The sequence below is a fragment of the Oncorhynchus gorbuscha genome, unplaced genomic scaffold, assembly GCF_021184085.1.
Source record: "Oncorhynchus gorbuscha isolate QuinsamMale2020 ecotype Even-year unplaced genomic scaffold, OgorEven_v1.0 Un_scaffold_3181, whole genome shotgun sequence".
NCBI classification, from domain to species: Eukaryota; Metazoa; Chordata; class Actinopteri; order Salmoniformes; family Salmonidae; genus Oncorhynchus; species Oncorhynchus gorbuscha.
In genome coordinates this window covers 1-54,801 of record NW_025745179.1, presented here as the reverse complement: position 1 = coordinate 54,801, position 54,801 = coordinate 1, and the positions used below count along the sequence as shown (strand labels likewise).

At 42.2% G+C, this 54,801-nt stretch overlaps 35 non-coding genes across 35 annotated transcripts; all 35 read right to left on the bottom strand.

Annotated features, from left to right (window-relative positions):
• Positions 1-23,112: 23,112 nt before the first annotated feature.
• trnas-uga lies at positions 23,113-23,194 on the bottom strand. The gene has a single exon. It is a non-coding gene; the product is annotated as a tRNA-Ser (tRNA).
• Positions 23,195-23,392: 198 nt separating this feature from the next.
• trnas-uga lies at positions 23,393-23,475 on the bottom strand. The gene has a single exon. It is a non-coding gene; the product is annotated as a tRNA-Ser (tRNA).
• Positions 23,476-23,956: 481 nt separating this feature from the next.
• trnas-uga lies at positions 23,957-24,038 on the bottom strand. The gene has a single exon. It is a non-coding gene; the product is annotated as a tRNA-Ser (tRNA).
• A 220-nt stretch (positions 24,039-24,258) lies between these two features.
• On the bottom strand, positions 24,259-24,341 carry trnas-uga. The gene has a single exon. It is a non-coding gene; the product is annotated as a tRNA-Ser (tRNA).
• A 677-nt stretch (positions 24,342-25,018) lies between these two features.
• Positions 25,019-25,099, bottom strand: trnas-uga. The gene has a single exon. It is a non-coding gene; the product is annotated as a tRNA-Ser (tRNA).
• A 219-nt stretch (positions 25,100-25,318) lies between these two features.
• trnas-cga lies at positions 25,319-25,400 on the bottom strand. Its single transcript has one exon. It is a non-coding gene; the product is annotated as a tRNA-Ser (tRNA).
• A 1,656-nt stretch (positions 25,401-27,056) lies between these two features.
• Positions 27,057-27,138, bottom strand: trnas-uga. Its single transcript has one exon. It is a non-coding gene; the product is annotated as a tRNA-Ser (tRNA).
• A 1,748-nt stretch (positions 27,139-28,886) lies between these two features.
• On the bottom strand, positions 28,887-28,967 carry trnas-uga. Its single transcript has one exon. It is a non-coding gene; the product is annotated as a tRNA-Ser (tRNA).
• Positions 28,968-29,186: 219 nt separating this feature from the next.
• Positions 29,187-29,268, bottom strand: trnas-cga. The gene has a single exon. It is a non-coding gene; the product is annotated as a tRNA-Ser (tRNA).
• A 1,417-nt stretch (positions 29,269-30,685) lies between these two features.
• trnas-uga lies at positions 30,686-30,767 on the bottom strand. The gene has a single exon. It is a non-coding gene; the product is annotated as a tRNA-Ser (tRNA).
• Positions 30,768-30,986: 219 nt separating this feature from the next.
• On the bottom strand, positions 30,987-31,068 carry trnas-cga. Its single transcript has one exon. It is a non-coding gene; the product is annotated as a tRNA-Ser (tRNA).
• A 1,418-nt stretch (positions 31,069-32,486) lies between these two features.
• Positions 32,487-32,568, bottom strand: trnas-uga. Its single transcript has one exon. It is a non-coding gene; the product is annotated as a tRNA-Ser (tRNA).
• Positions 32,569-33,215: 647 nt separating this feature from the next.
• On the bottom strand, positions 33,216-33,297 carry trnas-uga. Its single transcript has one exon. It is a non-coding gene; the product is annotated as a tRNA-Ser (tRNA).
• A 1,972-nt stretch (positions 33,298-35,269) lies between these two features.
• trnas-uga lies at positions 35,270-35,350 on the bottom strand. The gene has a single exon. It is a non-coding gene; the product is annotated as a tRNA-Ser (tRNA).
• Positions 35,351-35,569: 219 nt separating this feature from the next.
• On the bottom strand, positions 35,570-35,651 carry trnas-cga. Its single transcript has one exon. It is a non-coding gene; the product is annotated as a tRNA-Ser (tRNA).
• Positions 35,652-37,071: 1,420 nt separating this feature from the next.
• On the bottom strand, positions 37,072-37,152 carry trnas-uga. The gene has a single exon. It is a non-coding gene; the product is annotated as a tRNA-Ser (tRNA).
• Positions 37,153-37,369: 217 nt separating this feature from the next.
• Positions 37,370-37,451, bottom strand: trnas-cga. Its single transcript has one exon. It is a non-coding gene; the product is annotated as a tRNA-Ser (tRNA).
• Positions 37,452-38,874: 1,423 nt separating this feature from the next.
• Positions 38,875-38,955, bottom strand: trnas-uga. The gene has a single exon. It is a non-coding gene; the product is annotated as a tRNA-Ser (tRNA).
• Positions 38,956-39,174: 219 nt separating this feature from the next.
• On the bottom strand, positions 39,175-39,256 carry trnas-cga. Its single transcript has one exon. It is a non-coding gene; the product is annotated as a tRNA-Ser (tRNA).
• A 1,416-nt stretch (positions 39,257-40,672) lies between these two features.
• Positions 40,673-40,754, bottom strand: trnas-uga. Its single transcript has one exon. It is a non-coding gene; the product is annotated as a tRNA-Ser (tRNA).
• Positions 40,755-40,970: 216 nt separating this feature from the next.
• Positions 40,971-41,051, bottom strand: trnas-cga. Its single transcript has one exon. It is a non-coding gene; the product is annotated as a tRNA-Ser (tRNA).
• A 1,421-nt stretch (positions 41,052-42,472) lies between these two features.
• trnas-uga lies at positions 42,473-42,554 on the bottom strand. The gene has a single exon. It is a non-coding gene; the product is annotated as a tRNA-Ser (tRNA).
• Positions 42,555-42,773: 219 nt separating this feature from the next.
• Positions 42,774-42,855, bottom strand: trnas-cga. Its single transcript has one exon. It is a non-coding gene; the product is annotated as a tRNA-Ser (tRNA).
• Positions 42,856-44,276: 1,421 nt separating this feature from the next.
• Positions 44,277-44,357, bottom strand: trnas-uga. Its single transcript has one exon. It is a non-coding gene; the product is annotated as a tRNA-Ser (tRNA).
• Positions 44,358-44,576: 219 nt separating this feature from the next.
• On the bottom strand, positions 44,577-44,657 carry trnas-cga. Its single transcript has one exon. It is a non-coding gene; the product is annotated as a tRNA-Ser (tRNA).
• Positions 44,658-46,073: 1,416 nt separating this feature from the next.
• On the bottom strand, positions 46,074-46,155 carry trnas-uga. The gene has a single exon. It is a non-coding gene; the product is annotated as a tRNA-Ser (tRNA).
• Positions 46,156-46,371: 216 nt separating this feature from the next.
• On the bottom strand, positions 46,372-46,452 carry trnas-cga. Its single transcript has one exon. It is a non-coding gene; the product is annotated as a tRNA-Ser (tRNA).
• Positions 46,453-47,869: 1,417 nt separating this feature from the next.
• Positions 47,870-47,951, bottom strand: trnas-uga. Its single transcript has one exon. It is a non-coding gene; the product is annotated as a tRNA-Ser (tRNA).
• Positions 47,952-48,170: 219 nt separating this feature from the next.
• On the bottom strand, positions 48,171-48,252 carry trnas-cga. Its single transcript has one exon. It is a non-coding gene; the product is annotated as a tRNA-Ser (tRNA).
• A 1,418-nt stretch (positions 48,253-49,670) lies between these two features.
• On the bottom strand, positions 49,671-49,752 carry trnas-uga. The gene has a single exon. It is a non-coding gene; the product is annotated as a tRNA-Ser (tRNA).
• Positions 49,753-49,971: 219 nt separating this feature from the next.
• trnas-cga lies at positions 49,972-50,053 on the bottom strand. Its single transcript has one exon. It is a non-coding gene; the product is annotated as a tRNA-Ser (tRNA).
• A 1,420-nt stretch (positions 50,054-51,473) lies between these two features.
• On the bottom strand, positions 51,474-51,555 carry trnas-uga. The gene has a single exon. It is a non-coding gene; the product is annotated as a tRNA-Ser (tRNA).
• Positions 51,556-51,774: 219 nt separating this feature from the next.
• On the bottom strand, positions 51,775-51,856 carry trnas-cga. The gene has a single exon. It is a non-coding gene; the product is annotated as a tRNA-Ser (tRNA).
• A 1,424-nt stretch (positions 51,857-53,280) lies between these two features.
• On the bottom strand, positions 53,281-53,361 carry trnas-uga. Its single transcript has one exon. It is a non-coding gene; the product is annotated as a tRNA-Ser (tRNA).
• A 219-nt stretch (positions 53,362-53,580) lies between these two features.
• trnas-cga lies at positions 53,581-53,662 on the bottom strand. Its single transcript has one exon. It is a non-coding gene; the product is annotated as a tRNA-Ser (tRNA).
• Positions 53,663-54,801: the final 1,139 nt, after the last annotated feature.

The following is a 54,801-nucleotide window of genomic DNA, read 5'->3' as shown; positions in this document are numbered from 1 at the left end:
GAATCACTGGACAATTCCATGTATTAAGGACATTATCCATATCATGTCACCAAGGATATGTGGAGACCCCATCGGATTTCAAGTCGAACGCCTTAACCACTCGGCCATCGCAGTATGGCATTTTAAAAACCAGTTCTTAACCAGTCGGCTATCTCATTCTGTACATTTTACTTCTTTAAAGACTCGACTATCTACTGAAAGAGCCCATTTGAACTGTTTTTCAAGGAATACATATTCTGAGCACTTGAATCAAAGGACAAGTCCATGCATTAAGCACTTCATCAATGTCAAGTCACCAATGCTACAAATAAAGACTGGTTTGTCAATGTGCTGCGAGCAGTTTTAGAAACTGTACGGGGAGACTACAATGGAGATTATTTCCAATGCTTAAACCACTTGGCCATCGCAACAGTAGGAATCTCAGGAAAGTGGCAGTTTGATCAGGGTCTGCGTTGCATCACTGCCCTCGTGCAAGGCCTGTGCACACTGGTATCGTCACCACAATATGCTGCAGTGAATCCCTTCCCAGAGCTGCGCAGCAGCGTTGCACAGACATGCTTAGTAAATAATGCAACCCTTTCTCTTCAGCTTGTTGTGAAGCCACAGGTCAGAGAATGCAAATACTGCAACAGTGGCTGATGTTGGGGTTTGTATGCAAATGTCTTTATATCTAATTGAAAAGAAAATTCTGGAATGTTCTCTCATCTCAACAGAGGAACTCTGGAGCTCTGTCAGAGTGACCATCAGGCCCTTCTCCCCCGATTGCTCAGTTTTCCCAGGCGGCCAGCTCTATGAATAGTCTTGGTAGTTCCAAATTTCTTCCATTTAAGAATGATGGAGGCCACTGCCTTCTTGGGGCCCTTAAATGCAACAGAAATGTTTTTGTACCCTTCCCCAGATCTGTGCTGACACAATCCTGTCTCTGAGCTCTAGAGACAATTCCTTCAACCTCATGGCTTGGTTTCTGCTCTAACATGCACTATTCAACTGTGGGACCTTATATATAGACAGGTGTGTGCCTTTCCAAATCAATTGAATTCACCACAGGTGGAATCCAATCAAGTTGTAGAAACATCTGAAGGATGATCAATGGAAACAGGATACACCTTAACTCAATATTGAGGCTCATAGGAAAGGGTCTGAATACTTATGTAAATAAGGTATTACTGTTTTTATTTGTAATAAATTAGCAAACATTTCTGAAAACCAGTTTTTTCTTTGTCATTATGGGGTTTTGTGTGTAGATTGATGAGGGGAACAAACTGATTTAATACATTTTAGATTACAGCTGCAAAGTAACAAAATGCAGATAAAGTGAAGGGTTCTGAATACTTTCCGAATGCATCGTCAACTATAGTCAACCATCTTCCCCTAAACCTTTTTGTTTATCTTTACTTCAGAATCTGAGGAGGATGACGATGAGGAGGAGGAGGAGGACGAGGTAGCGGAAGAAGCAGAGCAGGAAAGAGAGGAAGGAGAGAGAGAAGAGCAGGCAAACACTGCTGAAGGAGGGAGCAGGAAAGGAGGCAGCCATGGTGCTGTGAAAAAGTCTGTCTTCAAAGTCACCTGTGGAGCCATCAATGGGATGCTACATACATCGGTTTGCATCAGGTACATATTTTATTATTTCAAGGTTTAATAAAAAATAAGAAAATCCTACAGCTGTGAGAGCTTCCCATGTCTGTAACACACTGCCTTCAGACACACGTAACTGCGCCACACATACTGTAACCTAAAGACATGGCTAAAGGAAAATCAGATGTGTGAACACGTGAAATTAGCTGTATATAGCCACTTTCCATGTTGTCTGTAGTTTGTGAAGCGTGTAGATATTGTCTGTTAATTTTCTGTCTTTTGTTTGGTTGCTTTTTGTGTCATTGCTCTTTCTATCTGCGTACTAAGTGTTAGTTGTCATATGTTGCTGCTCTCTGCTCTGTATGTGCTCATTGTCTGTCTGTACAGGGACTATGGTCAAAAATGTGCTGACTGACTAAAACCGGCACTTGTACTGAAAATGTCCCCACAAAAATCAACTTAATATTATCGATAATACACTACAGGTTATTTTACCATAGACCTATGTCACTCTGGTCAGCTGTAGTGACCCATATTGGATTCATTTGAGTTTGCCCTGTCCCTATCTTCTCTGTTGCCCCAGGGTCGTGTGGAAAGAGCATCCGTACGGAGCTGCGCTGGATAACCCCAGTGGAGTTTGTGAAGGGGGAGTCAGCTCTGGAAGATCCCTCCTGGAAGAAAGACATCCAGTGGGACGGGAAACCACTCAGCCTCCTCATCAAGGAACAGAGGGAAGGAGAACAGAGAGAAAGAGAGGAAGAAAGATGAGGGGAAATAATGTGTGTTTGACACTTACCAACCTACTGTACAAGGAATGGCTTAAGATAGTCTGCAAGGTCTTTAAGGACCTGTGATGAAAACATTTCTCTTTTCCAAAAAGGTCTTTGTTTTTTTCTCATTTCCAGAGTAAGTGTCATGTTTTGTCATATATTGTCTTGTCCTTGTGCTTTCCCTTCTGTTCGTTTCCCCCTGCTGGTCTTATTAGGTTCGTTCCCTTTTTCTATCCCTCTCTCTCCCCCTCCCTCTCTCTCTTCTCTCTATCGTTCCGTTCCTGCTCCCAGCTGTTCCTCATTCTCCTAACTCACTCATTTACTCTTTTCACACCTGTCCCCTATTTTGCCCTCTGATTAGAGCCCTATTTCTCCCCTTGTTTTCCGCTTCTGTCCTTGTCGGATCCTTGTATGATGTTCGCTGTTCTGTGTCCTTGTCTCGCCCTGTCGTGTTTTGTCTCCTTCAGATGCTGCGTGTGAGCAGGTGTCTTAGTCTGCTACGGTCGGTGCCTTCCCGAAGCAACCTGCAGTCAATGGTCGAGTCTCCAGTCTGTCCTCGTTACTACGAGTGGATTAAATTTTTTTCCTGTTTTGTTTTATTCTTGATTTTTCCAGGATTATTACTTTTGTCATATACTGGAATAAAGACTCTGTTTTCGTTAAGTCGCTTTTGGGTCCTCATTCACCAGCATAACAGAAGGATCCGACCAAGAATGGACCCAGCGACTACGGATTCTTGTAACACTGCCGTCGAGATCCAGGGAGCAATGCTCGGCAGACACGAGCAGGAATTGAGATGATACGGGTTTTTGATCGTTCAGTTTTTGGTAGGGAGGCTTCTAGGGCCCTGGCTTTCCTATGTCAAGGTGATCGATCCATAACGGATTACTCTATAGAGTTTCGCACTCTTGCTGCCTCTAGTGACTGGAACGAGCCGGCGCTGCTCGCTCGTTTTCTGGAGGGACTCCACGCTGAGGTTAAGGATGAGATTCTCTCCCGGGAGGTTCCTTCCAGTGTGGACTCTTTGATTGCACTCGCCATCCGCATAGAACGACGGGTAGATCTTCGTCACCGAGCTCGTGGAAGAGAGCTCGCGTTAACGGTGATCCCCCTCTCCGCATCGCAACCATCTCCTCCCTCCGGCTCTGAGACTGAGCCCATGCAGCTGGGAGGTATTCGCATCTCGACTAAGGAGAGGGAACGGAGGATTACCAACCGCCTTTGCCTCTATTGCGGTTCTGCTGGACATTTTGTCAATTCATGTCCAGTAAAAGCCAGAGCTCATCAGTAAGCGGAGGGCTACTGGTGAGCGCTACTACTCAGGTCTCTCCATCAAGATCCTGTACTACCATGTCGGTCCATCTACGCTGGACCGGTTCGGCTGCTTCATGCAGTGCCTTAATTGACTCTGGGGCTGAGGGTTGTTTTATGGACGAAGCATGGGCTCGGAAACATGACATTCCTTTCAGACAGTTAGGGAAGCCCACGCCCATGTTCGCCTTAGATGGTAGTCTTCTCCCCAGTATCAGATATGAGACTCTACCTTTAACCCTCACAGTATCTGGTAACCACAGTGAGACCATTTCCTTTTTGATTTTTCGTTCACCTTTTACACCTGTTGTTTTGGGTCATCCCTGGCTAGTATGTCATAATCCTTCTATTAATTGGTCTAGTAATTCTATCCTATCCTGGAACGTTTCTTGTCATGTGAAGTGTTTAATGTCTGCTATCCCTCCTGTTTCTTCTGTCCCCTCTTCTCAGGAGGAACCTGGTGATTTGACAGGAGTGCCGGAGGAATATCATGATCTGCGCACGGTCTTCAGTCGGTCCAGAGCCAACTCCCTTCCTCCTCACCGGTCGTATGATTGTAGTATTGATCTCCTTCCGGGGACCACTCCCCTCGGGGTAGACTATACTCTCTGTCGGCTCCCGAACGTAAGGCTCTCGAGGATTATTTGTCTGTTTCTCTCGACGCCGGCACCGTAGTGCCTTCTTCCTCTCCCACCGGAGCAGGGGTTTTTTTTGTTAAGAAGAAGGACGGTACTCTGCGCCCCTGCGTGGATTATCGAGGGCTGAATGACATAACGGTTAAGAATCGTTATCCGCTTCCCCTTATGTCGTCAGCCTTCGAGATTCTGCAGGGAGCCAGGTTCTTTACTAAGTTGGACCTTCGTAACGCTTACCATCTGGTGCGCATCAGAGAGGGGGACGAGTGGAAAACGGCGTTTAACACTCCGTTAGGGCATTTTGAGTACCGGGTTCTGCCGTTCGGTCTCGCTAATGCTCCAGCTGTTTTTCAGGCATTAGTTAATGATGTACTGAGAGACATGCTGAACATCTTTGTTTTTGTCTACCTTGACGATATCCTGATTTTTTCACCGTCACTCGAGATTCATGTTCAGCACGTTCGACGTGTACTTCAACGCCTTTTAGAGAATTGTCTCTACGTGAAGGCTGAGAAGTGCGCCTTTCATGTCTCCTCTGTCACATTTCTCGGTTCTGTTATTTCCGCTGAAGGCATTCAGATGGATCCCGCTAAAGTCCAGGCTGTCAGTGATTGGCCCGTTCCATGGTCACGTGTCGAGTTGCAGCGCTTTCTAGGTTTCGCTAATTTCTATCGGCGTTTCATTCGTAATTTCGGTCAAGTTGCTGCCCCTCTCACAGCTCTTACTTCTGTCAAGACGTGCTTTAAGTGGTCCGGTTCCGCCCAGGGAGCTTTTGATCTCCTCAAGAAGCGTTTTACGTCCGCTCTTATCCTTGTTACTCCTGACGTCACTAAACAATTCATTGTCAAGGTTGACGCTTCAGAGGTGGGCGTGGGAGCCATTCTATCCCAGCGCTTCCAGTCTGACGATAAGGTCCATCCTTGCGCTTATTTTTCTCATCGCCTGTCGCCATCGGAACGCAACTATGATGTGGGTAACCGCGAACTGCTCGCCATCCGCTTAGCCCTAGGCGAATGGCGACAGTGGTTGGAGGGGGCGACCGTTCCTTTTGTCGTTTGGACTGACCATAAGAACCTTGAGTACATCCGTTCTGCCAAACGACTTAATGCACGCTCAAGCTCGTTGGGCGTTGTTTTTCGCTCGTTTCGAGTTCGTGATTTCTTATCGCCCAGGTAATAAGAACACCAAGCCTGATGCCTTATCTCGTCTCTTTAGTTCTTCTGTGGCTTCTACCGATCCCGAGGGGATACTTCCTGATGGGCGTGTTGTCGGGTTGACTGTCTGGGGAATTGAGAGACAGGTTAAGCAAGCACTCACTCACACTGCGTCGCCGCGCGCTTGTCCTAGTAACCTTCTTTTCGTTCCTGTTTCTACTCGTCTGGTTGTTCTTCAGTGGGCTCACTCTGCCAAGTTAGCTGGCCACCCCGGCGTTCGGGGTACACTTGCATCTATTCGCCAGCGGTTTTGGTGGCCTACTCAGGAGCGTGACACGCGCCGTTTCGTGGCTGCTTGTTCGGACTGCGCGCAGACTAAGTCAGGTAACTCTCCTCCTGCCGGTCGTCTCAGACCGCTTCCCATTCCTTCTCGACCATGGTCTCACATCGCCTTAGACTTCATTACCGGTCTGCCTTCGTCTGCGGGGAAGACTGTGATTCTTACGGTTGTCGATAGGTTCTCTAAGGCGGCACATTTCATTCCCCTCGCTAAGCTTCCTTCCGCTAAGGAGACGGCACAAATCATCATTGAGAATGTGTTCAGAATTCATGGCCTCCCGTTAGACGCCGTTTCTGACAGAGGTCCGCAATTCACGTCACAGTTTTGGAGGGAATTCTGTCGTTTGATTGGTGCTTCCGTCAGTCTCTCTTCCGGTTTTCATCCCCAGTCTAACGGTCAAGCAGAAAGGGCCAATCAGACGATTGGTCGCATATTACGCAGCCTTTCTTTTAGAAACCCTGCGTCTTGGGCAGAACAGCTCCCCTGGGCAGAATACACTCACAACTCGCTTCCTTCGTCTGCTACCGGGCTATCTCCGTTTCAGAGTAGTCTGGGGTACCAGCCTCCTCTGTTCTCGTCCCAGCTCGCCGAGTCCAGCATTCCCTCCGCTCAGGCGTTTGTCCAACGTTGTGAGCGCACTTGGAGGAGGGTGAGGTCTGCACTTTGCCGTTACAGGGCGCAGACTGTGAGAGCCGCCAATAAACGTAGGATTAAGAGTCCTAGGTATTGTCGCGGCCAGAGAGTGTGGCTTTCCACTCGTAACCTTCCCCTTACGACAGCTTCTCGCAAGTTGACTCCGCGGTTCATTGGTCCGTTCCGTGTCTCCCAGGTCGTCAATCCTGTCGCTGTGCGACTGCTTCTTCCGCGACATCTTCGTCGCGTCCACCCTGTCTTCCATGTCTCCTGTGTCAAGCCCTTTCTTCGCGCCCCCGTTCGTCTTCCCTCCCCCCCCCGTCCTTGTCGAGGGCGCACCCATTTACAAAGTACGAAAGATCATGGACATGCGTTCTCGGGGACGTGGTCATCAGTACTTAGTGGATTGGGAGGGTTACGGTCCTGAGGAGAGGAGTTGGGTTCCATCTCGGGACGTGCTGGACCGTTCGCTGATTGATGATTTCCTCCGTTGCCGCCAGGATTCCTCCTCGAGTGTGCCAGGAGGCGCTCGGTGAGTGGGGGGGTACTGTCATGTTTTGTCATATATTGTCTTGTCCTTGTGCTTTCCCTTCTGTTCGTTTCCCCCTGCTGGTCTTATTAGGTTCGTTCCCTTTTTCTATCCCTCTCTCTCCCCCTCCCTCTCTCTCTTCTCTCTATCGTTCCGTTCCTGCTCCCAGCTGTTCCTCATTCTCCTAACTCACTCATTTACTCTTTTCACACCTGTCCCCTATTTTGCCCTCTGATTAGAGCCCTATTTCTCCCCTTGTTTTCCGCTTCTGTCCTTGTCGGATCCTTGTATGATGTTCACTGTTCTGTGTCCTTGTCTCGCCCTGTCGTGTTTTGTCTCCTTCAGATGCTGCGTGTGAGCAGGTGTCTTAGTCTGCTACGGTCGGTGCCTTCCCGAAGCAACCTGCAGTCAATGGTCGAGTCTCCAGTATGTCCTCGTTACTACGAGTGGATTTAATTTTTTTCCTGTTTTGTTTTACTCTTGATTTTTCCAGGATTATTACTTTTGTCATATACTGGAATAAAGACTCTGTTTTCGTTAAGTCGCTTTTGGGTCCTCATTCACCAGCATAACAGTAAGATCTTGGTCATTCACCCTCTCCTGTGTAAGTGCAAGCTGTGCAGCCCTACAGCCAAAGACAGGGTAAGTTTCCCCCTCGACCCTCACGAACACAGCGGCACCCACTTACCAATCAGCCAATCACATAGTTTAAACTTTGTGATGGCCACTCCAATTCCTTGACTTTATTGTCCTGAAGCCATTTTGCCACCAATTTATAAGTATGCTTGGGGTCATTGTCCATTTGGAAGACCCATTTGCGACAAAGCTTTAACTTCCTGACTGATGTCTTGACATGTTGCTTCAATATATCCACATAATTTTCCTACCTCATGATGCCATCTATTTTGTGAAGTGCACTAGTCCCTCCTGCAGCAAAGCACCCCCACAACATGATGCTGCCACCCCGTGCTTCACGGTTGGAATGGTGTTCTTCGGCTTGCAAGCCTCCCCTTTTTCCTTCAAACATAACAATGGTCATTATGGCCAAACGGTTCTATTTTTGTTTCATCAGACCAGAGAACATTTCTCCAAAAATTGCAATCTTTATCCCCATGTGCAGTTGCAAACCGTAGTCTGGCTTTTTTATGGCGGTTTTGGAGCAGTGGCTTCTTCCTTGCTGAGAGGCCTTTTAGGTTATGTCGATACAGAACTTGTTTACTCTGGATATAGATACTTTTGTACCTGTTTCCTCCAGTATCTTCACTAGGTCCTTTGCTGTTGTTCTGGGATTGATTTGCACTTTTCACACCAAAGTACATTCATCTTTAGGAGACAGAACGCATCTCCTCCTGAGCGTTATGATGGCTGCGTGGTCCCATGGTGTTTATACTTGCATACTATTGTTTGTACAGATGAACATGGTACCTTCAGGCGTTTGGAAATTGCTCCCAAGGGTGAACCAGATGTGTGGAGGTCTACAATTATTTTTCTGAGGTCGTGGCTGATTTATTTAGATTTTCCCATGATGTCAAGCAAGGAGGCACTGAGTTTGAAGGTTGGCCTTGAAATACATCCACAGGTACACCTCCAATCGACTCAAATGATGTCAATTAGCCTATCAGAAGCTTCTAAAGCCATGACATCATTTCTGGAATGTTCCAAGCTGTTTAAATGCACAGTCAACTTAGTGTATGCAAATTTCTGACCCACTTGAGTTGTGATACAGTGAATTATAAGTGAAATAATCTGTCTGTAAACAATTGTTGGAAAAATGACTTGTGTCATGCACAAAGTAGATGTCCTAACCGACTTGCCAAAACTTTTGTTTGTTAACAAGAAATTTGTGGAGTTGTTGAAAAACAAGTTTTAATGACTCCAACCTAAGTGTATGTAAACTTCCGGCTGTAAGTATTCAGACCCTTTGCTATGTGACTCGAAATTGAGCTCAGGTGCATCCTGGTTCCATTGATCATTCTTGATGTTTCTACAAATTGATTGAGTCCGCCTGTGGTAAGTTCAATTGATTGGATGTGATTTGGAAAGACACACACGTCCAGGTAAGGTCCCACAGTTGACAGTGTACTAGTTTGCCAAAAGGCACCTAAAGGACTCTCAGACCATGAAATACAAGATTCTTTGGTCTGATGAAACAAGATTGAACTCAAGCATCACGTGAAGAGGAAACCAGGCACTGCTCATCACCTGGCCAATACCATCCCTATGGTGAAGCGTGGTGGCAGCATCATGCTGTGGGGATGTTTTTCAGCATCAGGAACTGGGAGACTAGTCAGGGTCGAGAGAACAGAGCAAAATACAGAGAGATCCTTGATGAAATCCTGCTCCAGAGCACTTAGGACCTTGGAAGGTGAACCTTCGCCTCAGTCTGACAGGACAACAACCCTAAGCATACATCCAAGACAACGAAGTAGTGTTTTCAGGAAAAGTCTCTTAATGTCCTTGAGTACCCCAGCCAGAGCCCGGACTTGAATCAGATCGAACATCTCTGAAGAGAACTGAAAATGTATGTTCAGTGACGCTCCCCTTCCAACCTGAGAGAACTTGAGAGGATCTGCAGAGAAGAATGGGAGAAACTCCACAAATACAGGTGTGCCAAGCTTGTAGTGTCATAGCCATGAAGGCACGAGGCTGTAATCGGTGCCAAATGTGCTTCAACAACGTACTGAGTAAAGGGTCTGAATACTTATATAAATGTGATATTTCCGTTTTCTATTTTGAATACATTTGCAAACATTTCTAAGAACCTGATTTTGCTTCATCATTATGGGGTAATGTGTGTAGATTGATGAGGGATAAAAACAATTGAATACATTTTAGAATAAGGTTATAATGTTACAAAATGTGGAAAAGGTGAAGGGGTCTGAATACTTTCCGAATGCACTGAATATACATATATGCACTTCGCTAGTTGTCTGGGGCTGAATATTTTTTACATTTAATAATAGGTCACCCTTTTTCTTTTAGGCTTTTATCAAAACAATTCAGCAAACGGAAATACACAATGGACAAAAACTGTTCCAGTTTCTCCTCATCGTTCAGCCACATACAGTAATGCCAGGGTATATTTGGTGGACTTTCTGGAATAAGAGCAAGCGTATCTTGGTAGAAAGGGCAATAAAGGATCAAATAAATATTATTCTCTATCTCTTCGAAGTCACAATAGTTAGGCTTTTTTCTTCCATTTCACCCACCTGTTTAAATACGCAGAGGCAATATCCCTGATCTTACATGTGCACATAGGGATCTCTTGCTTTTAGGAAGGTTGTACATAATATATCTCTCACACACGAATTCACCCTTAATCTAACAGAAGGTTCAAAATTTGGGTTGATGCTTAATCTCCTCCACCCATTTATTTTCATATTGCGTCGTCAGTTGTTTTTTTTAATAGTCTCCAAAAATAGAAGTCCGAAAAAATGGAAGAGGCAAATGGAAGGGGGAGAAGGTAAGGAACTTGTCTGTCAAAATTGGTTGAAAGAAAATAGTGATAAATAAAAAGTATACCAGTTTCATTTAAGGACCAATGGTTTGTCAACTAATTCCCAAAATGACAACCGGATTCAAAACCTTTTCAATTTAAATTATTATATACAATTCTTACATCCAATCGAATGTTATATAAATTATATGGGGGATACAACCATCCCAGTTCCACAGATTTTGCTGCGAAGAGGCAGAATCATTAGATCAACTTTTTTTTGTGGTACTGCCCATATCTAGCTTGTTTTTGGTTGCAGATTCAGGAATGGATGAAGAATTACAACATTTACCTGGAGCTAACTCTGCAAATAGCACTGCTGGGTATTTTGAAAAGTCCTACTCAAATCGATCAATAGTATAATAATACTCTTAGCAAAACAATGTTATCTTCAATCTGTAGGAACTACAAGAGTAGAAGGGTTCAGGATTTTGTGAGATATCACCACAAAACTGGAGTGTGTTCAGAGATAGATTGGAGGGGTTGAGGGGAGCTAAAGGGTGGGACAAACAATAAATACAAATTAAGATAACTCATGTAAAATATACTGTGTCTGTAAAATGTATAGAGTATGTATAAACTGGAATTAGAAGCGAATGTATTGTTGTCTATTAGTTTACTCCAATTAGGGGAGGGATGATAGGGTTAGGGAAAATAATCAAGGAAAAGACAGTATATGACAAATACACAGTACCAGTCGAAGGTTTGGACACACCTACTCATTTCAGAGTTTTTCTTTATTTGTACTATTTTCTACCTTGTAGAAAAATAGTGAAGACATCAAAATTATATAAAAACACATATGGAATCATGTAGCAACCAAAACCATGTTAAACAAATAAAAAATATATTTGACATTTGAGACTTTTCAAAGTAGCCACCCTTTGCCTTGATGTCAGCTTTGCACACTCTTGGCATTCTCTCAACCAGCTTTGAGGTAGTCACTTGGAATGCATTTCAAATAACAGGTGTGCCTTGTTAAAAGTTATTTTGTGGAATTTCTTTCCTTCTTAATGCGTTTGAGCCAATCAGTTGTGTTGTGACAAGGTAGGGGAGGTATACAGAATATGGCCCTGTTTGGTAAAAGACCAAGTCCATATTATGGTAATAACAGCGCAAATAAGCAAAGAGAAATGACAGTCTGTCAATCCGGAAAATGTGAAGAACTTGGAAAGTTTCTTCAAGTGCAGTTGCAAAAACCATTAAGCGTTATGATGAAACTGGCTGTCATGAGAACCGGCACAGAAAAGGTCAACCCAGAGTTACCTCTGCTAAAGAGGATAAGTTCATTAGAGTTACCAGCTTCAGAAATGGCAGCCCAAATAAATGCTTCAGAGTTCAAGTAACAGACACATCTCAACATGAAATGTTCAGAGGAGACCGCGTAAAACAGGCCTTCATGGTCAAATTGCTACAAAGAAACCACTACTAAAGTACTCCAATAAGAAGAAAAGACTTGCTGGGACCAAGAAACACGAGCAATGGACATTAGACCGTTGGAAATCTGTCCTTTGGTCTGAGTCCAAATTTGCGATTTTTGGTTCCAACTCCTGTGTCTTTGTGAGATGCAGAGTAGGTGAACGGATGATCTCTGCATTTGTGTTTCCAACCATGAAGCATAGAGGAGGATGTTTGATAAGGTGGGGGTGCTTTGCTGGTGACACTCAGTGATTTATTTAGAATTCATGGCACACTTAACCAGCATGGCTACCACAGCATACTTCAGCGATACACCATCCCATCTGGTTTGCGCTTAGTGGGACTATCATTTATTTTTTCAACAGGACAATGACCCAAAGCACACCTTCAAGCTGTGTAAGGACTATTTGACCTGGCCTCCACAATCCCCCGACCTCAACCCAATTGAGATAGTTTGGGATGAGTTGGACCGCAGAGTGAAGGAAAAGCAGCCAATAAGTGCTCAGCATGTGTGGGAACTCCTTCAAGACTGTTCGAATAGCATTCCTCACAAAGCTGGTTGAGAGAATGCCAACAATGTGCAAAGCTGTCATCAAGGTGAAGGGTGGCTACTTTGAAGAATCTAAAATATATTTTGATTTAACACTTTTTTGGTTACTATATGTGTCACACCCTGATCTGCTTCACCTGTCTTGTGCTTGTCTCCACCCCCCAACAGGTGTCTCCCATTTGTTCCTGTTATTCCCTGTGTATTTATACCGGTGTCTTCTGTCTGTCTGTTGCCAGTTCATCTTGTCTTGTCAAGTCAACCAGCGTGTTTTTCCGTGCTCATGTTTTCCTCGTCTGTTTTTCTACTTCTCCGGGTTCTGACCCTTTCTCTGCCCGGAGACTGAACCTGCCTGCCTGACCATTCAGTCTGCCCTGACCTCGAGCCTGCCTGCCGCCCCATACCTTTTGGACTCTCACCTGGTTTATGAACTTTTGCCTGTCCTCGACCTCTCTTGCTTGCCCCTTGTTTTTCAATAAATATCAGAGACCCGAACCATCTGCCTCCGGTGTCTGTATCTGGGTCTCGCCCTGTGTCGTTATAACATGATTCCATATGAGTTATTTCATAGTTTTGATGTCTTCACTATTATTTTACATCGTAGAAAATACTCAATACCCTTGAATGAATAGGTGTGTCCAAACTTTTGACTGGTTCTGTATATTTACCCAAAAGTATATGGGGGATTGAAAATTATGCAAACAATTAGATTGTGGCTTCTATCAATGTATCTGCAATATTAAAGCTGATCTACCTCCTAAAAATGTATATATTAAAAGAGCATCTGTCTTGCTTAAATTGTTTTCAAACAAATGGTCAATGTCAGACTGCTGGCAAAGTTCAGACTTTGATGGGTATTCTGGCAATTGGCATATCCCACAGTCTATTCCAAAGTCTCACCGTGCAGGCCTTCCATCTCACCATGTCCCCAGTTATTGCGCAAACTTGTGGGGGGGTATTCTAAAATGCATTTGAAGTTTTTAAAATGTTTTTATTGATCACGAGTCTCCATCTTTTATACCAATTGACAGTACTTAATATAATTTTCCTCAGGTCTTGTTCAGTTTCTGCCATCAAAATAATATAATCAGCATTTCACCATTATATATCTTACTCTAGTATTTAACTTGTCAAATCATTAATAAACATAGCAAACAGGATTTGGTGATCAGGAGTCTCCTTGTTTTACACCCGAGGGTGTGGGAAATCAATCTGTACGATATTTAACACACAAACAGGCAGTTGGTGCTTGTTTGTTTCAATTCCTTCTCACCTTCCTCTCTTCTCTGTCTTGGCAGCATGATCAGGATAACGATGATGACTGCTTCATCTGTAGAAGCCAGGGCAGCTTGATATGCTGTGATGAGTGTCCTCGCTCCTTCCATCAGAGATGTCATCTTCCTAATAAGAGCGTCTGCTAAATGACTTAAATGTAATGTGGATGACACTATGCTGGGGTGAGAACAGAGAACAGAGTGAGATTGATACAAGAGAGGTCTGTTTGTTTTGTGTAGGTAAACTTAGCTGTCAGTTAGTGTAGTGTGTGTGTGTGTGTGTGTGTGTGTGTGTGTGTGTGTGTGTGTGTGTGTGTGTGTGTGTGTGTGTGTGTGTGTGTGTGTGTGTGTGTGTGTGTGTGTGTGTGTGTGTGTGTGTGTGTGTGTGTGTGTGTGTGTGTGTGTGTGTGTGTGTGTGTGTGTGTGTGTGTGTGTAAATATTTGTATGAACATAAGATTCAACAACTGAGACATAAACTAAACAAGTTCCACAGACATTGGACTATCAGAAATTGAATGTGTCCCTGAACAAAGGGGGGGGGGTCTAAATCAAAAGTAACAGTCAGCATCTGGCGTGGCCACCAGCTGTATTAAGTACTGCAGTGCATCTCATCCTCACGGGCTGCACCAGATTTGCCAGTTCTTGCTGTGAGATGTCACCCCACTCCACCAAGGCACCTGCAAGTTCCTGGACATTTCTGGGGGGAATGGCCCTAGCCCTCACTCTCCGATCCCACAGGTCCCAAATGTGCTCAATGGGATTGACATCCGGGCTCATCGCTGGCCATGGCAGAACACTGACATTCCTGTCTTGCAGGAAATCACGGACAGAACGAGCAGTATGCCTGGTGGCATTGTCATGCTGGAGGATCATGTCAGGATGAGCCTGCAGGAAGGGTATCACATGAGGGAGGAGGATTTCTTCCCTGTAATGCCCAGCATTAGATTGCCTGCAATGACAACAAGCTCAGTCCGATGATGCTGTGACACACCGCCCCAGACAATGACGGACCCTCCACCTCCAAATCGATTCCGCTCCAGAGTACAGGCCTCGGTGTAACGCTTAGTCCTTCGACGATAAACGCGAATCTGACCATCACCCCTGGTGAGACAAAAACGCCACTGGTCTGTGAATAGCACTTTTTGCCAGTCCTGTCTGGTCCAGCGACGGTGGGTTTGTGCCCATAGGCGATGTTGTTGCCAGTGATGTCTGGTGAGGACCTGCCTTACAACAGGTCTACAAGCCCTCAGTCCAGCTTCTGTCAGCCTATTGAGGACAGTCTGAGCACTGATGGAGGGATTGTGCGTTCCTGGTGTAACTCGGCAGTTGTTGTTGAGTTGGTTCCGTTTTCCTGTGCTCCGTTTTATTTACTTAATAACAAATAAGGAAAACTCAAAACGTGCACTTATGAATCCTAACAATTTTAATCCAAATAAAGCTGTAGACAGAAGTCAAAGATCAAATATCACACATATAACAGATGTCTCATGAGTTCTGCACCATAGGAAAAGTCCAAGTTGCTTTTATCATGCTTGTAGTTAACCCCCTGTGATGTCACTGCATACGTCATTACCTGCTACTCCTCAGACCAAGCTCATGCATACACAGCTATACAAACTTGCAAGAGATACAATAGTTCCAGTGTTTTCTAAGGCCTCAACAGTAAATGTCCACTCCCACAAGTTGATTTATAGAGGTATGTCTGACTAGCCTCTTATCTCTTCTACTCCCCTGCAGGGCTCTTTGTTTATCTTTGAAATGCTTTCTCACAGACCATTTCTTAATAAGAGGCAGAGACTTAGAAAAGACTGTGGAACAATTCTAAAACCTTACAATGAATATATATTGTTAATCTGTAGTCTAGGACCATATAAACGCAGAGGAGGGGTCCCATACCATAGCCCCTCCCCTTGTATTAATACAACATAAGCATAATCAATTATTATAATACATCAAACATTTGGTGCAGCCCCTATCATGACCTCAATTTGACCCATCAGTTGCCCTCCTGTACCTGTCCCGCAGGTGTGATGTTTGGATGTACCGGTCCTGTGCAGGTGTTGTTACACATGGTCTGCCACTGCGAGGACGATCAGCTGTCCGTCCTGTCTCCCTGTAGCTCTGTATTAGGCGTCTCACAGTACGGACATTGCAATTTATTGCCCTGGTCACATCTGCAGTCCTCATGCCTCCTTGCAGCAGGCCTAAGGCACGTTCATGCAGATGAGCAGGGACCCTGGCCACTTTTAATTTGGTGTAATTCAGAGTCAGTAGAAAGGCCTCTTTAGTGTCCTTAGTTTTCATAACTGTGACCTTAATTGCCTACCATCTGTAAGCTGTTAGTGTCTTAACGACTGTTCCACAGGTGCATGTTCATTCATTGTTGATGGTTAATTGAACAAGCATGGGAAACGATGTTTAAACCCTTTACCATGAAGATCTGTGAAGTTATTTGTATTTTTACAGATGATCTTGGAAAGATAGGGTCCTGAAAAAGGGATTTTATTTTTTTTGCTGAGTTTATCTCCGTCTGTATGTTTCATTGCCAGGTGAGAAACTACACCAGTGTGATAAAGATCCCTATATGGCTGGACATGGTTGTGGAGAAGCTGCAGCAGAATCTCTACCAGTCAGTGCAACACTTTGTGTATGATGTGTTGCTTATCTTCACCAACTGTGCCACATTTAACAGGGTAAGACTGCACTACTGCGGTATCCAATGTGAAGACTTGGGGCAACATTTTTTTTAACAAATCTTGGAATTGTGGTAATGCATGAATAACACTTTAACAATGCGTCTTTTTAAAATCCATAACAAATATGAATTAGGCTAAATGAGTTGTGTTTTATGCATTACTAGTTTATTATGTTTTCTATACAAATGTGTCTGTCTTTTTTTCTGAAGGATAATGCAGAGTACTGTGTGATGGGCGAAAGATTGAAGGATCTATTTGAGAGAGAGTTCAAGAGTACATTCAGCATCCAACTCCAGCATCCAACTGCATCCAACAGCCAGTAGAGCCTTCATCAAGTCTGTACTGTCATCTCACTATGAGACAACAGGGAATATTCACCATGCAATGGTCTTTCTATACAGCCTTCATACAGACATGTACACCAAGTTGTACAGATCTTATTTACCATGCATGTACATTGTTATCCATCTAGTTCTTTCATGAATTTCTTTCATTTGTTCTAAATCAAATCAAACTCCAATCAAATCCAATTTTATTTGTCACATACACATGGTTAGCGGATGTTATTGCGAGTGTAGCGAAATGCTTGTGCTTCTAGTTCCGACAATGCTGTAATAACCAACGAGTAATCTAACCTAACAATTCCACAACAACTACCTTATACACACAAGTGTAAAGGGATGAACAATATGTACATAAAGATACATGAATGAGTGATGGTACAGAACGGCATAGGCAAGATGCAGTAGATGGTATAGGGTACAGTATATACATATGAGATGAGTAATGTAGGGTATATAAACATGATATTAAGTGGCATTGTTTAAAGTGGCTAGTGATACATGTATAACATTAAGATGGCGAGATGCAGTAGATGGTATAGGGTACAGTATATACATATGAGATACGTAATGTAGGGTATATAAACATGATATTAAGTGGCATTGTTTAAAGTGGCTAGTGATACATTTTACATCCATTTCCCCATTATTAAAGTGAATGGAGTTGAGTCACTATGTTGTCAGCAGCCACTCAATGTTAGTGGCTGCAAGCAGTCAAAATGGGTGTGTGATGATAATTGAAATAGAATGATGGTGATAACATTGCATTTCACACAGTAAATGTTGCTTTCCTAACTTCTCGTGCAAGAGCCTTAGAAGTCCTTACCTTCCATTCTTCTTACTTCTGGTTAGGCCTTACTAGATGTATGTCCAGGGATTCATGAATGGGACTTGAGTCAGATTCGAGTCACAGATATGATGACATGCAACTCGACCTTGACTTTAACACCAATGACTCGTGACTTGACTTGGACTTGAGAATTATGACTCGACCTGACTTGATTCCCTCCCCAAGCCCAAATATGAAAAAATGATGCTGTTAAAAAAAAGTGTGCAGCGTATCAACTCTTCATTTAACGAATTACAGTTTGAATCGGACAGCAGCCAATCAACTGAGAAAAAGTTGTGCGTGGCAGTGCAGAGGAACGTCAGTGGGTGAATTCAGATGGAGCCCTTGGAAAGATGATACCCAAATTATTATTTTCGGATATAAAGACAACTCTGTATCAAGAAAAAACGGATTCGAACTTGCAAAACAAGCAGGAAGAAAGTTACAGACGGAAGCGCAACAATTTCAAACTTTGTTTGACATTTAAAGCTGCACAAAGAATAGTAAGTCGTGGCAAAGATAGCCGACAGCTATATATTTTATTACTTTACTGGTGTATCATGTAGGCAACGTAATGTTAAATCATTTACATTTTTACATTTACATTTAAGTCATTTAGCAGACGCTCTTATCCAGAGCGACTTACAAATTGGTGCATTCACCTTATGACATCCAGTGGAACAACCACTTTACAATAGTGCATCTAAATATTTTAAGGGGGGTGAGAAGGATTACTTTATCCTATCCTAGGTATTCCTTAAAGAGGTGGGGTTTCAGGTGTCTCCGGAAGGTGGTGATTGACTCCGCTGTCCTGGCGTCGTGAGGGAGTTTGTTCCACCATTGGGGAGCCAGAGCAGCGAACAGTTTTGACTGAGCTGAGCGGGAACTGTACTTCCTCAGTGGTAGGGAGGCGAGCAGGCCAGAGGTGGATGAACGCAGTGCCCTTATTTGGGTGTAGGGCCTGATCAGAGCCTGGAGGTACTGAGGTGCCGTTCCCCTCACAGCTCCGTAGGCAAGCACCATGGTCTTGTAGCGGATGCGAGCTTCAACTGGAAGCCAGTGGAGAGAGCGGAGGAGCGGGGTGACGTGAGAGAACTTGGGAAGGTTGAACACTAGACGGGCTGCGGCGTTCTGGATGAGTTGTAGGGGTTTAATGGCACAGGCAGGGAGCCCAGCCAACAGCGAGTTGCAGTAATCCAGACGGGAGATGACAAGTGCCTGGATTAGGACCTGCGCCGCTTCCTGTGTGAGGCAGGGTCGTACTCTGCGGATGTTGTAGAGCATGAACCTACAGGAACGGGCCACCGCCTTGATGTTAGTTGAGAACGACAGTTTGTTGTCCAGGATCACGCCAAGGTTCTTAGCGCTCTGGGAGGAGGACACAATGGAGTTGTCAACCGTGATGGCGAGATCATGGAACGGGCAGTCCTTCCCGGGAGGAAGAGCAGCTCCGTCTTGCCGAAGTTCAGCTTGAGGTGGTGATCCGTCATCCACACTGATATGTCTGCCAGACATGCAGAGATGCGATTCGCCACCTGGTCATCAGAAGGGGGAAAGGAGAAGATTAATTGTGTGTCGTCTGCATAGCAATGATAGGAGAGACCATGTGAGGTTATGACAGAGCCAAGTGACTTGGTGTATAGCGAGAATAGGAGAGGGCCTAGAACAGAGCCCTGGGGGACACCAGTGGTGAGAGCGCGTGGTAAGGAGACAGATTCTCGCCACGCCACCTGGTAGGAGCGACCTGTCAGGTAGGACGCAATCCAAGCGTGGGCCGCGCCGAGAGATGCCCAACTCGGAGAGGGTGGAGAGGAGGATCTGATGATCAAATCAATGAGCATCCACACAGTCAGTCAGTGCGGGAACGTGATCATTGGAACCAAGATTGAGCTCCAACTGGCAAGGCAGTTGGTAGCCTAAATCCTGCCTGATGTTACTGCTGTTCCTAAAACCAATGACATACGTTAGCCTACTGTAATCACACAGAGAGAGTGTGTTAAGGTTGGGCGATTGTGTACAAGCCTACATTGGTGGGTCATTCAGGTGGGTCAGAAGTTTACATGCACTAAGTTGACTATGCCTTTAAACAGCTTCGAAAATTCCAGAAAATGATGTCATGGCTTTAGAAGCTTCTGATAGGCTAATTGACATCATTTGAGTCAATTGGAGGTGTACCTGTGGATGAATGTCAAGGCCTACCTTCAAACTCAACTTCTCTTTGCTTGACATCATAGGAAAATCAAAAGAAATCAGCCAAAACCTCAGAAAAAAAATATTGACCTCCACAAGTCTGGTTCATCCTTGGGATCAATTTCCAAATGCCTGAAGGTACCACGTTCATCTGTACAAATAATAGTACACAAGTATAAACACCATGGGACCACGCAGCCATCATACCTCTCAGGAAGGAGATGCGTTCTGTGTCCTAGAGTTGAACGTACTTTGGTGCGAAAAGTGCAAATCAGCAAAGAACCGTGTGAAGATGCTGGAGGAAACAGGTATAAAAGTATCTTCATTCACAGTAGAAACGAGTCCTATATCGACATAAACTGAAAGGTCTCTCAGCAAGGAAGAAGCCACTGCTCCAAAACCTCCATAAAAAAGCCAGACTACTGTTTGCAACTGCACATGGGGACAAAGATCGTACATTTTGCAGAAATATCCTCTGGTCTGATGAAATAAAAATAGAACTGTTCGGCCGTAATGACCATCGTTATGTTTGGAGGAAAAATGGGGAGGCTTGCAAGCCAAAGAACACCATCCCAACCGTGAAGCACGGGGGTGGCAGAATCATGTTGTGGGGGTGCTTTGCTGCAGGAGGGACTGGTGCACTTCACAAAATAGATGGAATCATGAGGTAGGAAAATTATGTGGATATAGTGAAACAGCATTTCAAGACCTCAGTCGGGAAGTTAAAGCTTTGTCCAAATGAACAATGACCCCAAGCATACTTCCAAAGTTGTGCCAAAATGGCATAAGGACAACAAAGTCAAGGTATTGGAGTGGCTATCACAAAGCCCTGACGTCAATCCTATAGAACATTTGTGGGCAGAACTGAAAAAGCGTGTGCGAGCAAGTAGGCCTACTAACCTTACTCAGTTACACTAGCTTTGTCAGGAGGAATGGGCCAAAATTCACCCAATTTATTGGGGGAAGTTTGTGGAAGGCTACCTGAAACATTTGACCCAAGTTAAACAATTTAAAGACAATGCTACCAAATACTAATTGATTGTATGTAAACTTCTGACCCACTGGGAATGCGATGAAAGAAATAAAAGCTGAAATAAATAATTCTCTCTACTATTATTCTGACATTTCACATTCTTAAAATAAAGTGGCAATCCTAACTGATTTAAGACAGGGAATTTTTCTAGGATTAAGTGTCAAGAATTGTGAAAAACTGAGTTTAAATGTATTTGGCTAAGGTGTATGTAAACTTCCAACTTCAACTGTATTTCAATTGAAATATAATGTTTATTTGGAAAGTAATAAATATATAGATATTTTTGAAAGCATTCATGATTTGCGTAAATGTAATATACTATTAATCTTGTTAAAAATATGAAATGGTATTACATTTGGTGAAGAACACATTATGACTTGTTTAGAACTCGAAACTGAAAGTTTCTGTCTTGAGATTTGACTTGATAATTGAGGGTCTTGACTTAACTCGAACTTGCCTGTCTTGACTTGGGACTTTAGTGCTAAGACTTGAGACTTATTTGTGACTTGTAAAACAATGACTGGTCTCACCTCTGCAACATACTGTAGGTCTACTTGTTTGACTGTTTAGCCTACCACAGTGGTCACCAACCAATCGATCGACTGGTTGATCTTCAACGAACGATAAAGGCTTGCACTCTTTTTTTAAAATCGTGTTGAGCTGTTGCCTGTCGGTGCACTCGTTTCTAAAGTCCTGTGCACCGGGTACGCAAAGTGTTCCCATGAGACAAACTGCCCAATCGGATAGCTCAAATCACTGTGTCTAAAGAGCTTCCAAGACCCTGGCCACAGACAAGTTTAATAGGCTACTAACCTACGTAAGATTTAATCACTTTTAAAACCATGACCACAGAGATACTGTCAACGAATACAGCAAAGAGCTGCGGTTTTTATGAGTGAGTTCATGTTTAAGTTGATATTCAGCACTGTCACTGTTTTTATTCAACACTATTACAGCTGCAAAGAATGTGTAGCCAAGTATTGATAGCCTGTATTTTATTATTATTAGCAGCTCCTCATGTCGATTTTAATAAGGAATATTTAACTTTCTCTGGCAGTAGGAACAACATGAATTTGTGCATGAGGCAGATGTGGTGCGACTCGAGTTTCGCCATCAGGTGGAAGACGGTGTCCCCTCTCTCTGGTCAGTCTCACCGGAGGAAAGGAAGGAAGGAGAGCGCAAAGACCGTGAGAAGCGGTTGGGAAAAATAATTTTGAATGGTCATCCAACTCGGAAACTCTGGCATCTTTCTAGAGCTCCGATTTTTCGACCTGGAAATCACTGATGTTGCGATTTGACCTCGTTGATCATCCGATGCAGGTACCATCAGTTCAATAAAATAAAAAAGCGAATTATTTAAATTCATGGCTCCACAGTGCCAAACAAGTGCTAAACCAACTGATATATATTGTTATCAAATATAATATGGTCTGATTAACAATATTAGCAAGCCAATCATATAGCCAATATGCTGTGATAATGTACTGCCCAAACATAATTCCTACAAAACTGCTTGTGTGAGGTTAATCAAAGGACAAATCCACAGACTAAGGACATCCATATCAAGTCCCCAATGACATGTTGTAAATAAAGACTGGTTTGTCATAGTGCAAGCTGCAATGGCCGAGTGGTTAAGGCGTTGGACTTGAAATCCAATCTGATTATGTACATTTTACTAAACTTTCTACTGAAGAGCCTATTTGAAGTGTTTGTCAAGGAAAAAATATTCTGAGCACTTGAATCAAAGGACAAGTCCATGCATTAAGCACATTATCCATCATGTCACCTAGGATATGTTAAAAAGGAAAACTGCTGTAAGAAGGGCTCGAACCTGCGCGGGGAGACCCCATTGAAATTCAGGTCCAACGTCTAAAGAACTCGGCAATTGCAGCTGTTGGAATGCAAATAAAGGGATTGGGATTTGGAAACAGACATCATTGGTGAAAAATGGTAAACTTGATAGCACAACATTTTGCTCTTATTGTGCCAAGTTACCTCGGTCCTTTCCAAAGCTGTGAAGGTTGGAAGTTTAATGTGCAAGTCAAAAAACTATGTGCAGAGAAAGTACAAGTGGACTATTCACTGAGAATAAGATTTTAAAAAGAGCAGAGAGACCCCATGGGGTTTCAAGTCTGAGGACATACCCACCTGGCTCTCAGAATTTCCATAATAAATCTAATACAAACAACAGTATCTGTACTGAAGATACTATTTGAACTGTTTGCTAATGCAGATATACTCTGAGCACCTGAATCAAAGGACAAGTCCGTGTATTTAGCACACATGATCAATATCAAGTCTCCAATGACATGTTGCAAATAAAGACTGGTTTGTCAAAGCGCTGTGAGCAGGGTTCGAACCTGCACGGGGAGACCCCATTGGATTTCAAGTCCAACTCCTTAACCACTCGGCCATCACAGCTTGCTACGTTAAAAACCAGCCAGCTATGTGATTTTGTACATTTTACTTCTGTAAAGACTAGACCTTCTACTGATGAGCCTTTTTGAACAGTTTGTCAGAGAATTTTATTAACACCACCTGAATCAAAAGGACAAGTCCAGACATTATCCATATCAAGCCTCCAATGACATTTTGCAAGTAAAGACTGCTTTGTCAAAGCGCTGTGAGCAGGGTTCGAACCTGCAAAGGGGAGACCCAATTGGATTTCAAGTCAAACGCCTTAACCACTCGGCCATCACAGCTTGCTACGTTAAAAACCAGGCCTTAACCAGTCGGCTATCTGATTATGTACATTTTACTTCTGTAAAGACTAGACTTTCCACTGAAGAGCCTATTTCAACTGTTTGTCAAGGAAAAAATATTCTGAGCACTTGAATCAAAGGACAAGTCCGTTTATTTAGCACACATTATCCATATCAAGTCTCCAATGACATGTTGCAAATAAAGACTGGTTTGTCAAAGCGCTGTGAGCAGGGTTCGAAACTGCGCGTGGAGACCCCACCAGGCTACTTTAAACACCAGGCCTTAACCAGTCGGCTATCTGATTCTGTACATTTTACTTCAGTAAAGACTAGACTTTCTACTGAAGAGCTTATTTGAACTGTTTGTCAAGGAAAAAATATTCTGAGCTCGTGAATAAAAGGACAAGTCCATGTATTTAGCACACATAATCCATATCAAGTCTCCAATGACATGTTGCAAATAAAGACTGGTTTGTCAAAGCACTGTGAGCAGGGTTCAAACCTGCGCGGGGAGACCCCATTGGATTTCACGTCCAACGCCTTAACCACTCGGCCATCACAGCTCGCTACATTAAAAACCGGGCCTTAACGAGTCGGCTATCTGATTCTGTACGTTTTACTTCTGTAAAGACTAGACTTTCTACTGAAGAGCTTATTTGAACTGTTTGTCAAGGAAAAAATATTCTGAGCTCGTGAATCAAAGGACAAGTCCATGTATTTAGCACACATAATCCATATCAAGTCTCCAATGACATGTTGCAAAAAAAGACTGGTTTGTCAAAGCGCTGTGAGCAGGGATCGAAACTGCGAAGGGGAGACCTCATTGGATTTCAAGTCCAACGCCTTAACCACTCGGCCATCGCAGCTTGCTACGTTAAAAACCAGGCCTTAACAGGTCGGCTATCTGATTCTGTACATTTTACTTCTGTAAAGACTTGACTTTCCACTGAAGAGCCTATTTGAACTGTTTGTCAAGGAAAAAATATTCTGAGCACTTGAATCAAAGGACAAGTCCAGACATTATCCATATCAAGTCTCCAATGACATGATTCAAGTCTGAGGACATACCCACCTGGCTCTCAGAATTTCCATAATAAATCTAATACAAACAACAGTATCTGTACTGAAGATACTATTTGAACTGTTTGCTAATGCAGATATACTCTGAGCAACTGAATCAAAGAACAAGTCGACGCATTAAGCACACATTATCAATATCAAGTCTCCAATGACATGTTGCAAATAAAGACTGGTTTGTCAAAGCGCTGTGAGCAGGGTTCGAATATGTGCAGGGAGACCCCATTGGATTTCAAGTCCAATGCAATTTACCAGTCGGCAATCGCAGCTTGCTATGTTAAAAACCAGCCAGCTATCTGATTCTGTACATTTTACTTCTGTAAAGACTAGACTTTCTACTTAAGAGCCTGTTTGAACTGTTTGTCAAGGAATTTTATTCTGACCACCTGAATCAAAGTACAGGTCCAGACATTATCCATATCAAGTCTCCAATGATATGATGCAAATAAAGACTGCTTTGTCAAAGCGCTGTGAGCAGGGTTCGAACCTGCGCGGGAGACCCCATTGGATTTCAAGTCCAACGCCTTAACCACTCGGCCATCGCAGCTTGCTATGTTAAAAACCAGGCCTTAACCAGTCGGCTATCTGATTCTGTACATTTTTACTTCTGTAAAGACTAGACTTTCTACTGAAGAGCCTATTTGAACTGTTTGTCACGGAAAAAATATTCTGATCACTTGAATCAAAGGACGAGTCCATGCATTAAGCACATTATCCATATCATGTCACCTAGGATATGTTAAAAATGAAAACTGGGTTGCCATAGCGCTGTGAGCAGGGTTCAAACCTGCGCGGGGAGACCCCATTGGATTTCGAGTCCAACGCCTTAACCTCTCGGCCATCACAGCATCTCCTCTTACCTACAGACCCTTAGCCAGTCCGCTATCTCGTTCTGTCCATTTTACCTCTAAAGTGACCAGATTATTGCTATTGAAGAGCCTACTTGAAACATTTGTCATGGAAGATCAATTCTGAGCACTTGAATCAAAGGACATGTCCAAGCATTATCCATATCAAGTCCCCAATGACATGTTACAAATAAAGAGTGGATTGTCAAAGCGCTGCTCGCAGGGTTCAAACCTGCACTGGGCAACCCCAATGGATTTTGAGTCCAACGATTTAACCATTCTGCAATCACAGCTTTCTGAGTTACCTCACACAAGGACAAAAGTATCCAAATTCAACTGCCTAGTTGACATTTATTTCAAGCAAAGTTTTTTTAAAGCAATTTTCTAAGCAGTTCAATCGTGGGACGAGCACATAAAGTAAGGACCATTTAAATTCAAAGGAGATAGACCCAATTATTAAAGGTCTACTTTATCATCACCCAGTAAGCAGAGTTGAAAACTGTACAGGGAGAATATATTGTAGGAAGGAATCTAAGGAAATTGATGAGAAGAAAGCAGAAGTGGGCTATATGCTTCAAGCAAGTTAAGAACATGGGTGGGGAGACCCCATTGAAATTCAGGTCCAACGTCTAAAGAACTCGGCCATTGCAGCTGTTGGAATGCAAGTAAAGGGATTGGGATTTGGAAACAGACATCATTGGTGAAAAATGGTAAACTTGATGGCACAACATTTTGATCTTATTGCGCCAAGTAACCTCGGTCCTTTCAAAGCTGTGAAGGTTGGAAGTTTAATGTGCAAGTCAAAAAACTATGTGCAGAGAAAGTACAAGTGGACTATTCACTGAGAATAAGATTTTAAAAAGAGCAGAGAGACCCCATGGGGTTTCAAGTCTGAGGACATACCCACCTGGCTCTCAGAATTTCCATAATAAATCTAATACAAACAACAGTATCTGTACTGAAGATACTATTTGAACTGTTTGCTAATGCAGATATACTCTGAGCAACTGAATCAAATAACAAGTCCACGCATTAAGCACACATTATCAATATCAAGTCTCCATTGACATGTTGCAAATAAAGACTGGTTTGTCAAAGCGCTGTGAGCAGGGTTCGAATCTGTGCAGGGAGACCCCATTGGATTTCAAGTCCAATGCAATTTACCACTCGGCAATCGCAGCTTGCTATGTTAAAAACCAGCCAGCTATCTGATTCTGTACATTTTACTTCTGTAAAGACTAGACTTTCTACTTAAGAGCCTGTTTGAACTGTTTGTCAAAGAATTTTATTCTGACCACCTGAATCAAAGTACAGGTCCAGACATTATCCATATCAAGTCTCCAATGATATGATGCAAATAAAGACTGCTTTGTCAAAGCGCTGTGAGCAGGGTTCGAACCTTCAAGTCCAACGCTTTAACCACTCGGCCATCGCAGCTTGCTATGTTAAAAACCAGGCCTTAACCAGTCGGCTATCTGATTCTGTACATTTTTACTTCTGTAAAGACTAGACTTTCTACTGAAGAGCCTATTTGAACTGTTTGTCACGGAAAAAATATTCTGATCACTTGAATCAAAGGACGAGTCCATGCATTAAGCACATTATCCATATCATGTCACCTAGGATATGTTAAAAATGAAAACTGGGTTGCCATAGAGCTGTGAGCAGGGTTCGAACCTGCACGGGGAGACCCCATTGGATTTCAAGTCCAACGCCTTAACCACTCGGCCATCACAGCATTGCTCTTACCTAAAAACCAGCCAGCTATGTGATTTTGTCCATTTTACTTCTGTGAAAGATTATTCTATGAAGAGCCTACTTGAACATTTGTCATGGAAGATCAATTCTGAGCACTTGAATCAAAGGACAAGTCCAGACATTATCCATATCAAGTCCCCAATGACATGTTACAAATAAAGACTGGATTGTCAAAGCGCTGTGAGCAGGGTTCAAACCTGCAAAGGGCAGACCCCAATTGGATTTTGAGTCAACGCCTTAACCACTGCCATCACAGCTTGCTAGTTAAAAACCAGGCCTTAACCAGTCGGCTATCTGATTATGTACAACTTCTGTAAAGACTAGACTTTCCACTGAAGAGCCTATTTCAACTGTTTGTCAAGGAAAAAATTTTCTGAGCACTTGAATCAAAGGACAAGTCCGTTTATTTAGCACACATTATCCATATCAAGTCTCCAATGACATGTTGCAAATAAAGACTGGTTTGTCAAAGCGCTGTGAGCAGGGTTCGAAACTGCAGATGACCCAATTAGACCCCACCAGGCTACTTTAAAACCAGGCCTTAACCAGTCGGCTAGATTCTGTACATTTTACTTCAGTAAAGACTAGACTTTCTACTGAAGAGCTTATTTGAACTGTTTGTCAAGGAAAAAATATTCTGAGCTCGTGAATCTAAGGACAAGTCCATGATTTAGCAACATAATCCATATCAAGTCTCCAATGACATGTTGCAAATAAAGACTGGTTTGTCAAAGCAAGCAGGGTTCAAAACATGCGGGGGAGACCCCATTGGATTTCAAGTCCAACGCCTTAACCACTCGGCCATCACAGCTGTTGGAAAAACCAGGCCTTAAAGGGCTATCTGATTCTGGACTTCTGTAAAGACTAGACTTTCTACTGAAGAGCATTTGAACTGTTTGTCAAGGAAAAAATATTCTGAGCTCTTGAATCAAAGGACAAGTCCATGTACATTAATCCATATCAAGTCCAATGACATGTTGCAAAAAAGACTGGTTTGTCAAAGCGCTGTGAGCAGGGTTCGAAACTGCGAAGGGGAGACCTCATTGGATTTCAAGTCCAACGCCTTAACCACTCAAGCTTGCTAAGGCCTTAACAGGTCGGCTATCTGATTCTGTACATTTTACTTCTGTAAAGACAAGACTTTCCACTGAAGAGCCTATTTGAACTGTTTGTCAAGAATAAGATTTCTGAAACAAGTCCAGACATTATCCATATCAAGTCTCCAATGACATGATTCAAGTCTGAGGACATACCCACCTGGCTCTCAGAATTTCCATAATAAATCTAATACAAACAACAGTATCTGTACTGAAGATACTATTTGAACTGTTTGCTAATGCAGATATACTCTGAGCAACTGAATCAAAGAACAAGTCCACGCATTAAGCACACATTATCAATATCAAGTCTCCAATGACATGTTGCAAATAAAGACTGGTTTGTCAAAGCGCTGTGAGCAGGGTTCGAATATGTGCAGGGAGACCCCATTGGATTTCAAGTCCAATGCAATTTACCAGTCGGCAATCGCAGCTTGCTATGTTAAAAACCAGCCAGCTATCTGATTCTGTACATTTTACTTCTGTAAAGACTAGACTTTCTACTTAAGAGCCTGTTTGAACTGTTTGTCAAGGAATTTTATTCTGACCACCTGAATCAAAGTACAGGTCCAGACATTATCCATATCAAGTCTCCAATGATATGATGCAAATAAAGACTGCTTTGTCAAAGCGCTGTGAGCAGGGTTCGAACCTGCGCGGGAGACCCCATTGGATTTCAAGTCCAACGCCTTAACCACTCGGCCATCGCAGCTTGCTATGTTAAAAACCAGGCCTTAACCAGTCGGCTATCTGATTCTGTACATTTTTACTTCTGTAAAGACTAGACTTTCTACTGAAGAGCCTATTTGAACTGTTTGTCACGGAAAAAATATTCTGATCACTTGAATCAAAGGACGAGTCCATGCATTAAGCACATTATCCATATCATGTCACCTAGGATATGTTAAAAATGAAAACTGGGTTGCCATGGCGCTGTGAGCAGGGTTCGAACCTGCGCGGGGAGACCCCATTGGATTTCGAGTCCAACGCCTTAACCTCTCGGCCATCACAGCATCTCCTCTTACCTACAGACCCTTAGCCAGTCCGCTATCTCGTTCTGTCCATTTTACCTCTAAAGTGACCAGATTATTGCTATTGAAGAGCCTACTTGAAACATTTGTCATGGAAGATCAATTCTGAGCACTTGAATCAAAGGACATGTCCAAGCATTATCCATATCAAGTCCCCAATGACATGTTACAAATAAAGAGTGGATTGTCAAAGCGCTGCTCGCAGGGTTCAAACCTGCACTGGGCAACCCCAATGGATTTTGAGTCCAACGATTTAACCATTCTGCAATCACAGCTTTCTGAGTTACCTCACACAAGGACAAAAGTATCCAAATTCAACTGCCTAGTTGACATTTATTTCAAGCAAAGTTTTTTTAAAAAGCAATTTTCTAAGCAGTTCAATCGTGGGACGAGCACATAAAGTAAGGACCATTTAAATTCAAAGGAGATAGACCCAATTATTAAAGGTCTACTTTATCATCACCCAGTAAGCAGAGTTGAAAACTGTACAGGGAGAATATATTGGACTTCAATTACAATGCTTAAACCACTTAGCCATCACAGCAGTAGGAATCTAAGGAAATTGATGAGAAGAAAGCAGAAGTGGGCTATATGCTTCAAGCAAGTTAAGAACATGGGTGGGGAGACCCCATTGAAATTCAGGTCCAACGTCTAAAGAACTCGGCCATTGCAGCTGTTGGAATGCAAGTAAAGGGATTGGGATTTGGAAACAGACATCATTGGTGAAAAATGGTAAACTTGATGGCACAACATTTTGATCTTATTGCGCCAAGTAAACTCGGTCCTTTCCAAAGCTGTGAAGGTTGAAGTTTAATGTGCAAGTCAAAAAACTATGTGCAGAGAAAGTACAAGTGGACTATTCACTGAGAATAAGATTTTAAAAGAGCAGAGAGACCCCATGGGGTTTCAAGTCTGAGGACATACCCACCTGGCTCTCAGAATTTCCATAATAAATCTAATACAAACAACAGTATCTGTACTGAAGATACTATTTGAACTGTTTGCTAATGCAGATATACTCTGAGCAACTGAATCAAAGAACAAGTCCACGCATTAAGCACACATTATCAATATCAAGTCTCCAATGACATGTTGCAAATAAAGACTGGTTTGTCAAAGCGCTGTGAGCAGGGTTCGAATATGTGCAGGGAGACCCCATTGGATTTCAAGTCCAATGCAATTTACCAGTCGGCAATCGCAGCTTGCTATGTTAAAAACCAGCCAGCTATCTGATTCTGTACATTTTACTTCTGTAAAGACTAGACTTTCTACTTAAGAGCCTGTTTGAACTGTTTGTCAAGGAATTTTATTCTGACCACCTGAATCAAAGTACAGGTCCAGACATTATCCATATCAAGTCTCCAATGATATGATGCAAATAAAGACTGCTTTGTCAAAGCGCTGTGAGCAGGGTTCGAACCTGCGCGGGGAGACCCCATTGGATTTCAAGTCCAACGCCTTAACCACTCGGCCATCGCAGCTTGCTATGTTAAAAACCAGGCCTTAACCAGTCGGCTATCTGATTCTGTACATTTTTACTTCTGTAAAGACTAGACTTTCTACTGAAGAGCCTATTTGAACTGTTTGTCACGGAAAAAATATTCTGATCACTTGAATCAAAGGACGAGTCCATGCATTAAGCACATTATCCATATCATGTCACCTAGGATATGTTAAAAATGAAAACTGGGTTGCCATGGCGCTGTGAGCAGGGTTCGAACCTGCGCGGGGAGACCCCATTGGATTTCGAGTCCAACGCCTTAACCTCTCGGCCATCACAGCATCTCCTCTTACCTACAGACCCTTAGCCAGTCCGCTATCTCGTTCTGTCCATTTTACCTCTAAAGTGACCAGATTATTGCTATTGAAGAGCCTACTTGAAACATTTGTCATGGAAGATCAATTCTGAGCACTTGAATCAAAGGACATGTCCAAGCATTATCCATATCAAGTCCCCAATGACATGTTACAAATAAAGAGTGGATTGTCAAAGCGCTGCTCGCAGGGTTCAAACCTGCACTGGGCAACCCCAATGGATTTTGAGTCCAACGATTTAACCATTCTGCAATCACAGCTTTCTGAGTTACCTCACACAAGGACAAAAGTATCCAAATTCAACTGCCTAGTTGACATTTATTTCAAGCAAAGTTTTTTTTTAAAGCAATTTTCTAAGCAGTTCAATCGTGGGACGAGCACATAAAGTAAGGACCATTTAAATTCAAAGGAGATAGACCCAATTATTAAAGGTCTACTTTATCATCACCCAGTAAGCAGAGTTGAAAACTGTACAGGGAGAATATATTGGACTTCAATTACAATGCTTAAACCACTTAGCCATCACAGCAGTAGGAATCTAAGGAAATTGATGAGAAGAAAGCAGAAGTGGGCTATATGCTTCAAGCAAGTTAAGAACATGGGTGGGGAGACCCCATTGAAATTCAGGTCCAACGTCTAAAGAACTCGGCCATTGCAGCTGTTGGAATGCAAGTAAAGGGATTGGGATTTGGAAACAGACATCATTGGTGAAAAATGGTAAACTTGATGGCACAACATTTTGATCTTATTGCGCCAAGTAAACTCGGTCCTTTCCAAAGCTGTGAAGGTTGGAAGTTTAATGTGCAAGTCAAAAACTATGTGCAGAGAAAGTACAAGTGGACTATTCACTGAGAATAAGATTTTAAAAAGAGCAGAGAGACCCCATGGGGTTTCAAGTCTGAGGACATTACCCACCTGGCTCTCAGAATTTCCATAATAAATCTAATACAAACAACAGTATCTGTACTGAAGATACTATTTGAACTGTTTGCTATGCAGATATACTCTGAGCAACTGAATCAAAGAACAAGTCCACGCATTAAGCACACATTATCAATATCAAGTCTCCAATGACATGTTGCAAATAAAGACTGGTTTGTCAAAGCGCTGTGAGCAGGGTTCGAATATGTGCAGGGAGACCCCATTGGATTTCAAGTCCAATGCAATTTACCAGTCGGCAATCGCAGCTTGCTATGTTAAAAACCAGCCAGCTATCTGATTCTGTACATTTTACTTCTGTAAAGACTAGACTTTCTACTTAAGAGCCTGTTTGAACTGTTTGTCAAGGAATTTTATTCTGACCACCTGAATCAAAGTACAGGTCCAGACATTATCCATATCAAGTCTCCAATGATATGATGCAAATAAAGACTGGTTTGTCAAAGCGCTGTGAGCAGGGTTCGAACCTGCGTGGGGAGACCCCATTGGATTTCAAGTCCAACGCCTTAACCACTCGGCCATCGCAGCTTGCTATGTTAAAAACCAGGCCTTAACCAGTCGGCTATCTGATTCTGTACATTTTTACTTCTGTAAAGACAAGACTTTCTACTGAAGAGCCTATTTGAACTGTTTGTCAAGGAATTTTATTCTGACCACCTGAATCAAAGTACAAGTCCAGACATTATCCATATCAAGTCTCCAATGACATGATTCAAGTCTGAGGACATACCCACCTGGCTCTCAGAATTTCCATAATAAATCTAATACAAACAACAGTATCACTGAAGATACTATTTGAACTGTTTGCTAATGCCATGAATCAAATAACAAGTCCACGCATTAAGCACATTATCAATATCAAGTCTCCATCATGTTGCAAATAAAGACTGGTTTGTCAAAGCGCTGTGAGCAGGGTTCGAATCTGTGCAGGGAGACCCCATTGGATTTCAAGTCCAATGCAATTTACCACTTCGCAGCTTGCTATGTTAAAAACCAGCCAGCTATCTGATTCTGTACATTTTACTTCTGTAAAGACTAGACTTTCTACTGAAGAGCCTGTTTGAACTGTTTGTCAAGGAATTTTATTCTGACCACCTGAATCAAAGTACAAGTCCAGACATTATCCATATCAAGTCTCCAATGACATGATGCAAATAAAGACTGCTTTGTCAAAGCGCTGTGAGCAGGGTTCGAACCTGCGCGGGGAGACCCCATTGGATTTCAAGTCCAACGCCTTAACCACTCGGCCATCGCAGCTTGCTATGTTAAAAACCAGGCCTTAACCAGTCGGCTATCTGATTCTGTACATTTTTACTTCTGTAAAGACTAGACTTTCTACTGAAGAGCCTATTTGAACTGTTTGTCACGGAAAAAATATTCTGATCACTTGAATCAAAGGACGAGTCCATGCATTAAGCACATTATCCATATCATGTCACCTAGGATATGTTAAAAATGAAAACTGGGTTGTCAAAGCGCTGTGAGCAGGGTTCGAAACTGCGAAGGGGAGACCCCATTGGATTTCAGTCCAACGCCTTAACCACTGCCATCACAGCTTGCTATCCAGGCCTTAACCAGTCGGCTATCTGATTATGTACAGACAACTAGACCTTAAACCAAGGAAAAAATCTGAGCACTTGAATCAAAGGACAAGTCACAGCATTATCCATATCAAGTCCTGACATGTTGCAAATAAAGACTGGTTTGTCATTTTCGACCTCATAGACCCCATTGGATTTCAAGTCCAACCCTTAACCACTCGATCACAGCTATTTAAAAACCAGCTTATTGAAGAAAGACAAGACTTCTGAAAGCATTTGTCAAGATCAATTTTATTCTGAGCACCTGAATCAAAGTGACCAGATTATCCATATCAAGAGCCAATTGACATGATTCAAGTCTGAGGACATGGCTCTCAGATTTCATAAGATTCTGAGCACTTGAATCAAAGGACATGTCCAAGCATTATCCATATCAAGTCCCCAATGACATGTTACAAATAAAGAGTGGATTGTCAAAGCGCTGCTCGCAGGGTTCAAACCTGCACTGGGCAACCCCAATGGATTTTGAGTCCAACGATTTAACCATTCTGCAATCACAGCTTTCTGAGTTACCTCACACAAGGACAAAAGTATCCAAATTCAACTGCCTAGTTGACATTTATTTCAAGCAAAGTTTAAAAAAAAAGCAATTTTCTAAGCAGTTCAATCGTGGGACGAGCACATAAAGTAAGGACCATTTAAATTCAAAGGAGATAGACCCAATTATTAAAGGTCTACTTTATCATCACCCAGTAAGCAGAGTTGAAAACTGTACAGGGAGAATATATTGGACTTCAATTACAATGCTTAAACCACTTAGCCATCACAGCAGTAGGAATCTAAGGAAATTGATGAGAAGAAAGCAGAAGTGGGCTATATGCTTCAAGCAAGTTAAGAACATGGGTGGGGAGACCCCATTGAAATTCAGGTCCAACGTCTAAAGAACTCGGCCATTGCAGCTGTTGGAATGCAAGTAAAGGGATTGGGATTTGGAAACAGACATCATTGGTGAAAAATGGTAAACTTGATGGCACAACATTTTGATCTTATTGCGCCAAGTAAACTCGGTCCTTTCCAAAGCTGTGAAGGTTGGAAGTTTAATGTGCAAGTCAAAAAACTATGTGCAGAGAAAGTACAAGTGGACTATTCACTGAGAATAAGATTTTAAAAAGAGCAGAGAGACCCCATGGGGTTTCAAGTCTGAGGACATTACCCACCTGGCTCTCAGAATTTCCATAATAAATCTAATACAAACAACAGTATCTGTACTGAAGATACTATTTGAACTGTTTGCTAATGCAGATATACTCTGAGCAACTGAATCAAAGAACAAGTCCACGCATTAAGCACACATTATCAATATCAAGTCTCCAATGACATGTTGCAAATAAAGACTGGTTTGTCAAAGCGCTGTGAGCAGGGTTCGAATATGTGCAGGGAGACCCCATTGGATTTCAAGTCCAATGCAATTTACCAGTCGGCAATCGCAGCTTGCTATGTTAAAAACCAGCCAGCTATCTGATTCTGTACATTTTACTTCTGTAAAGACTAGACTTTCTACTTAAGAGCCTGTTTGAACTGTTTGTCAAGGAATTTTATTCTGACCACCTGAATCAAAGTACAGGTCCAGACATTATCCATATCAAGTCTCCAATGATATGATGCAAATAAAGACTGCTTTGTCAAAGCGCTGTGAGCAGGGTTCGAACCTGCGCGGGAGACCCCATTGGATTTCAAGTCCAACGCCTTAACCACTCGGCCATCGCAGCTTGCTATGTTAAAAACCAGGCCTTAACCAGTCGGCTATCTGATTCTGTACATTTTTACTTCTGTAAAGACTAGACTTTCTACTGAAGAGCCTATTTGAACTGTTTGTCACGGAAAAAATATTCTGATCACTTGAATCAAAGGACGAGTCCATGCATTAAGCACATTATCCATATCATGTCACCTAGGATATGTTAAAAATGAAAACTGGGTTGCCATGGCGCTGTGAGCAGGGTTCGAACCTGCGCGGGGAGACCCCATTGGATTTCGAGTCCAACGCCTTAACCTCTCGGCCATCACAGCATCTCCTCTTACCTACAGACCCTTAGCCAGTCCGCTATCTCGTTCTGTCCATTTTACCTCTAAAGTGACCAGATTATTGCTATTGAAGAGCCTACTTGAAACATTTGTCATGGAAGATCAATTCTGAGCACTTGAATCAAAGGACATGTCCAAGCATTATCCATATCAAGTCCCCAATGACATGTTACAAATAAAGAGTGGATTGTCAAAGCGCTGCTCGCAGGGTTCAAACCTGCACTGGGCAACCCCAATGGATTTTGAGTCCAACGATTTAACCATTCTGCAATCACAGCTTTCTGAGTTACCTCACACAAGGACAAAAGTATCCAAATTCAACTGCCTAGTTGACATTTATTTCAAGCAAAGTTTTTTTTTAAAGCAATTTTCTAAGCAGTTCAATCGTGGGACGAGCACATAAAGTAAGGACCATTTAAATTCAAAGGAGATAGACCCAATTATTAAAGGTCTACTTTATCATCACCCAGTAAGCAGAGTTGAAAACTGTACAGGGAGAATATATTGGACTTCAATTACAATGCTTAAACCACTTAGCCATCACAGCAGTAGGAATCTAAGGAAATTGATGAGAAGAAAGCAGAAGTGGGCTATATGCTTCAAGCAAGTTAAGAACATGGGTGGGGAGACCCCATTGAAATTCAGGTCCAACGTCTAAAGAACTCGGCCATTGCAGCTGTTGGAATGCAAGTAAAGGGATTGGGATTTGGAAACAGACATCATTGGTGAAAAATGGTAAACTTGATGGCACAACATTTTGATCTTATTGCGCCAAGTAAACTCGGTCCTTTCCAAAGCTGTGAAGGTTGGAAGTTTAATGTGCAAGTCAAAAAACTATGTGCAGAGAAAGTACAAGTGGACTATTCACTGAGAATAAGATTTTAAAAAGAGCAGAGAGACCCCATGGGGTTTCAAGTCTGAGGACATTACCCACCTGGCTCTCAGAATTTCCATAATAAATCTAATACAAACAACAGTATCTGTACTGAAGATACTATTTGAACTGTTTGCTAATGCAGATATACTCTGAGCAACTGAATCAAAGAACAAGTCCACGCATTAAGCACACATTATCAATATCAAGTCTCCAATGACATGTTGCAAATAAAGACTGGTTTGTCAAAGCGCTGTGAGCAGGGTTCGAATATGTGCAGGGAGACCCCATTGGATTTCAAGTCCAATGCAATTTACCAGTCGGCAATCGCAGCTTGCTATGTTAAAAACCAGCCAGCTATCTGATTCTGTACATTTTACTTCTGTAAAGACTAGACTTTCTACTTAAGAGCCTGTTTGAACTGTTTGTCAAGGAATTTTATTCTGACCACCTGAATCAAAGTACAGGTCCAGACATTATCCATATCAAGTCTCCAATGATATGATGCAAATAAAGACTGCTTTGTCAAAGCGCTGTGAGCAGGGTTCGAACCTGCGCGGGAGACCCCATTGGATTTCAAGTCCAACGCCTTAACCACTCGGCCATCGCAGCTTGCTATGTTAAAAACCAGGCCTTAACCAGTCGGCTATCTGATTCTGTACATTTTTACTTCTGTAAAGACTAGACTTTCTACTGAAGAGCCTATTTGAACTGTTTGTCACGGAAAAAATATTCTGATCACTTGAATCAAAGGACGAGTCCATGCATTAAGCACATTATCCATATCATGTCACCTGATATGTTAAAAATGAAAACTGGGTTGCCATGGCGCTGTGAGCAGGGTTCGAACCTGCGCGGGGAGACCCCATTGGATTTCGAGTCCAACGCCTTAACCTCTCGGCCATCACAGCATCTCCTCTTACCTACAGACCCTTAGCCAGTCCGCTATCTCGTTCTGTCCATTTTACCTCTAAAGTGACCAGATTATTGCTATTGAAGAGCCTACTTGAAACATTTGTCATGGAAGATCAATTCTGAGCACTTGAATCAAAGGACATGTCCAAGCATTATCCATATCAAGTCCCCAATGACATGTTACAAATAAAGAGTGGATTGTCAAAGCGCTGCTCGCAGGGTTCAAACCTGCACTGGGCAACCCCAATGGATTTTGAGTCCAACGATTTAACCATTCTGCAATCACAGCTTTCTGAGTTACCTCACACAAGGACAAAAGTATCCAAATTCAACTGCCTAGTTGACATTTATTTCAAGCAAAGTTTTTTTTTTTTTTTAGCAATTTTCTAAGCAGTTCAATCGTGGGACGAGCACATAAAGTAAGGACCATTTAAATTCAAAGGAGATAGACCCAATTATTAAAGGTCTACTTTATCATCACCCAGTAAGCAGAGTTGAAAACTGTACAGGGAGAATATATTGGACTTCAATTACAATGCTTAAACCACTTAGCCATCACAGCAGTAGGAATCTAAGGAAATTGATGAGAAGAAAGCAGAAGTGGGCTATATGCTTCAAGCAAGTTAAGAACATGGGTGGGGAGACCCCATTGAAATTCAGGTCCAACGTCTAAAGAACTCGGCCATTGCAGCTGTTGGAATGCAAGTAAAGGGATTGGGATTTGGAAACAGACATCATTGGTGAAAAATGGTAAACTTGATGGCACAACATTTTGATCTTATTGCGCCAAGTAAACTCGGTCCTTTCCAAAGCTGTGAAGGTTGGAAGTTTAATGTGCAAGTCAAAAAACTATGTGCAGAGAAAGTACAAGTGGACTATTCACTGAGAATAAGATTTTAAAAAGAGCAGAGAGACCCCATGGGGTTTCAAGTCTGAGGACATTACCCACCTGGCTCTCAGAATTTCCATAATAAATCTAATACAAACAACAGTATCTGTACTGAAGATACTATTTGAACTGTTTGCTAATGCAGATATACTCTGAGCAACTGAATCAAAGAACAAGTCCACGCATTAAGCACACATTATCAATATCAAGTCTCCAATGACATGTTGCAAATAAAGACTGGTTTGTCAAAGCGCTGTGAGCAGGGTTCGAATATGTGCAGGGAGACCCCATTGGATTTCAAGTCCAATGCAATTTACCAGTCGGCAATCGCAGCTTGCTATGTTAAAAACCAGCCAGCTATCTGATTCTGTACATTTTACTTCTGTAAAGACTAGACTTTCTACTTAAGAGCCTGTTTGAACTGTTTGTCAAGGAATTTTATTCTGACCACCTGAATCAAAGTACAGGTCCAGACATTATCCATATCAAGTCTCCATGATATGATGCAAATAAAGACTGCTTTGTCAAAGCGCTGTGAGCAGGGTTCGAACCTGCGCGGGAGACCCCATTGGATTTCAAGTCCAACGCCTTAACCACTCGGCCATCGCAGCTTGCTATGTTAAAAACCAGGCCTTAACCAGTCGGCTATCTGATTCTGTACATTTTTACTTCTGTAAAGACTAGACTTTCTACTGAAGAGCCTATTTGAACTGTTTGTCACGGAAAAAATATTCTGATCACTTGAATCAAAGGACGAGTCCATGCATTAAGCACATTATCCATATCATGTCACCTAGGATATGTTAAAAATGAAAACTGGGTTGCCATGGCGCTGTGAGCAGGGTTCGAACCTGCGCGGGGAGACCCCATTGGATTTCGAGTCCAACGCCTTAACCTCTCGGCCATCACAGCATCTCCTCTTACCTACAGACCCTTAGCCAGTCCGCTATCTCGTTCTGTCCATTTTACCTCTAAAGTGACCAGATTATTGCTATTGAAGAGCCTACTTGAAACATTTGTCATGGAAGATCAATTCTGAGCACTTGAATCAAAGGACATGTCCAAGCATTATCCATATCAAGTCCCCAATGACATGTTACAAATAAAGAGTGGATTGTCAAAGCGCTGCTCGCAGGGTTCAAACCTGCACTGGGCAACCCCAATGGATTTTGAGTCCAACGATTTAACCATTCTGCAATCACAGCTTTCTGAGTTACCTCACACAAGGACAAAAGTATCCAAATTCAACTGCCTAGTTGACATTTATTTCAAGCAAAGTTTTTTTTTAAAGCAATTTTCTAAGCAGTTCAATCGTGGGACGAGCACATAAAGTAAGGACCATTTAAATTCAAAGGAGATAGACCCAATTATTAAAGGTCTACTTTATCATCACCCAGTAAGCAGAGTTGAAAACTGTACAGGGAGAATATATTGGACTTCAATTACAATGCTTAAACCACTTAGCCATCACAGCAGTAGGAATCTAAGGAAATTGATGAGAAGAAAGCAGAAGTGGGCTATATGCTTCAAGCAAGTTAAGAACATGGGTGGGGAGACCCCATTGAAATTCAGGTCCAACGTCTAAAGAACTCGGCCATTGCAGCTGTTGGAATGCAAGTAAAGGGATTGGGATTTGGAAACAGACATCATTGGTGAAAAATGGTAAACTTGATGGCACAACATTTTGATCTTATTGCGCCAAGTAAACTCGGTCCTTTCCAAAGCTGTGAAGGTTGGAAGTTTAATGTGCAAGTCAAAAAACTATGTGCAGAGAAAGTACAAGTGGACTATTCACTGAGAATAAGATTTTAAAAAGAGCAGAGAGACCCCATGGGGTTTCAAGTCTGAGGACATTACCCACCTGGCTCTCAGAATTTCCATAATAAATCTAATACAAACAACAGTATCTGTACTGAAGATACTATTTGAACTGTTTGCTAATGCAGATATACTCTGAGCAACTGAATCAAAGAACAAGTCCACGCATTAAGCATTATCAATATCAAGTCTCCAATGACATGTTGCAAATAAAGACTGGTTTGTCAAAGCGCTGTGAGCAGGGTTCGAATATGTGCAGGGAGACCCCATTGGATTTCAAGTCCAATGCAATTTACCAGTCGGCAATCGCAGCTTGCTATGTTAAAAACCAGCCAGCTATCTGATTCTGTACATTTTACTTCTGTAAAGACTAGACTTTCTACTTAAGAGCCTGTTTGAACTGTTTGTCAAGGAATTTTATTCTGACCACCTGAATCAAAGTACAGGTCCAGACATTATCCATATCAAGTCTCCAATGATATGATGCAAATAAAGACTGCTTTGTCAAAGCGCTGTGAGCAGGGTTCGAACCTGCGCGGGGAGACCCCATTGGATTTCAAGTCCAACGCCTTAACCACTCGGCCATCGCAGCTTGCTATGTTAAAAACCAGGCCTTAACCAGTCGGCTATCTGATTCTGTACATTTTTACTTCTGTAAAGACTAGACTTTCTGAAGAGCCTATTTGAACTGTTTGTCACGGAAAAAATATTCTGATCACTTGAATCAAAGGACGAGTCCATGCATTAAGCACATTATCCATATCATGTCACCTAGGATATGTTAAAAATGAAAACTGGGTTGCCATGGCGCTGTGAGCAGGGTTCGAACCTGCGCGGGAGACCCCATTGGATTTCGAGTCCAACGCCTTAACCTCTCGGCCATCACAGCATCTCCTCTTACCTACAGACCCTTAGCCAGTCCGCTATCTCGTTCTGTCCATTTTACCTCTAAAGTGACCAGATTATTGCTATTGAAGAGCCTACTTGAAACATTTGTCATGGAAGATCAATTCTGAGCACTTGAATCAAAGGACATGTCCAAGCATTATCCATATCAAGTCCCCAATGACATGTTACAAATAAAGAGTGGATTGTCAAAGCGCTGCTCGCAGGGTTCAAACCTGCACTGGGCAACCCCAATGGATTTTGAGTCCAACGATTTAACCATTCTGCAATCACAGCTTTCTGAGTTACCTCACACAAGGACAAAAGTATCCAAATTCAACTGCCTAGTTGACATTTATTTCAAGCAAAGTTTTTTTTTTTTTAAAAAGCAATTTTCTAAGCAGTTCAATCGTGGGACGAGCACATAAAGTAAGGACCATTTAAATTCAAAGGAGATAGACCCAATTATTAAAGGTCTACTTTATCATCACCCAGTAAGCAGAGTTGAAAACTGTACAGGGAGAATATATTGGACTTCAATTACAATGCTTAAACCACTTAGCCATCACAGCAGTAGGAATCTAAGGAAATTGATGAGAAGAAAGCAGAAGTGGGCTATATGCTTCAAGCAAGTTAAGAACATGGGTGGGGAGACCCCATTGAAATTCAGGTCCAACGTCTAAAGAACTCGGCCATTGCAGCTGTTGGAATGCAAGTAAAGGGATTGGGATTTGGAAACAGACATCATTGGTGAAAAATGGTAAACTTGATGGCACAACATTTTGATCTTATTGCGCCAAGTAAACTCGGTCCTTTCCAAAGCTGTGAAGGTTGGAAGTTTAATGTGCAAGTCAAAAAACTATGTGCAGAGAAAGTACAAGTGGACTATTCACTGAGAATAAGATTTTAAAAAGAGCAGAGAGACCCCATGGGGTTTCAAGTCTGAGGACATTACCCACCTGGCTCTCAGAATTTCCATAATAAATCTAATACAAACAACAGTATCTGTACTGAAGATACTATTTGAACTGTTTGCTAATGCAGATATACTCTGAGCAACTGAATCAAAGAACAAGTCCACGCATTAAGCACACATTATCAATATCAAGTCTCCAATGACATGTTGCAAATAAAGACTGGTTTGTCAAAGCGCTGTGAGCAGGGTTCGAATATGTGCAGGGAGACCCCATTGGATTTCAAGTCCAATGCAATTTACCAGTCGGCAATCGCAGCTTGCTATGTTAAAAACCAGCCAGCTATCTGATTCTGTACAATTTACTTCTGTAAAGACTTTCTACTTAAGAGCCTGTTTGAACTGTTTGTCAAGGAATTTTATTCTGACCACCTGAATCAAAGTACAGGTCCAGACATTATCCATATCAAGTCTCCAATGATATGATGCAAATAAAGACTGCTTTGTCAAAGCGCTGTGAGCAGGGTTCGAACCTGCGCGGGGAGACCCCATTGGATTTCAAGTCCAACGCCTTAACCACTCGGCCATCGCAGCTTGCTATGTTAAAAACCAGGCCTTAACCAGTCGGCTATCTGATTCTGTACATTTTTACTTCTGTAAAGACTAGACTTTCTACTGAAGAGCCTATTTGAACTGTTTGTCACGGAAAAAATATTCTGATCACTTGAATCAAAGGACGAGTCCATGCATTAAGCACATTATCCATATCATGTCACCTAGGATATGTTAAAAATGAAAACTGGGTTGCCATGGCGCTGTGAGCAGGGTTCGAACCTGCGCGGGGAGACCCCATTGGATTTCGAGTCCAACGCCTTAACCTCTCGGCCATCACAGCATCTCCTCTTACCTACAGACCCTTAGCCAGTCCGCTATCTCGTTCTGTCCATTTTACCTCTAAAGTGACCAGATTATTGCTATTGAAGAGCCTACTTGAAACATTTGTCATGGAAGATCAATTCTGAGCACTTGAATCAAAGGACATGTCCAAGCATTATCCATATCAAGTCCCCAATGACATGTTACAAATAAAGAGTGGATTGTCAAAGCGCTGCTCGCAGGGTTCAAACCTGCACTGGGCAACCCCAATGGATTTTGAGTCCAACGATTTAACCATTCTGCAATCACAGCTTTCTGAGTTACCTCACACAAGGACAAAAGTATCCAAATTCAACTGCCTAGTTGACATTTATTTCAAGCAAAGTTTTTTTTTTAAAAGCAATTTTCTAAGCAGTTCAATCGTGGGACGAGCACATAAAGTAAGGACCATTTAAATTCAAAGGAGATAGACCCAATTATTAAAGGTCTACTTTATCATCACCCAGTAAGCAGAGTTGAAAACTGTACAGGGAGAATATATTGGACTTCAATTACAATGCTTAAACCACTTAGCCATCACAGCAGTAGGAATCTAAGGAAATTGATGAGAAGAAAGCAGAAGTGGGCTATATGCTTCAAGCAAGTTAAGAACATGGGTGGGGAGACCCCATTGAAATTCAGGTCCAACGTCTAAAGAACTCGGCCATTGCAGCTGTTGGAATGCAAGTAAAGGGATTGGGATTTGGAAACAGACATCATTGGTGAAAAATGGTAAACTTGATGGCACAACATTTTGATCTTATTGCGCCAAGTAAACTCGGTCCTTTCCAAAGCTGTGAAGGTTGGAAGTTTAATGTGCAAGTCAAAAAACTATGTGCAGAGAAAGTACAAGTGGACTATTCACTGAGAATAAGATTTTAAAAAGAGCAGAGAGACCCCATGGGGTTTCAAGTCTGAGGACATACCCACCTGGCTCTCAGAATTTCCATAATAAATCTAATACAAACAACAGTATCTGTACTGAAGATACTATTTGAACTGTTTGCTAATGCAGATATACTCTGAGCAACTGAATCAAAGAACAAGTCCACGCATTAAGCACACATTATCAATATCAAGTCTCCAATGACATGTTGCAAATAAAGACTGGTTTGTCAAAGCGCTGTGAGCAGGGTTCGAATATGTGCAGGGAGACCCCATTGGATTTCAAGTCCAATGCAATTTACCAGTCGGCAATCGCAGCTTGCTATGTTAAAAACCAGCCAGCTATCTGATTCTGTACATTTTACTTCTGTAAAGACTAGACTTTCTACTTAAGAGCCTGTTTGAACTGTTTGTCAAGGAATTTTATTCTGACCACCTGAATCAAAGTACAGGTCCAGACATTATCCATATCAAGTCTCCAATGATATGATGCAAATAAAGACTGCTTTGTCAAAGCGCTGTGAGCAGGGTTCGAACCTGCGCGGGGAGACCCCATTGGATTTCAAGTCCAACGCCTAACCACTCGGCCATCGCAGCTTGCTATGTTAAAAACCAGGCCTTAACCAGTCGGCTATCTGATTCTGTACATTTTTACTTCTGTAAAGACTAGACTTTCTACTGAAGAGCCTATTTGAACTGTTTGTCACGGAAAAAATATTCTGATCACTTGAATCAAAGGACGAGTCCATGCATTAAGCACATTATCCATATCATGTCACCTAGGATATGTTAAAAATGAAAACTGGGTTGCCATGGCGCTGTGAGCAGGGTTCGAACCTGCGCGGGAGACCCCATTGGATTTCGAGTCCAACGCCTTAACCTCTCGGCCATCACAGCATCTCCTCTTACCTACAGACCCTTAGCCAGTCCGCTATCTCGTTCTGTCCATTTTACCTCTAAAGTGACCAGATTATTGCTATTGAAGAGCCTACTTGAAACATTTGTCATGGAAGATCAATTCTGAGCACTTGAATCAAAGGACATGTCCAAGCATTATCCATATCAAGTCCCCAATGACATGTTACAAATAAAGAGTGGATTGTCAAAGCGCTGCTCGCAGGGTTCAAACCTGCACTGGGCAACCCCAATGGATTTTGAGTCCAACGATTTAACCATTCTGCAATCACAGCTTTCTGAGTTACCTCACACAAGGACAAAAGTATCCAAATTCAACTGCCTAGTTGACATTTATTTCAAGCAAAGTTTTTTTTTAAAGCAATTTTCTAAGCAGTTCAATCGTGGGACGAGCACATAAAGTAAGGACCATTTAAATTCAAAGGAGATAGACCCAATTATTAAAGGTCTACTTTATCATCACCCAGTAAGCAGAGTTGAAAACTGTACAGGGAGAATATATTGGACTTCAATTACAATGCTTAAACCACTTAGCCATCACAGCAGTAGGAATCTAAGGAAATTGATGAGAAGAAAGCAGAAGTGGGCTATATGCTTCAAGCAAGTTAAGAACATGGGTGGGGAGACCCCATTGAAATTCAGGTCCAACGTCTAAAGAACTGCCATTGCAGCTGTTGGAATGCAAGTAAAGGGATTGGGATTTGGAAACAGACATCATTGGTGAAAAATGGTAAACTTGATGGCACAACATTTTGATCTTATTGCGCCAAGTAAACTCGGTCCTTTCCAAAGCTGTGAAGGTTGGAAGTTTAATGTGCAAGTCAAAAAACTATGTGCAGAGAAAGTACAAGTGGACTATTCACTGAGAATAAGATTTTAAAAGAGCAGAGAGACCCCATGGGGTTTCAAGTCTGAGGACATACCCACCTGGCTCTCAGAATTTCCATAATAAATCTAATACAAACAACAGTATCTGTACTGAAGATACTATTTGAACTGTTTGCTAATGCAGATATACTCTGAGCAACTGAATCAAAGAACAAGTCCACGCATTAAGCACACATTATCAATATCAAGTCTCCAATGACATGTTGCAAATAAAGACTGGTTTGTCAAAGCGCTGTGAGCAGGGTTCGAATATGTGCAGGGAGACCCCATTGGATTTCAAGTCCAATGCAATTTACCAGTCGGCAATCGCAGCTTGCTATGTTAAAAACCAGCCAGCTATCTGATTCTGTACATTTTACTTCTGTAAAGACTAGACTTTCTACTTAAGAGCCTGTTTGAACTGTTTGTCAAGGAATTTTATTCTGACCACCTGAATCAAAGTACAGGTCCAGACATTATCCATATCAAGTCTCCAATGATATGATGCAAATAAAGACTGCTTTGTCAAAGCGCTGTGAGCAGGGTTCGAACCTGCGCGGGGAGACCCCATTGGATTTCAAGTCCAACGCCTTAACCACTCGGCCATCGCAGCTTGCTATGTTAAAAACCAGGCCTTAACCAGTCGGCTATCTGATTCTGTACATTTTTACTTCTGTAAAGACTAGACTTTCTACTGAAGAGCCTATTTGAACTGTTTGTCACGGAAAAAATATTCTGATCACTTGAATCAAAGGACGAGTCCATGCATTAAGCACATTATCCATATGTCACCTAGGATATGTTAAAAATGAAAACTGGGTTGCCATGGCGCTGTGAGCAGGGTTCGAACCTGCGCGGGAGACCCCATTGGATTTCGAGTCCAACGCCTTAACCTCTCGGCCATCACAGCATCTCCTCTTACCTACAGACCCTTAGCCAGTCCGCTATCTCGTTCTGTCCATTTTACCTCTAAAGTGACCAGATTATTGCTATTGAAGAGCCTACTTGAAACATTTGTCATGGAAGATCAATTCTGAGCACTTGAATCAAAGGACATGTCCAAGCATTATCCATATCAAGTCCCCAATGACATGTTACAAATAAAGAGTGGATTGTCAAAGCGCTGCTCGCAGGGTTCAAACCTGCACTGGGCAACCCCAATGGATTTTGAGTCCAACGATTTAACCATTCTGCAATCACAGCTTTCTGAGTTACCTCACACAAGGACAAAAGTATCCAAATTCAACTGCCTAGTTGACATTTATTTCAAGCAAAGTTTTTTTAAGCAATTTTCTAAGCAGTTCAATCGTGGGACGAGCACATAAAGTAAGGACCATTTAAATTCAAAGGAGATAGACCCAATTATTAAAGGTCTACTTTATCATCACCCAGTAAGCAGAGTTGAAAACTGTACAGGGAGAATATATTGGACTTCAATTACAATGCTTAAACCACTTAGCCATCACAGCAGTAGGAATCTAAGGAAATTGATGAGAAGAAAGCAGAAGTGGGCTATATGCTTCAAGCAAGTTAAGAACATGGGTGGGGAGACCCCATTGAAATTCAGGTCCAACGTCTAAAGAACTCGGCCATTGCAGCTGTTGGAATGCAAGTAAAGGGATTGGGATTTGGAAACAGACATCATTGGTGAAAAATGGTAAACTTGATGGCACAACATTTTGATCTTATTGCGCCAAGTAAACTCGGTCCTTTCCAAAGCTGTGAAGGTTGGAAGTTTAATGTGCAAGTCAAAAAACTATGTGCAGAGAAAGTACAAGTGGACTATTCACTGAGAATAAGATTTTAAAAAGAGCAGAGAGACCCCATGGGGTTTCAAGTCTGAGGACATTACCCACCTGGCTCTCAGAATTTCCATAATAAATCTAATACAAACAACAGTATCTGTACTGAAGATACTATTTGAACTGTTTGCTAATGCAGATATACTCTGAGCAACTGAATCAAAGAACAAGTCCACGCATTAAGCACACATTATCAATATCAAGTCTCCAATGACATGTTGCAAATAAAGACTGGTTTGTCAAAGCGCTGTGAGCAGGGTTCGAATATGTGCAGGGAGACCCCATTGGATTTCAAGTCCAATGCAATTTACCAGTCGGCAATCGCAGCTTGCTATGTTAAAAACCAGCCAGCTATCTGATTCTGTACATTTTACTTCTGTAAAGACTAGACTTTCTACTTAAGAGCCTGTTTGAACTGTTTGTCAAGGAATTTTATTCTGACCACCTGAATCAAAGTACAGGTCCAGACATTATCCATATCAAGTCTCCAATGATATGATGCAAATAAAGACTGCTTTGTCAAAGCGCTGTGAGCAGGGTTCGAACCTGCGCGGGGAGACCCCATTGGATTTCAAGTCCAACGCCTTAACCACTCGGCCATCGCAGCTTGCTATGTTAAAAACCAGGCCTTAACCAGTCGGCTATCTGATTCTGTACATTTTTACTTCTGTAAAGACTAGACTTTCTACTGAAGAGCCTATTTGAACTGTTTGTCACGGAAAAAATATTCTGATCACTTGAATCAAAGGACGAGTCCATGCATTAAGCACATTATCCATATCATGTCACCTAGGATATGTTAAAAATGAAAACTGGGTTGCCATGGCGCTGTGAGCAGGGTTCGAACCTGCGCGGGGAGACCCCATTGGATTTCGAGTCCAACGCCTTAACCTCTCGGCCATCACAGCATCTCCTCTTACCTACAGACCCTTAGCCAGTCCGCTATCTCGTTCTGTCCATTTTACCTCTAAAGTGACCAGATTATTGCTATTGAAGAGCCTACTTGAAACATTTGTCATGGAAGATCAATTCTGAGCACTTGAATCAAAGGACATGTCCAAGCATTATCCATATCAAGTCCCCAATGACATGTTACAAATAAAGAGTGGATTGTCAAAGCGCTGCTCGCAGGGTTCAAACCTGCACTGGGCAACCCCAATGGATTTTGAGTCCAACGATTTAACCATTCTGCAATCACAGCTTTCTGAGTTACCTCACACAAGGACAAAAGTATCCAAATTCAACTGCCTAGTTGACATTTATTTCAAGCAAAGTTTTTTTTTAAAGCAATTTTCTAAGCAGTTCAATCGTGGGACGAGCACATAAAGTAAGGACCATTTAAATTCAAAGGAGATAGACCCAATTATTAAAGGTCTACTTTATCATCACCCAGTAAGCAGAGTTGAAAACTGTACAGGGAGAATATATTGGACTTCAATTACAATGCTTAAACCACTTAGCCATCACAGCAGTAGGAATCTAAGGAAATTGATGAGAAGAAAGCAGAAGTGGGCTATATGCTTCAAGCAAGTTAAGAACATGGGTGGGGAGACCCCATTGAAATTCAGGTCCAACGTCTAAAGAACTCGGCCATTGCAGCTGTTGGAATGCAAGTAAAGGGATTGGGATTTGGAAACAGACATCATTGGTGAAAAATGGTAAACTTGATGGCACAACATTTTGATCTTATTGCGCCAAGTAAACTCGGTCCTTTCCAAAGCTGTGAAGGTTGGAAGTTTAATGTGCAAGTCAAAAAACTATGTGCAGAGAAAGTACAAGTGGACTATTCACTGAGAATAAGATTTTAAAAAGAGCAGAGAGACCCCATGGGGTTTCAAGTCTGAGGACATACCCACCTGGCTCTCAGAATTTCCATAATAAATCTAATACAAACAACAGTATCTGTACTGAAGATACTATTTGAACTGTTTGCTAATGCAGATATACTCTGAGCAACTGAATCAAAGAACAAGTCCACGCAAGTCCACACATTATCAATATCAAGTCTCCAATGACATGTTGCAAATAAAGACTGGTTTGTCAAAGCGCTGTGAGCAGGGTTCGAATATGTGCAGGGAGACCCCATTGGATTTCAAGTCCAATGCAATTTACCAGTCGGCAATCGCAGCTTGCTATGTTAAAAACCAGCCAGCTATCTGATTCTGTACATTTTACTTCTGTAAAGACTAGACTTTCTACTTAAGAGCCTGTTTGAACTGTTTGTCAAGGAATTTTATTCTGACCACCTGAATCAAAGTACAGGTCCAGACATTATCCATATCAAGTCTCCAATGATATGATGCAAATAAAGACTGCTTTGTCAAAGCGCTGTGAGCAGGGTTCGAACCTGCGCGGGGAGACCCCATTGGATTTCAAGTCCAACGCCTTAACCACTCGGCCATCGCAGCTTGCTATGTTAAAAACCAGGCCTTAACCAGTCGGCTATCTGATTCTGTACATTTTTACTTCTGTAAAGACTAGACTTTCTACTGAAGAGCCTATTTGAACTGTTTGTCACGGAAAAAATATTCTGATCACTTGAATCAAAGGACGAGTCCATGCATTAAGCACATTATCCATATCATGTCACCTAGGATATGTTAAAAATGAAAACTGGGTTGCCATGGCGCTGTGAGCAGGGTTCGAACCTGCGCGGGGAGACCCCATTGGATTTCGAGTCCAACGCCTTAACCTCTCGGCCATCACAGCATCTCCTCTTACCTACAGACCCTTAGCCAGTCCGCTATCTCGTTCTGTCCATTTTACCTCTAAAGTGACCAGATTATTGCTATTGAAGAGCCTACTTGAAACATTTGTCATGGAAGATCAATTCTGAGCACTTGAATCAAAGGACATGTCCAAGCATTATCCATATCAAGTCCCCAATGACATGTTACAAATAAAGAGTGGATTGTCAAAGCGCTGCTCGCAGGGTTCAAACCTGCACTGGGCAACCCCAATGGATTTTGAGTCCAACGATTTAACCATTCTGCAATCACAGCTTTCTGAGTTACCTCACACAAGGACAAAAGTATCCAAATTCAACTGCCTAGTTGACATTTATTTCAAGCAAAGTTTTTTTTTTAAAGCAATTTTCTAAGCAGTTCAATCGTGGGACGAGCACATAAAGTAAGGACCATTTAAATTCAAAGGAGATAGACCCAATTATTAAAGGTCTACTTTATCATCACCCAGTAAGCAGAGTTGAAAACTGTACAGGGAGAATATATTGGACTTCAATTACAATGCTTAAACCACTTAGCCATCACAGCAGTAGGAATCTAAGGAAATTGATGAGAAGAAAGCAGAAGTGGGCTATATGCTTCAAGCAAGTTAAGAACATGGGTGGGGAGACCCCATTGAAATTCAGGTCCAACGTCTAAAGAACTCGGCCATTGCAGCTGTTGGAATGCAAGTAAAGGGATTGGGATTTGGAAACAGACATCATTGGTGAAAAATGGTAAACTTGATGGCACAACATTTTGATCTTATTGCGCCAAGTAAACTCGGTCCTTTCCAAAGCTGTGAAGGTTGGAAGTTTAATGTGCAAGTCAAAAAACTATGTGCAGAGAAAGTACAAGTGGACTATTCACTGAGAATAAGATTTTAAAAAGAGCAGAGAGACCCCATGGGGTTTCAAGTCTGAGGACATACCCACCTGGCTCTCAGAATTTCCATAATAAATCTAATACAAACAACAGTATCTGTACTGAAGATACTATTTGAACTGTTTGCTAATGCAGATATACTCTGAGCAACTGAATCAAAGAACAAGTCCACGCATTAAGCACACATTATCAATATCAAGTCTCCAATGACATGTTGCAAATAAAGACTGGTTTGTCAAAGCGCTGTGAGCAGGGTTCGAATATGTGCAGGGAGACCCCATTGGATTTCAAGTCCAATGCAATTTACCAGTCGGCAATCGCAGCTTGCTATGTTAAAAACCAGCCAGCTATCTGATTCTGTACATTTTACTTCTGTAAAGACTAGACTTTCTACTTAAGAGCCTGTTTGAACTGTTTGTCAAGGAATTTTATTCTGACCACCTGAATCAAAGTACAGGTCCAGACATTATCCATATCAAGTCTCCAATGATATGATGCAAATAAAGACTGCTTTGTCAAAGCGCTGTGAGCAGGGTTCGAACCTGCGCGGGGAGACCCCATTGGATTTCAAGTCCAACGCCTTAACCACTCGGCCATCGCAGCTTGCTATGTTAAAAACCAGGCCTTAACCAGTCGGCTATCTGATTCTGTACATTTTTACTTCTGTAAAGACTAGACTTTCTACTGAAGAGCCTATTTGAACTGTTTGTCACGGAAAAAATATTCTGATCACTTGAATCAAAGGACGAGTCCATGCATTAAGCACATTATCCATATCATGTCACCTAGGATATGTTAAAAATGAAAACTGGGTTGCCATGGCGCTGTGAGCAGGGTTCGAACCTGCGCGGGGAGACCCCATTGGATTTCGAGTCCAACGCCTTAACCTCTCGGCCATCACAGCATCTCCTCTTACCTACAGACCCTTAGCCAGTCCGCTATCTCGTTCTGTCCATTTTACCTCTAAAGTGACCAGATTATTGCTATTGAAGAGCCTACTTGAAACATTTGTCATGGAAGATCAATTCTGAGCACTTGAATCAAAGGACATGTCCAAGCATTATCCATATCAAGTCCCCAATGACATGTTACAAATAAAGAGTGGATTGTCAAAGCGCTGCTCGCAGGGTTCAAACCTGCACTGGGCAACCCCAATGGATTTTGAGTCCAACGATTTAACCATTCTGCAATCACAGCTTTCTGAGTTACCTCACACAAGGACAAAAGTATCCAAATTCAACTGCCTAGTTGACATTTATTTCAAGCAAAGTTTTTTTTTTAAAGCAATTTTCTAAGCAGTTCAATCGTGGGACGAGCACATAAAGTAAGGACCATTTAAATTCAAAGGAGATAGACCCAATTATTAAAGGTCTACTTTATCATCACCCAGTAAGCAGAGTTGAAAACTGTACAGGGAGAATATATTGGACTTCAATTACAATGCTTAAACCACTTAGCCATCACAGCAGTAGGAATCTAAGGAAATTGATGAGAAGAAAGCAGAAGTGGGCTATATGCTTCAAGCAAGTTAAGAACATGGGTGGGGAGACCCCATTGAAATTCAGGTCCAACGTCTAAAGAACTCGGCCATTGCAGCTGTTGGAATGCAAGTAAAGGGATTGGGATTTGGAAACAGACATCATTGGTGAAAAATGGTAAACTTGATGGCACAACATTTTGATCTTATTGCGCCAAGTAAACTCGGTCCTTTCCAAAGCTGTGAAGGTTGGAAGTTTAATGTGCAAGTCAAAAAACTATGTGCAGAGAAAGTACAAGTGGACTATTCACTGAGAATAAGATTTTAAAAAGAGCAGAGAGACCCCATGGGGTTTCAAGTCTGAGGACATTACCCACCTGGCTCTCAGAATTTCCATAATAATAAATCTAATACAAACAACAGTATCTGTACTGAAGATACTATTTGAACTGTTTGCTAATGCAGATATACTCTGAGCAACTGAATCAAAGAACAAGTCCACGCATTAAGCACACATTATCAATATCAAGTCTCCAATGACATGTTGCAAATAAAGACTGGTTTGTCAAAGCGCTGTGAGCAGGGTTCGAATATGTGCAGGGAGACCCCATTGGATTTCAAGTCCAATGCAATTTACCAGTCGGCAATCGCAGCTTGCTATGTTAAAAACCAGCCAGCTATCTGATTCTGTACATTTTACTTCTGTAAAGACTAGACTTTCTACTTAAGAGCCTGTTTGAACTGTTTGTCAAGGAATTTTATTCTGACCACCTGAATCAAAGTACAGGTCCAGACATTATCCATATCAAGTCTCCAATGATATGATGCAAATAAAGACTGCTTTGTCAAAGCGCTGTGAGCAGGGTTCGAACCTGCGCGGGAGACCCCATTGGATTTCAAGTCCAACGCCTTAACCACTCGGCCATCGCAGCTTGCTATGTTAAAAACCAGGCCTTAACCAGTCGGCTATCTGATTCTGTACATTTTTACTTCTGTAAAGACTAGACTTTCTACTGAAGAGCCTATTTGAACTGTTTGTCACGGAAAAAATATTCTGATCACTTGAATCAAAGGACGAGTCCATGCATTAAGCACATTATCCATATCATGTCACCTAGGATATGTTAAAAATGAAAACTGGGTTGCCATGGCGCTGTGAGCAGGGTTCGAACCTGCGCTGGGAGACCCCATTGGATTTCGAGTCCAACGCCTTAACCTCTCGGCCATCACAGCATCTCCTCTTACCTACAGACCCTTAGCCAGTCCGCTATCTCGTTCTGTCCATTTTACCTCTAAAGTGACCAGATTATTGCTATTGAAGAGCCTACTTGAAACATTTGTCATGGAAGATCAATTCTGAGCACTTGAATCAAAGGACATGTCCAAGCATTATCCATATCAAGTCCCCAATGACATGTTACAAATAAAGAGTGGATTGTCAAAGCGCTGCTCGCAGGGTTCAAACCTGCACTGGGCAACCCCAATGGATTTTGAGTCCAACGATTTAACCATTCTGCAATCACAGCTTTCTGAGTTACCTCACACAAGGACAAAAGTATCCAAATTCAACTGCCTAGTTGACATTTATTTCAAGCAAAGTTTTTAAAAAAAGCAATTTTCTAAGCAGTTCAATCGTGGGACGAGCACATAAAGTAAGGACCATTTAAATTCAAAGGAGATAGACCCAATTATTAAAGGTCTACTTTATCATCACCCAGTAAGCAGAGTTGAAAACTGTACAGGGAGAATATATTGGACTTCAATTACAATGCTTAAACCACTTAGCCATCACAGCAGTAGGAATCTAAGGAAATTGATGAGAAGAAAGCAGAAGTGGGCTATATGCTTCAAGCAAGTTAAGAACATGGGTGGGGAGACCCCATTGAAATTCAGGTCCAACGTCTAAAGAACTCGGCCATTGCAGCTGTTGGAATGCAAGTAAAGGGATTGGGATTTGGAAACAGACATCATTGGTGAAAAATGGTAAACTTGATGGCACAACATTTTGATCTTATTGCGCCAAGTAACCTCGGTCCTTTCCAAAGCTGTGAAGGTTGGAAGTTTAATGTGCAAGTCAAAAAACTATGTGCAGAGAAAGTACAAGTGGACTATTCACTGAGAATAAGATTTTAAAAAGAGCAGAGAGACCCCATGGGGTTTCAAGTCTGAGGACATACCCCCCTGCTCTCAGAATTTCCATAATACATCTAATACAAACAACAGTATCTGTACTGAAGAGACTATTTGAACTGTTTGCCAATGCAGATATACTCTGAGCACCTGAATCACTGGACAATTCCATGTATTAAGGACATTATCCATATCATGTCACCAAGGATATGTGGAGACCCCATCGGATTTCAAGTCGAACG